Raw genomic sequence first — 72,089 nt, forward strand, 5'->3', positions numbered from 1 at the left:
GGACTAAGTGAAATTGCTCAGGAAGTTTCAACTTGGGATGGGTAATTTTACTGCTCTCTGAACCCTCCGCAAGTGTCCCCGAATCTAAGTTAGAGTCGGAGACTTTCGGTCGTTCTGCTGAACTTAATTGGATAGTTACCCAGGAAATGTTGGACAGATTAAAACTTAGTCTAGAATCTGGATGACTACACAACTGACTCTTCCAATCACCCCCCTGACCACTTCTGACCCAACCAGACTAACCCCACTGACTACCGCTCCTATCTACCCTCCCAACCCACCAGACAGTCCTTCCCAACCTGGCCCAGCCATCCTCCTTACCATCAGGTTTAACACCCCGACCCAGCGACCCCCTGGCACGATCGATACCCACTCACTCACCTAAAGGGATTCATTTTGTGCTGTACACCAATTTTCTTAGGAGTTTTGTTTGACTTACTTGAGGTTCTTGGAAATAATTTGTGTCGTGACATTTGAATTAAAGAATTTCAGTGGTAAATTTCAAATATGTAGTTTGATTATATGGCTGTCAGGGTGAGATAATTATCCTTCAAAATGTGTGAAGTTGTGCAGTTTAAGTACACACAACCCATGGGACTTGGCATTCTGATCTGGTGAGTCAGTTGTGACTTCAAAGTGTCTTTCTGCCACTGTTGCTGGATTTTATTGTGTTTCTATCGGCAGTTTTGCCATTTTGTTTATTATTTTACTTGTGCGCTTGCGCTATGGTTCTATTTAATCTTTTCCACAAAATTAATTCTGAACTTTTTAAGAAAAAGTGTCAAAATAAACAAAGAACAATACGGCACAGGAGCAGGCCCTTCGGCCCTCCAACTCTGTACTGGTCATGATATTAACCTTGGCCAAAACCCTCAGCACTTCTTTGTGCCATATTTCTCTATATCCATCCTATCCATGCATTTGTCAAGATGCCTTTTGAATACCATTAATGTATCTGTTTCCACAACCTCCCCTGGCAACGTGTTCCACCCTCTGTGTAAAAAACCTGCCTCGCACATCTCCTCTAAACTTTGCCCCACGGACCTTAAACCTATACCCCGGTGACTGACCCCTCTACCTGGGAAAGAGTGCCTGCCCATCCACTCTATCCATGCCCCTCATAACATGTAATAATAATCCAGGACACTGATGTGCAGCAGCCATTAAAAGATGGTATCGTCATTGCATTGAACATGAAGATACCACTCAGACTCCCAATCAAGGAATATAATAGACGCACTACTTCATTTCTTCAATCACAGTAAGCTAGTGACCCAGACAGAATATTTTAATTATATGGGGTAAAACAGTTTATTTTCTGTCACACTGAGTAATGTCATGGGAGGTCTTCTAATATTAATGATAATTAGTCTACACTGCTGACCATCCTATTTACCCATGTGAAGCAGCACATTGACATGCAGCTTAAGCTTATATAATTTCGTAATTGCTGGTCTCATAAATTGAATGTGTTTGAGTGCGGCTTGAAACACTTCATTCAGCAATGCTTTCGCAATCCATGTTTGATGCCATGGAAGCCAGGTCTTGTTCAGGGACACAGAGGATGTAGAAGTGTATCTAATGCAGCCTGCAAAATAAAAAGGCAGAGTATTATGCGGCATGGTGTCAGAGTTGTTAGCACTGCTGCCTCACAGCGCCAGGGGCCCAGGTTCAATTCCGGTCTTGGGTGACGCTCTGTGGAGTTTGCACATTTTCCCTGTGTTTGCATGGGTTTCCTCTGGGTGTTCCGGTTTCCTCCCACAGTCCAAAGACGTACAGGCTAGGCAGATTAGCCATGATAACATTTCCCCGTTAGCATCTAAAGATAAAGATGTGCAGGTTAGGTGGGGATAGGGCCTAGGTAGGGTGCTCTTTTGGGGGATCGGTGCAGACTCAATGGGCTGAAGGGACACCTTCTGCACTATAGGGTTTCTATGATTATTGCCATTCTTGGGCCCCTTTCTCAGCGTTCCTCAAGAATAGCACTAATTCTATAGCCCTAGAGTTGGTTTAACCAACAATTCTTGTATCATAACAATATTAGTCTCACATGATAGCCGGTTGCGTAGCATCTTGGTCAGGGATGGGCCGGACTCGCAGTATTCAGCCAGCTTCCTTAATCTAGCCAGGAATTCTGTCACAGGTTCCCCAGGGGTCCTCCCATCCATATTGAATCGACAATGCAAGAGGATTACAGATGGCTTTGGTTCTTTAGTTCATAATGGTTCTTTACTAGATCCAAAAGTTCGTTGAACGTTTTAGTGTCAAGGGCTGCCGGATAAATTAAACTCTTAATATTGCCAAACATAAGGGCACACTATCAAAAGCATTACTTTATCTCTGCCTCCTCTTCTATGCCACTAATGCGGAAGAAGTAGTGCAAGTATTCGGCATGCTGGGATCAGTCTTCCATGTCCACATCATAAGGCTCGAGCTTCCTAAACAAGGGCATTTCCAGATTTTTCATTTTGCTTTGTTTCTTACTTGAGTTGTCATTGGGAGTATCAATAAGGCTGCTCAGAATATTGTGCTTTATCCTCATCGCCAGTGTAATAATTCCAGGAGGTGCGGAGTGAACGTTCAAACTGGTTTATTTTAAACTGAAAATAAAGCCGCTGCCGCGGCCACAAAATAATTGTTCTAGCCTAGGACTATCCGGAACTCAAGGCCCAGATCTGGGAGCTATATTTAAAGGTCCCACTAATGAATCCCAGCTGGGCGGGTCTCCATCCCACGTACCACGGAAACTCATATTCTGCGAAGCCCACGGGAGATCAATCATCCGTGGTCCTCATGAAGGTTATCACAGGGAGAAAGCATGTTTTGTGCAGAGCAAAATGTTCATGAGTGTAATGCCCCTCTGTGCTTTGCTTAACATTGCTTAGTACTGGCACTGATGGAAAAGTTTAGAAAAATAATTCCACTCCCACTAACTGATGCTCTTCACCTTGATGAGGACAAAATGCGGAGTTATGTTGAGGTAGCAATCACTGACAATCACTATTTCAAATCAAATGAAAGGTCTCATTTACCAATCATGTCTAATAACGGTCACCCACCATTGTCTGTTTATGATCCAGCAACCAGAATCCTTTAATTAAGACAACTCAGCACAAGTGACAGAGTAAACGCAGAGATACACACATTTAATTATTCCCTCGACAATCGGGGGTGGCATAGTGGTTAGCAGTGCTGCCTCACAGCGCCAGGGACCCGGCTTCAATTCCAGCCTCGGGTGACTGTGTAGAGTTTGCACATTCACCCCGTGTCTGCGTGGGTTTCCTCTGGGTGCTCTGGCTTCCTCCTGCAGTCCAAAGGTGTGCAGGTTAGGTGGATTGGCTGTGCTAAAGAAATTGCCCCTCAGTGTCCAGGGATGTGCAGGTTTGTGGGGTTATGGGGATGGGCCTAGGTTGGGTGCTCATTCAGAGGGTCAGTGCAGTCTCGAGAGGCTGAATGGCTGCCTTCTGTACTGTATTGCACTGTAGGGATTCTATGATTCTATGAATCAGATAGGTTTTCACATTAGCTCAGAAGATAAACCGACCGACGTTTTCACCATGATGGAGAGTCTCTCTGCTATGAGGGTGGTTGGAGGGGCATAGATTGACATGGAGAGTGTAGTGATCTCTGTATACTGATATACATGATCAATGTATGTAAACGTAGTACAGTGAATTCAACACTAGATGTCTCGCTATCAGATGGTCTAAGAAAGATTTTCCCGCACTTTCTGAGAGAGTGTGCTTCAGGAGAGTGAACCTAGACAAGACACAGAATAGCTGAAAAGAGAGAAGTGATAAGTTATTTCATTATTACATTGTATAGTTAGTTGGTTATCTTTGCTGTATTTTATTTCTTTTAGTGGTTGAGTATTAAGTACAAAAGACTCACAAAATATTATTTATATTACTCATTAAATTTGTTCATCTTTAAAAGATTATTGTTTATTTCATCAACTCGGCTGGTTCAAAGAGTAATATATATATTATGTAAGGTAATATAACAGCGAGTATGAGGTGTAAAGGGGATCTGCATGAGGGGCATGTGGTCACATTGTTGTGTATGCAGGGTGAGGGGGTGAGCGGTGAGGGCTGAAAATATATTTCATGTTTTAATCTTTATTTGGAAACAGGCACTCCCGAGGCAGGCCTCCCGCCTGGCCTACCTTCATACCCGGTAACCTCCTCAGATCTTCCCGTGTCGCCCGGACTTCTAACCCAGCCCAGCTCCCCGGACAGGAAAACCTCACGCCCAGGCAGGAAGCCACTTACAAAGGTCAGGTTCACGGAGTCGAGAACTCTTCCACCTCCTGCACACCCAATCCAAGGGTGAAAATCTGGGCAATGGTGCGACAAGCTACCCATCGCCATATAGAAAAGAAGATTCCAAAAGGCTTAACCATTTTCTGCCAAAGAAGGAGCCAGACCAATATTCGCATGAAGGGTCTGGATCAGAAATGTTAACTTATTTTTCTCTTTATGGATTCTGATAGAACTGCAGTGAAGTCCAACATTTTTATTTTTCATTTCCAAAATTTGCAATTTTTTTCCACCGTAATTGGTCTTGGAGGCATAGGGGGGAAATATTCTTGCTCCTGATCACAATGAGCTTCGTGTTGAAAAAGCACGTGGGTAAATACAATCTAAAGAGAGGATCAGATCCTTTGTGACAGCCCCAGACTTATAAACATGAGGTTGTTGCTTGGGATAGGCATCAAATAACTGTATGTCTGTGTCACTGCTTTCAGGGGAGGAGGGATAACAGATGAAACTTAGTCAGCACAAAAACACATCTGTACATATTAAAGAAATATTTTTCGTACTTAATGTATTTTGACCTTCATTAATATTTTTTTCTCCTCTCTTTTTATATGATGCGATCCATGCACTCTTTCCAGTCAACATAGCTGTCAGATGTTGCTGTTGATCTGATGATCCATCAGCACATTGCTGATGTACTGCATCACCAGGTCAGACTGTCTCTGCAACAATATCCTACCAGCATATTATCAAAGTACTGTGTCAGCAGGCGTTTCAGACCCGAGTTGTACAATATATAATTCACCAATATACTGCCTACAAACAGCCCATTTGACCCTCATCCAACTCCATATTACAACACTGCACAGAGTTGCACCTTCCAGAATTCTTAATCAAATGCAGTCCAGAGTTCAGGTTAAAGGACACAGGGCAATCAATCATATGATCTTCATCCAGAGTCATTAAATAGCATTGTAAAAGTACCTAGAAAGTAATAATATAAATCTTCACAGAATATCATTCTACGTAATGCCCTAGTATTTCTAGTTAACTTTGCCTCCCATTTTTTCCCAGCCATTGTATTCTTTGTCAATAGCAAGAAACTTGACAGGAATACGATCAAATCCAGTTCTGGTGCAGTAAGAAGACTTGGCTGAACATTGATCATCTGACATGTTGGACAAATGAGTCAGCCCTTGATAAAGTGTTCTCTGCTCAAAGAAAAATTGCTACTTTTAATTGTTGCATTGCATTGGTGGTGGCTCTTTCTAAAAATAAGTTACTTTTTAACATTTTGATTCTTTTTAAGGCCTCTGCTATTGCTTTTGAATTTTATTTCAAATTAGGGGGCAAATGAGCTCAGCCAATCCACCTGCCCTTCACATTTTTTGGGTTGTGGGAGTGAGACCCACGCAGACACGGGGAGAATGTGCAAGCTCCACATGGACAGTGACCCAGGGTCGGTATTCAATCTTAGTCCTCGGTGCTGTGAGGCAGCAGTGCTAACTACTGCGCCACTGTACTGCGCCGGCCTTTGCTACTGCTGCCGCCTAATGCACATCTGCCTTTAGTTTGGAAAATGGAAGAGCTGGATGGTTATTGAAAAAGTTTAAGCTTTGAACGTTTGCAAGGGTGATATTTAGAATCAGCGACGGGGGGGGGGGGGGGGGGGGGGCATTACCATATGCAAATGTTGGTTTATCTGGGGAGTGGGTAACCCCATGTATTACCATGAGGCCTATCCCACAGGGAATTTTTATCTCGCAATGAACTACCATTCCATCTATCATTAACTCAGTGTTGTTCCACTTAATGCTGAAAGTAAAGTTGAAGAATAACTCGTTAAATAGGATTTTTTTAATAATGCAAATTTAAAAAACTATAAATAGGCATTGTAAATGAAGCCAATAGTTTATTGCAGCAGGCCATTTGTACCTGTTAAAAGTCCAGTTCATATAATGTTTAAACAATCAACTAGATTGATAATTGCATCTCTTTATAGGGATTGTGGTGGAATAGTGCACCAGACCAGATTATTTGCTCTAATTATAAAGAAAAAGTCCATTTTTCACAAGTGTTAACACAGAAGCTTACCCTAACCCAGTGTTCTTCAAATTTTTTTTCCGGGGACCCATTTTTACCAACCGGCCGACCTTTGGGACCCAACCCGGCCGACCTTCGCGACCCACGCCGGCCGATCTTTGCGACCAACGCCGGCCGACATGCGCGACCCACCATTTTCTCTTACCTTGTTTGCTGCTGCCAAAAATGGAGGAAATGGTTTTGGGTCCCTTTGGCCCTCGTACACGCTCCTCCAATGGAACCTGGTGGATGAAGGTGAAGCCTTCCGGTGTCGGAAAGTATGGAGTCTCCATCTATCCAAAGTTCTGAAGTTCTTTCCTGTAAAATTTTATCAAATAAACCCCCCCCCCCGAACTTGTAAAAACAAAATGAATAAAATAAATGAAAAAAAAGAATAAAACCCCCCCAAACTTGTAAAAAAAAATAAAATGAATAAAATAAATGAAAAATATAAAAATTAAATTAATAAAATAAATGAATAAAAACCACTACAGAACATGTATAACAAAAAGCTGCAACCTAATCCTAATGGCTGGGGACAATTGGCTACCTTATCCCCATATTTCTCAAGGAACATGGGGCTGGATTCTCCATCGGCGGGATGCTCCATTTTGCCGGCAGCCCAGGGGTTTCCCGATGGCGTGGGGCCGCCCCACAATGGGAAACCCCATTGACCAGCCGGCGTAATTTAGAATCCCGCCGGCGTGGTGAAACAGAAATGTAGCCCGACGGGGCAGAGAATCCAGCCCATGAGCACCCCCAATGAGGAGGGGGTGGGGCGGGGTAGGGGGACAATCATTAGCAATGCAGCTGTTTAAATAAAGCTGGCCAGGAAAGGACCAGCTAGAGAAGGAACCAGCAGTAAACTGCTGGTACTGTGTACATATCGTAAATCAACTTACTTTCTGTTTGACTATACAAACTCGTGCTGGATTCTTCATGGCACTCAAAATTTCCTTTTTAACAAATTCCACATAACCCAGTTAAAATATTCATGTTGCAAAAAAAGATAGTAATTGTGTCCTTCTTTGAAAATGATTATTTTTTGAATATATCAAACAATATTGCAACCTTAGCTTTCTGGGAGAAGTCTGACAGGAGCACCATTTACTACTTAAGCAAATCCAATGTGCTGCCTAACACTTTTATATTCATCTTCTAAGTGTAATCCTCCTGAAAAAGAGAAAATGTTCCTAGTTTTACATGTGTCAAAGGTGCAGCCATATTTCTGATATCTATATTGATTTTACTGAATTTACAGTTCGTAAAATGTTTAATGATTTGTCATCTGCTTGGATAATCTCTTGGGGTTTATAAGACCATAAGACATAGGAGCAGAAATAGGCCATTCGGCCCATCTAGTTGCTCCGTCATTCAATGAGATCATGACTGATCTGATATGAAATCTTCAACTCTACTTTCTCGCCTTATCCCTTGATACTCTTACTGATTATAAATCTGTCTATGTCAATCTTGAATATACGTAATGACCCTGCCTCTACAGGTCTCTGAAATAAAGAATTGCATCGATTCACTACCTTCTTACACGAGGAATTCCTCCTCACCTGTCTTAAATGGGCTGCCCCTTACCCTGAGATTATACCCTCTGGTCCTAGACTATCCCACAAGGGGAACCAACCTCTCAGCATCTACCCTGTCAAGCCCCCTGAGAATCCTATCTGTCTCAATAAGGTCGTATAACATTCTTATAAATTCCAATGATTACGGACCCAACCTACTCAATCTCTCCTCAAAAGAAAATCCCTCCATACCGGGGTGAATCTCTCTGGGTGATTCCAATGTCAGTATATCTTTCCTTAGATAAGGGGACCAAAACTGTTCATAGACTTCTAGATGTGGTCTAACTAGTGTCTTGTATAGTTTTAGCAAGACTTCTCTATATTTATATTCCATTCCCTTTGAAATAAAAGCCAGCATTCCATTTGCCTTTCCTATTACTGCTGAAATTGCATGCTTGCCTTTTGTGATTTACAGATGAGGATCCCCAAATCCCTCTGTGCTGCAGCTTCCTGCAGTCTTTCTCCATTTAAATATTATTCAGCTCCTTTATTCTTCCTGCCAAACTGCATAACTTCACATTTTCCAAAGTTATAATCCATCTGCCAAGATTTTGCCCCTGCCTTTCTCCCTCAGTAGATTCTTGGAGCTGGATTCTCCGCTGTCGGGATTCTCCATTTTGCCGGCAGCGCACCCACACCCGGGGAGTTCCCAACGGCATGGTTCTGCCCACAATGGGAAACCCATTGGCCAGCTGGTGGGACGGAGAATCCCGCCCTTGGTATATTCCTCACCACCTATCTTCCCATCTAGTTTTATGTCATCCACACACTTAGTAATAGTACATTCACTTCTCTCATCAAGACATTAATATATATTGTAAATAATCATGGCCCCAGCACTGATTCCTCTAGCATTCCACTAGTTACAGATTGCCATCCTGCAAAGGACACTCTTATCCCCACTCTCTGTCTTCTACTAGTTAGCCAATCTTCTATCTATGCTAATATAGTACCTTCAACACCATGGGCTGTTATCTTATGAAGTAATGTTTTGTATAGTACCTTATCAAATGCATTTTGGAAAACTAAACCCATTACATCTATCGGATCACCTTTATCTATCTTGCTCATTACCACCTGAAAGAATTCTGATACATTTTTAAGGCATGATTTCCCCTTCATGAAGGCATGCCGACTCTGGTTGATTATATTATGTAATTTAAAATCCTCTGTTATTACATCATTTATAATGGACTCTAACACTTTCCCAATGACAGATGTTAAGATAAATAGTCTATAGCGACCTGTTTTTTGTCTTATTTTTTAAATAAGGGTGTTACTTTGATAGTTTTCTAATCCTCTGGGACTTTTCCAGAATTTAAAGATTCTTGGAAGATTACTACCAGTGCATCCACTATGTATCTATTTTCTTTAACATCATGGAATGTAAATCATCAGGTCCAGCGGACCTGTCGGCCTTTAGCTCAATTAGTTTCCCTAATACCTTTCCTCTGGTGATAAGTTTTGTATTTAATTCCTCCCACTTTCGCCCCTTGATGTGTTAGTATTTTTGGAATGTTAACAGTCTCCTCCACCATGAAGACTGATGCAAAGTATTTATTTAACTCCTCTGCCATTTCCTGGTTCCCCATCATTATTTCTCCAGCCTCATTCTCTAAGGGTCCTATGTTGACTTTGGCCTCTCTCTTACTTTTTAGATATGTAAAGAAGCTCTTACCATCTGTTTTTATACGACTTGCTGATTTACTCTCATAATTTATCTTCTCCCACTTTATTTATTTTTTGGTAATATTTGCTGGTTTTAAAAGTTTCCAGATCCTTTGGTTTGCCACTAATCTTTGCCACATTGTATGTTTTTTCTTTCAGGTTAATACTACCCTTAACTTCCTTGGTGAACCACGATTAGTTTATCCCCTTCTTGAATCCTTCTTGCTCACTGGGATATACCTTTGTAATAGTTCTGAACTATTTTCATTGCTGATCAACCATCTTTTCTGCTAAACCCCTTTCCCAGTCCCCTCCAGCCAACTCTGCCTGTATTTCTTTGTAATTATCCTTATTCAAGTTCAATACAGCTGTTTCTGACCCAAGACATGGACGCGATTCTCCCAATGGGAGACTAAGGGCACGATTCTCCGCTGCCCACGACGGGTCGGAGAATAGCGGGAGGGCGTCCCCAACATTTTTCACGACCTCCCGCTATTCTCCCCCCCCCCCCCCCCCCCCACGGCCGCCCCACGACACGAATCGCTGTTCGCCGTTTTTTACGGCGAACAGCGATTCTCCCCAGGCCGATGGGCCGAGTTCCCAGGCCTTTACGGCCGTTTTTACAGCAGCAAACACACCTGCTTGCTGCCGTCGTAAAAACGGCCGCAACATGCCCGTTCTGGGCATCCAGGGGTCCGATTGGCATGGCCATACCACGGCCGTGCCAAGGGGGGCATGGGCCCGCGATCGGTGGGCACTGATCGCGGGCAGTGCGTCCGTTACGGACGCACTCTTTCTCCCTCCGCCGCCCCGCAGGATCAGTCCGCGGGGCGGCCGAGGGAGATGACGACCCCGCGTATGCGCGGGTTGGAGCCGTCCAACCCGTGCATGCGTGGCTGACGTCATTGTGCGCGTCAGCCGGCGTGACGCTTGGCGTGCGGACTTAGCGACGGTCGCTAAGGCCGCGATGCCATGCTTCACGGGGCCCCGCTGCTAGCCCCGCCCGGGGGGGAGAATCGGGTCCTGGGAGGGGGCGCGGAGGCTGCCGTGAAACACGGCCAGTTTCACGGCAGCCTTTACGATTCGTCGCATTTGCAGAGAATTGCGCCCTAAGTGCCGACACCGGAGTGATTCTCCCGGCCTTCCCGTAATTCTCCCACCCGGCATGGGGTGCAGAGAATCCCGCCCACAGACCCTTGTTGGTTGTAGCAAGGCTTAAACAATATAATTGGCTACAAAGCAAAGCCGAGTAGAATCTCCGACAAGCAGCAGCGCACCCGTCCCTGATGAGCTCAATGCATGTTAAGCTCGCTTCGAGCAGGAAACCATCAAACCGTTGTCAACTGCCCCAGCAGTGTCGAACACATGCATACCCACCATCACAGCTTCAGAAGTCAGATCGCCCTTCTTGAAAGTGAACCCTCAGAAAGCAACAGGTCCTGATGGAGTCCCTGGTGGTGCACACAGGTCCTACATGGACGAACTTGTGGGTGTGTTCGCGGACATCTTCAACCTCTCCCTACTCCGTTCCGAGGTTCCCACCTGCTTCAAGAAGACCACCATCATACTGGTGCCAAAGAAGAACCAGGCAATGTGCCTCAACAACTACCATCCGGTGGCCTTGACATCTATCATTATGAAGTGCTTCGAGAGGCTGGTCACGAGACACATCATACTGCATACTCCCAGAATGTCTTAATCCAGTGCAATTCGCATACTGCCACAACCAGTCCACAGTAGATGCCATCTCCCTGGCCCTACGCTTATCCCTGGAGCACCTCGACAAAAAGGACTCCTACATCAGACTCCTATTTATTGACTACAGCTCCATCTTCAACACCATAATCTCAGCCAAGTTCATATCAACACTCCAAAACCTAGGACTTGGCTCCTCCCTCTGCAACTGGATCCTCGACTTCTGACCCATAGACCACAATCAGTAAGGATAAACAACAACACCTTCTCCATGATAGTCCTCAATACCAGGGCCTTGCAAGGTTGTACTTAACCCCTTACTATATTCCCTATACACACACGCGGCTGCCAAAATTTGGCTCCAAATTTTTCACGATCAAACTGAATGCTGAATTCTACCATCTTCTGGTCACTGTTTATTTTATTCTGAGATTGTTTATTGAACCTGCCTCATTCCACATTGTCAGATCCAAAATAGCCTGATCTCTGCTTGAATCCACAACATATTGTTCTAACAGACTGCCCCAAGTACACTGGGTGAACTCATCCCCATGGCTACCTCTGCCAATTTGAGTTTCTCAATCCACAGTCGGCCATGAAATATGTGCTATCTTTTTTAAATGCCCTAATGATCTCCTGAGTTATTCTCTGTCCGACAGTATAGTTGCTGTTACAGGGACTACGCACTACTCCCACCAGTGCATTCTTCCCCATGTTATTTCTTACCTCCACCCACATGGATCCTACTTCTGAACGAAGATAATTTCTTCCTGGCGTACTTATTCCATCTCATATTAACAAAGCTACCCACCGCCCTTTCCTCCCTGCTTGTCCTTACAAAATGTCACATACCCCTGAATATTTAGTTCCCAGCTCTGATCTCCTTGTAACCACATCTCTGTAATAGCTATAAAGCCATACCCATTGACCTCATTGTGTCATTAATTTATTTATTTTGTCCTGAATACTATGTGCATTTAATAGACATTAAGTTAAGTTTGGTTTTTACCATTATTTCCCCCTTTGACCCTATTTGCTGCTGTTGTGTTAAGTTTGTATGGGGAATCCATATATCTAAGTTGGAGCAGGAGGTTGGGGAAATCCTTCAGAAATTCCAGGTTAAATACAAAACCTGGCAGCATTTTACAGGCCCCCACTCAGCATGTTTTGGATGTGGGTGGGAGGGGCACTGAAAACAGGTGGGCGCCGACTCCACCGCCTTCCAGCATGTCCCTGACCTTACCCCATAATACAGGGGTGGGCAGATGCAGAAATCATATTTGAGCAGAAAATCAACAATGTCACCAAGCCAATTGGCCCTGATAATATGCCACCTATGCTACAAAACATTTGGCATTGGAATTCAGGTGAGAGTGAGCAGTCCGATTTGTAAAGGGCGGGTAGCGAAGGGGCATCTTGCGCATGGGGGGATGTCTTTTGCCAATTAGGGGCAGCCCCCCCCCCAAGATAGAACCTCCACCCTTTGACAAAGGGTCATCTGGATTTGAAACGTTACCTCTTTTCTCTCCCTACAGATGCTGCCAGACCTGCTGAGATTTTCCAGCATTTTCTCTTTTGGTTTTCGCACCTCCCCCCATATTTCTTCTTACCTGCCCACATTCTTAAAGCAATCCCCCCAACCCCCATCCCTTTCCTTGATCTGCCCAAACCCTCTCTGCCCAAAATCTCAGACGTACCTGTTTCCAAGGTCCATGGGCCTACATCCTCGTCCTCTTGCAATCCCATCAGCGCCCACGAATGCACCCTTGGCGCTACCTGGACTAGTGCAGCTGCCGTTTCCCCCCATAATATTCAGCCCCATCTCTCCATTGTTGGAAGGGAGGGATACAATCTTGAGTGAAAGATTTTCAGATACTTTCTTTTTTGTGGGGAGGGGGCAATTTTTAGCCTGGCCAATACACCTGGCCTACACATCTTTAGACTGTGGGAGGACATCGGAACACCCCAGCATGCAGACACTGGGAGAATGTGAAAACTCCACACAGACAGTCACCCAAGGTCGGAATCAAAACAGGGTCTCTGGCACTGTTAAACAGCAGTGCTAATCACCTGCCACCCTGCCGATATTTCAGGTACTTTAGAACATAGAACAGTACAGAACAGAACAGGCCCTTCGGCCCTCGATGTTGTGCCGAGCAATGATCACCCTACTCAACCCTACATATCCACCCTATACCCATAACCCAACACCCCCCCCCCCACTTAACCTTACTTTTAAGGACACTACGGGCAATTTAGCATGGCCAATCCAGCTAACCCACACATCTTTAGACTGTGGGAGGAAACCGGAGCACCCGGAGGAAACCCACGCACACACGGGGAGGACGTGCAGACTCCGCACAGACAGTGACCCAGCCGGGAACCGAACCTGGGACCCTGGAGCTGTGAAGCATTTATGCTAACCACCATGCTACCGTGCTGCCCAAATTTCTTATTGTTTAAATCTTCAACACGATTTGACACTGTTTTTGCTTTTTCATATTTTATTTTATATTTGCACTTAATTCTCCTTTCCATACCATAAACAATCCTTAGCTAAAAGGCTGCCCTGCTGTTATTCCTGCTGGCCACTATTGTCGGATACGTTGACTTAAGAGTGGCTTTGCCTCTATCCATCGCTTCCTTTCCTGGGTGATGGCATTTGGCTTCATATTTGCATCTTATAAGGCTTTGGCTTGAACGCAGGAGCTCATTGTGCAAAGAATTGTGCATTTATATCTGTTGGATACTTTTGCCTCAATGGTAGCACTCTTACTTCCTAATCAGAAGGTTGTGGGTTCAAATCCCGATCCAGGACTGAAGCATGTAATATAAGCTGACACACAGCTTATGGCACCTTTTTAAATCTTTTCCATCAAATGTTTCATTGATTGTGAATTACCAAAGGAGTTGCATTTAAAGAGAGCTTGGATTGGGAGTCAGCATTCTCCTGGAATCTATGTGGTTTAGCACAGGGATAAATCGCTGGCTTTGAAAGCAGACCAAGGCAGGCCACGCAGCACGGTTCAATTCCCGTACCAGCCTCCCCGAACAGGCGGCAGAATGTGGCAACTAGGGGCTTTTCACAGTAACTTCATTTGAAGCCTACTTGTGACAATAAACGATTTTCATTTGATTTCATTCATTATTCACTACACTGCACATTCACGCACATAGCGTGAAGTGTTTCTGAATGAAAAAACTCTATATAATTGCAAGTTTCTTCTTGTTTCCTATAGCGTACCATCCTGGATTCATACTTTATAAATGCTGTGAAGGTTTGCATTCCTTGTTTCAAAGGCAAAGAATATGAGATGTAAAATTCATGGTTAATAATATGAAATTCTGAATCAAATTAGCATCCTTTGAGCATTTTTGCTTCTTACATAACCATGAAACATATGAATTAAACTGGATATGTTACCTTGATGTCAGCAGTGGAAGATTAACAATGAAAGACACAATAATTCATCTGCTGTTGGTAAGTGATATTCTTAATGGTAAAACTATCAGGTTAAAGTTCATAGTACAACGAAGATCTATGGAGAACTGCCAAATATTATTCATCCATGTGCGTGGTAAAGTATTTCACTCCAGTGCAAGGGATGTGATATGAAATTTAAACGGCATTAATTGTCCTATAAATCTTCACAGACTAACATGCTAACATTCCCACACTCTACAGGGAGTTGTATTTTTCAGGTACATCAGGTTCCATGTTTCAATCATGCTTCACCTGGCTCTATTTTGAGATGGATTGGATGTTTTAAAATGGTTATGACCGCAGCAACCTTTCTCCGTAATCTCTGCTGTTTAACCACATATTGAAAGGCATGTTGATGTAAAAATATCCAGGAGTCTGTGCAGCAACTACAACCTGAGAAGTGCATGGAAGAAATATGCGATGATTTATTCCATCCTCATGTGACAGGTCAATCACATCAACTTGTACAAATGTATTCCAATAAGTCTCTTCTAACCATCCTTATTTCTTGCTGGGCATCAAACCCGTCATGGGTCTCACAGCCCGTTCCCCCGGCGGAAAAAGGTTCTCGCCTCGGAGCGGGGAAAACCTGATCAGAATTCATTAGCATCCATTTCCATCTCACTCGCAAGGTTGAAGTGGAATGATGCAGGCTCCCAGGATGTTCCCACACCGCTTCACCAGCTGGACGTCCCACAGGCGTCAATCATTACGGGTCCCCAAAAGCGGAACAAGGCACCATGGAAACTGAGGGGGAGCAAGGGGGTAAGTACCCTCTCTACATTTACATGGTGCTGAGAGGGGTCCTTCAGAGGTGGTGGGGTATGGGGGGGGGGGGGGGGGGGGGGGGAGGACTTTGGCTGGGTTGGAGGGGCTCAAGTTGGGGGGTCTTTCCTGGGATGGGGATTGTGTGGCACATCTTCCCTCTGTAGCCTTGAAGACTTCAACTGGAATACCATCAAGGCTGCAGGCTTTGTTGCTTTTCATCCATATTATTGTTCGTTGCAGCACTCCCATTTATGAAATCTACCAGAGGGAACTAGGGGGTAGTCTGGAGAGGATCAGCTGTAATGTGAGGTCATGATTGAGGGAAACATTTACAGTGCTGTTGGATGGCATTATCATCATTAAGAAGAGTGTCACCATCCTGTGAGCAAAGGGAAATTTTTCCATTTGACGTTGATCAATAGATGGCCCTGTCGGCTTCAAAAAAGCTTTGCATGTTGTGATGGTCAGTATATTGTTGGATCTCTCAAGCTTTCTCTTCCCACCATTACTCTTTTATCTTTCAGATTTGTCTTTGGGTGTCAGCCTCGAGCAGTTGGAATGCTGCCTTCTTGCGACCTTGGGTTATTATGCCAGGCAATGAAAGCTGCTCATTTTTGTTCCAGGTGGTCACATATTTCAGGATCATGTTGATTAAACCAGTTGTGGTGACGACAATGTTCAAACCCAATAATCTGGGTTCAGGAGTCTAGTAGAGCTGATTTTATTTGATTGCATCGTTCTGGAACTGAGTTGGATGTGTGATGATTCTCCAGATTGATAGTGAGCTGCACTTGGAATCTCTCTCTTTTGTCAGGCTGTTTTGGGGCTGAGACATTGATCTCCTTGCTCTTGGACATTTTGACTTTGTGATGACTTAGTGCTGGGTGACTGTTCACCTTTGGTCAAACAAGTCGATGATCTGTCCAGTCAGCATCAGTCATCTGCATGGATCGAGTGATACAGACATCACTTAGATCTTTGATCCAAACAACGACATGATCCAGGAGGTTCCAATGTTTTCATTTCGGGTGCCTCCGTGTGGTTTTGTCCTGTCCTTCTGGCAGAAGGGGGTGTTTGTTCTAATGAGACGATGCTGAGTACATTTTGTCGGCAGGAGGACACTGTTTACACTTTCTTTTTCCATCCATCAGAGTCACAGCCAACACTGGCATTAAAATCCTCCAGAAGGATAATATTTTTTTCTTTTGGGATGACAATGAGGACATCATCAAGATCTTAATAGAACTAGTCACTGCTATGCCTGTAATAAGCTTTTCCTGCTCAGACTAATCGCCCATAAAACTTATTGGACCCATCTGATAAAAATCACGTGTTGACTTCAAGAGGTACCTATGTGAAACACTTTCATCATAAAAGGTTGTGCACGGTACCGTGACCCCGTGCACAGGGGTGCGAGCGAACAAAGTTCAAAATTACTGCACAATGTGCCATTAGTGGCAATGACACAGTTAAAATCTGTTATGAGGCAGAGGTAGAATATACTTAATTAGAGACCAAATGAAATATGGAATAAAATGTCATAACTAAGAAACATAAATCACACTAGAGATATATAGTTAAAAACATAAAACTGGAACTGTGTTTTTTTTTTCCCTAATGAAGCTGAGTTAGGAACAGCACCTTTTTACACAGTTAATTTTCCTACTCCAAAAATATGTCCTTGTTTGTACCAGCAATGCCATTTCTCTAAGAGAAATAATCAAGATGCACTATTTCTCGCTATGTTGGTTAAATGATTAAATGAGCCAGATTTTGTAGTAGAAATAATTGTAAGACTATGAACCCTGAGAATTATTAAAGAGTTAATCAGACAGTAAACTCCAACAGTCTCACATACACAATTAAATGCAGAAATCAGGACGTGCCTGTTCGGGTTGACTCGCTCTTCCAGAAGCTTCGCCAAGAGACCCGCCATTCAAATATATACAATGGTGCAATTCGTTCAAGGGATGTGTGCTTCAATGGCCAGACCAGCGCTCATTTCCCATCCCTAATTTCCCTTGTTAAGGTGGTGGTGAGCTGCTTTCTTGAACTGCTGCAATACATGTGATCTGGGTGACCCATGGTGCTGTAGTGGAGGAAGTTCCAGGATTTTGATCCAGTGACAGTGAAGGAACAGTGATATATTTCTAAATCAGGATATTTTGTGGCATGGAGGGGAACTTCCAGGTGTTGGTGTTCCTGTGTATGCTGCCTTTGTTATCCTGGATGATATTGTTCCTGGTTTTGGAAGCTGCCTGAGAAGGCATGATGAGTTCCTGCAGTGCATCTTGCTGCTACTGTGCCTAGTGGAGAAAGTGAATGTTTGTGGATGGAATGCCAAGTTGCTGTACTTATGCGATAGATATCCACTCACAAGTCAGAACAAAGGGCGCGATTCTCCGCTGCCCATGACGGGTCGGAGAATAGCGGGAGGGCCTTCCCGACATTTTTCCCGACCTCCCGCTATTCTCCCCCCCCCCCCCCACGGCCACCCCACGACACGAATCGCTGCTCGCCATTTTTTACGGCGAACAGCGATTCTCCCCTGGCCGATGGGCCGAGTTCCCAGGCCTTTACGGCCGTTTTCACGAACGCAAACACACCTGCTCTCACCGCTCGTGAAAACGGCCGCAAAGTGCCGTTACGGACAACCATGGCACCGAGCGGCTGTGCCAAGGGTGGCATGGGCCCGCGATCGGTGCCCACCGATCGCGGGCAGCGGGTCCGGTACCCGCGCACTCTTTGTTCCTCCGCCGCCCCGCTGGATCAGTCCGCGGGGCGACTGAGGAGCATGACGGCCCACGTATGCGCGGGTTTGATGCATATGCGTGATGATGTCATCGTGCGCGTCAGCCGCCGTGACGCTTGGCGTGCGGGCTTAGCGACGGTCGCTAAGCCTGCGATGCCGTGCTTCGCGGGGCTGCGCTGCTAGCCCCGCCCGGGGGGGGGAGAATCGGGTCCCGGGAGGGGGCGTGGAGGCTGCCGTGAAACACGGCCAGTTTCACGGCAGACTTTACGACTCTCCGCATTTGCGGAGAAAAAAACAGCGAGCAGTGATTCGTGTCGTGGTGCGGCAGTGGGGGGGGGGGGGGGGGGCGGGGGGAGAATAGCGGGAGGTCAGGAAAAATGTCGGGAAGGCCCTCCCGCTATTCGCCGACCCATCATGGGGGGGCGGAGAATCGCGCCCCATGTCTTTCGGGACTTGTGGGAGGAAACCGGAGCACCCAGAGAAAACCCAAGCAGACACGAGAGAACGTGCAGTCGCCACACAGACAGTGACCCAAGGAAGGAATCAGTGACAGGAATCAAACCTGGAACCCTGGCACCGTGAAGCAACATTGCTAACCACTGTGCTACCGTGCTGCCCAGAAAAACTCCATGTGCCTGACGTGATTTGAACACGCAATCTTCTGATCTGGAGTCAGACACGCTATCATTGCACCAGAAGCCGAAGTCAACAGTTCTTCAATCTGATTGGTTAAGGAGATACATGGGTGCTTGTTCACACAAGTCCCATATTTCCTGCAAGGAGCACTGTGCTGAAATGATTTCCTAGTTACAGTAAGTTGCAGTGCAAAATCCCACCGCAAGGCGAGAGGAAAGGGCAAGTGTAATGAATAGTTGGTACCATTTGTTTGCCACTGAGAGCCGCATCAGGCCTGACAGCATTCCATCAGAGCGAAACAATTGTTCTCTGTCTTCAACTAACAGTTAAGTTTTTTGCAGGCACTAGTTGCGGTTCTGAAATCAGGGGGAGGGGGGTTGTGCAAGTGTGTACTGGTCAGAATGATCATAGTACAAATGGCCTGATTTCTGAGACAATGGACATTTTAATTGACATCACCGACACTGAAACTTGAATGGATTGATTAAAGAGTGTCTTGAAACCTGGAAGAATAGACCTCGAGTAGAATGACTCTTTCAGAATTCCATTACAGATGTGATGGATGAAGAAACTCATCTACCTGAAAGAGGGATAGATTTATTAGCCGGAATCTGCAGGAGTGACGACGATCATATACAATGCTCGGTCTACCAATTGGATTCCATTTAGATGTGATCAATGCCACAAAAACTACAGTTACCTTAAGCTAAATTTAAAATATAACAAAACGACCTTTGCACTCTGATCAGAGTCCTTACTGTGGAAATTACCTCATTGTTGCGTCCGGGGAAAGCATTGTATCGTATTCCATTGTCAAATGGAATCATAACATCTTTAAAGGATGGAGACATAAAAGCCAAGGGATGTTCATTAGTGATATATAGCCAGACAGAAGCACTTAAGGATATAGTGAAGACATCATTGTTCAATGCACAAATGTCTAGAGAAGAATCATATATGGTACGCTGGATGATATTTTCTCAACATAAAGTGCTGGGCTTAACATCTGTTATTTCAAAGAAACTCACTAGGCCAATAAAATAGCCCATTCCTAGCATAGAACTAGCCAGTGAATGATGAGGCTGTACTGAATGGTCTGTCTTGTCCTTTGTCCAGGGAAAGCTTTTACGAATAATAACATCAAATATGTTCACATCATCCGTCTTGTACTTCCCAAAGCACATAATCCAAACGCCAAAATACGGGCAGTCTTTCAACTCATCATTTGATCTACAAGATATAAATAAAGTGACTTACCCAAACTGGATATAGCAATGCTCCTATTTTATAACCATATTACCTCATAATTTTGTCAAGCATTTAATATTATGCTCCTCTGCCACCGTGTTCAGTCAAAATAAATTTTAAATGATTCTCAATTTATTGTTATTCCTTTTTAAATATGGAAGGCCATGCGCAATGCTGGTAGATAGCTTATGTTTTAAACAAAAGTAAAATAACCAGAATATACATTGCTCCGAAGAAACATTGAGCTCAAATTTGTAATATTTGTATACGAATCACTTATGTGGAATCCTTAATCTGTGCATAAAACATATCCCTAATGATTTATGTTTTCAGTGTTCAGCAATGCTGAGTATTGTCAGTCCAGCGCATGTCAGACAGCTTTGGGTCATTAACAACATCTTGCAAAAGATTATAATTTGCATTAATTATTTTATGTTTGATACATTTACAGCAGGAGCAAGTAAATGGTCTGAGATTAGCATCCTGTAAAATGTCGCAGGTTTTCCTAAGTACCCTGCGAAATCCCTAATCTAAGCAGAAACTGTTTAGCATGTTAGTTATGTATTCATCAAAGTTGAGTTATACACATAAGCAGGATATCAAAGGTGGGAATGTCATTCTAGGGGTGTGACACAGATTTAATTTGATTTTCCAATGGTAGACAGCACTGCCTAGCAATCTCCATTGTGGCCTGCCCCCAAGGGATTGAGGTAAATCTGCATAGTGGCAGATGAAGCGACACCACAGAAATTAATTTCTCCCCTCACTTTACCCTCTCCATTACGCGCCAAAGTGTGGCGACTAGGGGATTTTCACAGTAACTTAATTGCAGTATTAATGTAAACCTACATGTGATACTAATAATGATTATTATTATTAACATTTCACATGGAATATAGAATTTACCTTTGTGAACTAGGTCTGCCTTCTAACTACCATTGATCAATGCCAAACAAGACCTGATAGACAACGGACTTCACATCTTTAGCATCCCAGCTAAATCCAGCCAGGCTATTGAGGGGTGGGCATCTGGCTAAAGTGAAAGAAAAACAAACAGGTTGTCACAGATACTTTTTCAGTTTTGCAGTAGACACCCAAATACCTGGCCACTCGCCACCCTATTAACGATGGCGATTCAGGAGCTACCATTTGGAACAGGATCTTGGGTTGAGCAGCTGGATTGTTCGGCAATTTCAGGAGGAAGGGGGCCACTTATAATAATGTAAGTTTCAGTCCTATTTCATATATAAGGTCCGAATTGCAATTTTGAGGTACAAATGGATGAAACTGTTTTCCACACATGCGCCACACTGACCGACCCTTTAAAGGGGCCACTGAAGATCACTCAGAAAATGGCCAACATTTATTTCAACTTGAATTCTTGTGTGGCCAGGATGTACATGCAGGATCTACGCTCCTGAATCCACAGAAATACTCCAGCCATCTGCCTGCCCATGCAACCCCCATCTTGGCGATCACTTCCCTCTTCCTGCACAGGTCCTGACTGTAGACTGGATCATAAGCACAGTAGCTGGATGATTTCCCACTTTCCCCCAACCACTGAACTGCTTTATTAATGAATAGTTAGCTGGAAGCATGCACCTCAAAATGGCTCAGGCCTCACGGCGCAACAATGGATGGTTAGTGGACGTGCCCCACTTAGTGTGTTTTGTGGCCAGTATCCTTTTAAAAAATTATTTTAACTTATTCTATTTAATGAGTAGTAGTTTACTATGTTTCCACATCACACAGTGGAATGGCTTCTTACCTTGAGGGCTTTCTATAAACTGGCAGTTGAAGAGGCAACAGCTGACAGACCTAAGGTTAGGTACAGATCCATGGCAAATCGCACTGTGTCACATACATAGCAACGTCAAAGATCCTGGATCCAGAAAAGATTGTTCGTGCAAAGAGCACCTGATCTGAAATTAAATGCATGTATCTTTTAACTGATGTTTTATAGAGATGGTAAGAACTGCCACCATAGGGCAGCACGGTAGCATGGTGGTTAGCATAAATGCTTCACAGCTCCAGGGTCCCAGGTTCGATTCCCGGCTGGGTCACTGTCTGTGCGGAGTCTGCACGTCCTCCCCGTGTGTGCGTGGGTTTCCTCCGGGTGCTCCGGTTTCCTCCCACAGTCCAAAGATGTGCGGGTTAGGTGGATTGGCCATGATAAATTGCCCGTAGTGTCCTAAAAAAAAAAGTAAGGTTAAGGGGGGGGGGGGTTGTTGGGTTACGGGTAGAGGGTGGATACGTGGGTTTAAGTAGGGTGATCATTGCTCGGCACAACATCGAGGGCCGAAGGGCCTGTTCTGTGCTGTACTGTTCTATATTCTATATTCTATGATGTTGCAAATATTGTGGATATTGCTTTTGAGATTTTTAAAGTCACATAACTGAAGCAGTCTTTGACATGCATTAAATTTTGCCATTAAACAATTTTGCTGAGGTAGTGGGGCAACCCACTTACACATAATTTCCATTGTCTTCCCCCAGTTTATTTAGGATGAGGAAAAATTTCTTAAAGAGGAGATGCATCCACCATTGGTGTTTTTATTAAATAGCACTGGACATCTAGCTGGCTCCAGAAATGAGTCGAGAGGCTGCACCCATACTTTCCGGATGGAAGTAGGGCCAGACACTCAACGCATGCAGGACCATTCCCAAGGTGTTTGTCAAGCAGGCCTGGACAAAGGTGGCCGAGAGGGTCAGTGCCAATCTGCTCGAAGAGACATCAATGCTGCTGGATTTCATCCCCTCCCAAATGATAAGCTACCAACAAGCAGTTACAACAATGGACTTGCAACTCATTTGTCAACTTTCAACAAGATGTGATTACAATGAGAAATGCATGGGGGGACCTCCACAGTGGCCAGGATCTCAATTGAGGGCAACCGATCGGCGGGTGGGCTCATTCCGGGGGGGGAGGGCTTATGTTCCTCCGTGCCGGGCCCCTGTAGGGCTCCGCCATATTGCTTAGGGGCCGTGGCGCACATGCATGACCTGCGCCAGGTCATGGTGCGTGCATGTGCTGGCCGTGGCGGGCCGGCTTTCGGTGCCGGAGCAGGGGACAGCACTCCGGCACCATACTAGCCCCCTAGTAAGGGGTGAATGCCTGGGCCTGGAGGCCCCTTGACGCTGGCGTCGCTTGCACCTGTTTTGACGCTGGCACCAACACTTGGTTGTGATTTTGGAGAATCCCAGCCATGATCACTGAAACCCCTGAATGAATCGTGATATCACTGTTGATATAATTCACATAGTTGGCCTCAGGTATTCATGAAAGCTGCTTGTCCAATGATATCAACAACACTTAAATCAGCAAGTTCCTAAAATCATGATAGAATCTCTGTAGTGCTGAAGGAGGCCATTCGGCCAAACGAATCTGCACCATCCCTTGGAAACAAAGCCCTCCTTAGGCCCAAGCCCCGATCCTACTCCAGTAATCTAATAACTCCAGTTAACCTTTTGAACACTAAAGGGCAATTTTATCATGGCCAATCCACCTAACTCGCACATCTTTGAACTGTGGGAGGAAACCGGAGCACCTGGAGGAAACCCACGCAGCCATGAGCAGAACGTGGCGACTCCACATAGACAGTCACATGAGGCCGGAATTAAACCCACGTCCCTGGCGCTAGGAGGCAGCAGTGCTAACTACTGTGCTGCAATCAGAAATGGATATAAGATGATGTTACAATTCCTTATCATCAGTAACTAATTAAAAAAACATGATAGCAATTAAAGATACATTGACAAATGTGTAGGAGTTTTAAATGATTGACAGCAAAGCAGTTCATCGAGGTTGTGATGCTGATCTCGGTAGAATTATCTAAGTGCTTGGAAAGGGCAGTATTGGAGATATATACGGGTTGCTTGGGGAGCAAGTGATGAAGATTAAATGTAAGTGGGAGGAGGAGCTGTTGGTGCGAGGCTATGTGTAGGGTGAATGCTGCTACGTCTTGTGTGTGGATGAACCTGATCCAGTTTATAACTGTGCACGAGTGCACATGACTCCAGCATGAATGAGCGGGTTCTTTCGTGGGGTGGCTGACATGTGTGAAAAGTGTGGGCGAGAGCCGGCGAACCACGTACACATGTTCTGGGGGTGTGAGAAGCTGGTGAAGTACTGGGAAGCGGTGTTTGGGACATTATCCAAAATTATCGGGGTAGAGGTCAGGCCCGACCAAATGGTGGTCACCTTTGGGGTCTCAGAGGCGCGGGAGCTGGTGGAGGGAAAAAAGGCCAATATTGTAGCTTTCACTTCCCTATTGCCGAGCGGAGGATTTTGTTAAATTGGGAGGCAGATAAGCTGTGGTAGTCACCACTAGTGGTACATTATATGTATTACGGCACTGGCCGTATATTAGAGGTACGTTGGTAAATCCCTGCCTGCTGGCTCCGCCCAGCAGGCAGCGTATAAATGTGTGTGCTCACCACAAGCCACCAGGAGTGGCAGCCTGGCTGGGGAACTTTTATGATTTTCTACATTTGGAAACGATCAAATTTGAGTTGAGGGGATCAGAGGAGGGATTCGACACATGGTAGGGATTGTTCATGACAATGGTTGAAGAAATGTTCGACCCGGGGGAGGGGGGAGGATAAGGGCAAAACAAGGCAAACTGTCCAAACTGTAGGTTGCTGATTGTGGTGCTGTATTTGTTACTATTCTTCTTAATTCATATTTGGAATAAAATACATTTTAGAAAAAAAGAATTATCGAAATGCAGTTGGAGGTGCATCTACTCAGTCTGAGCGATAGGACAAAATCAATTCTGGCCCAAACAGAGGGACTGGAGGCCAGAGAGAGTCAGTTGGGACACCTCCTAGTGTCCAAGAATAGAACACTCGAGAAGCCGAGGCGAAAGTTGGCCAAGTGGCAGTAGTTAGAGGATGGGAATTCAATGCATAAAAGAATACAGTCAGTTCCATTTCAGGCATAACTTCTGGTTGCAAAGCAATATATGAAGAGTGACAAAGGAATTATAGATAAATACATTTTATGGATATTCTTTGGCGCATCCACCAGCTTTAGGACCTCTCTTCATTTTGTTCCGACATGATTTTTGTGGGTAAGTAGAAAGATACTGTATAACTGCACAAAAATTATGTACATAATGGAACGCATTAAGGGAACTTCAAAAATTTAAATGCTATTTATTACAGCTCCATCAAACGCATAACTTACAAGCAATTTCATCCATTTATCAAGCAAAGTACCTAAAATGCAATTGATTAAATGAGAATGTTCCTAATCCATTAAGAAACAGGAAGCACCGTTGGATTCAGAATTACAGCAGACAATATTATGCAGATTAGAAATCATCAGCTTTCCTGGTGCTTTTTTTTTAACAGAAATAATGGTTACATCCAGCAGAATAATGAAGGACTATTAAAGCTTCATCGAAAAGACAGGTAATAAAGCAAAAAAAAAATCCGCGTGACTGCAATTATTTAAAGAACATCACAAAAATATTCCACGAGTGAGCACTTATTTATTAAAACCTGTTTTTCAGACAAGGCCTCCCATGATAATTAGGGGAACAAGATACCTAAAGGCAATGTGTCATTGGTTAATGGCAAGAGAGCTGGAGCTACTTTAGCTTCATAATAAATGGTTGTTCATATTTTTACAGGAGAGCTTTTTGTGACTTACTTGGTGCATAACATCAGAGTAACTAGCTGCTGAAAATCAAAGTGGAGGAGATTGAGCTGAATAGGTGCTCCTCCACTGCAAGAATAAAAACAAAAAGTTAGATACTTCATATGAAACGTAAGCTGCATTAAAAATGAAAATGGTGAGCTGTCAATTTTGTTTTACAGGAGGTATATTTCAACTTGGTTTTATTTTTAGACACACAGGAAATAATTAGCAGCTAATATTTTTCCTCTTCGATCCAAAGCTTTGACTTACTTATGAGAAGCAGATTTCGTTATGTTTTCTTTCATAAATTGCCAAATACACTCACAGCTCAACATAGAATCCCTACAGTGCAGAAGGAGGCAATTTGGTCCATTGAGTCTGCACCAACCCACTCCCCCCTATACCCATAATCCTGTAACTTAACCTGTACAGCCCTGGGCACTAAGCGGAAATGTAGCATGACCAATCCGCCCTAACCTGCACATCTTTGGACTGTGGGAAGAAACCGGAGCACCCGGAGGAAACCCACGCAGATATGGGGAGAACATGCAAACTCCACACAGACAGTCACCCAAGGACGGAATTGAACCCGGGTCCCTGGCACTTTGAGACAGCAGTGCTGATCACTGTGCAAATATTTGCAACTTGCGACTCAAAAGGGGCCGGTTTAACTCAGTTGGCTGGTCAGCTGGTTCGTGATGCAGGGCAACACCCTCAGCATGGGTTCAATTCCCATACTGGCTGATGTTATTCATGAAGGCCCTCCCTTCTCAATCTTGCTCTCTCCTGAGGTGTGGTGACTCTCAGGTTAAATCCCCAACACTCAGCTCTCCCCCTCAAAGGTGCAATGCAGCCTATGGTCATCATGGACTATGGCGACTATATTTACTGGTAAGGAGAAAACATGGATCAAATACAAAGTCAAGCATTTAAAAAAGGGAAAAGGCTTTCGAACAACCAACGTAAATATTTTTAAAAATTGCTTAAATTCTGATATGAATTCCAATTTCTTTAGTATTAACCTTTTGATATCCTAAAGCATGCAAAGGTTGAAGAACCCTATCACTATATTGCAACCTTAGGATCTTCCTTCCAGTGCTCTTTTAACAAAGGTCTTAGCATTATGTGGCAGGCACATTCATTGCAATAAAAGTAAACCCAAGAGAAAGGGTAAGAGATTAATTGCGATAGAGTGCCTGAAGAGACCTTGTGATGGATCTTGGGGTAGATTTGAGCACCCAGCACAAATCAGGTGTGTTGTTCCCTTCACCCATCTGACGTGGCTGGAAAACCTAATGCATGTCACAGTTAGGCTTCATTTAAATGTGCGATACCATACCCCTTCTAGGTAGCCTTTAGTTGGGTGGGCAAGCATGTTGACACAGTGATAGCACTGCTACCTCACAGCGCCAGGGACCCAGGTTCAATTCGGCCTTGGGTGACTGTGTAGAGTTTGCAAGTTCTCCCCGTGTCTGCGTGGGTTTCCTCCGGGTGCTCTGGTTTCCTCCCACAGTCCAAAGATGTGAAGGTTCGGTGGGGTGATGGGAATGGACTGGGGGAGTAGGCTTCGATGGGGTGCTCTTTCAGAGGGTCAGTACAGACCCGATGGGCCAAGTGGCCTCCTTCTGCACTGTAGGGATTCTGTGAAATCCATTGAGGCTGCCACTATTTAAGGGCAACCTGCTTCTCTTGAAGTAGAATCGCACTTAAGAGTGGTTACTTTCAGAATCTGCTGACTAATTGACTTGAGTCTTAGGGCACCCAGATGTTCTGATGGTGCCATGAAGGGATTCACTGAGCATGTGAGCAACAAGTAGGAGCTCTTTGCGCTCCTTGATGGCTGCCAGCTGCCGATACAAACTTGACAACAGCGATGGATAGAGTCAGAGAGAGCACGTGAATGGCACAAGCATCGCACACAAGACATATGGCAGCAATACAGGAAAATCTTCACAGCCTCCATGGGGCTGCCAAGGTTTGGATCCCCTTTACACTCTCACCTAATCAACTAACCCACCTAGCCACAGCACCAGCAATGTTTCTTTCCCTCCTTCCCATTGCGTCTTCTCTCATCATGATAGGACGCTTCACTGCACCAGCTTGCGCTTGAACATTCCTGGTTTAGGGTTCCCTGCCCTCTTAAACGGGGAAGCTCGTATTTGGCGAGGCACACAGGAAGTTTAATCATTGCCACCTCATAGGTCCCGTGCGGGTTAGGACACCACTCTCCCCCAAAGTCCGAAGAAACCTCCGTGATTGCGGAGATGGAGGTCGCTGGACTCGTTTTGTATCTGGCTGTGTGAAATGAAATGAAATGAAATGAAAATCGCTTATTGTCACGAGTAGGCTTCAATGAAGTTACTGTGAAAAGCCCCTAGTCGCCACATTCCGGCGCCTGTCCGGGGAGGCTGGTACGGGAATCGAACCGTGCTGCTGGCCTGCTTGGTCTGCTTTAAAAGCCAGCGATTTAGCTGAGTGAGCTAAACCAGCTATGTACCCAGCGTAGGATTGTGCAGCGTGTACCGGGAAGGCGAACGTTGCTTTCGACTGGAACGCTGAGGCAAATTCTCTGCCGGAGGCTGCTGTACTGTGGGCTCCCCACCGGAGGCTGCTGTACTGTGGGCTCCCCACCGGAGGCTGCTGTACTGTGGGCTCCCCACCGGAGGCTGCTGTACTGTGGGCTCCCCACCGGAGGCTGCTGTACTGTGGGCTCCCCACCGAAGGCTGCTGTACTGTGGGCTCCCCACCGGAGGCTGCTTTACCGTGGGCTCCCCACCGGAGGCTGCTGTACTGTGGGCTCCCCACCGGAGGCTGCTGTACTGTGGGCTCCCCACCGGAGGCTGCTGTACTGTGGGCTCCCCACCGGAGGCTGCTGTACTGTGGGCTCCCCACCGGAGGCTGCTGTACTGTGGGCTCCCCACCAGAGGCCACCAATGGTTTGGTCTCGCTATCCGAATCTGTACCGATGACCTCTCTCATGCCGGCACCTTGACCCTCTTGGGGTTCTACTCTGGCACGCTCAGGCATCAGATTCGGCTGGACAAGAACTGTTAGTTCACGAGGAATTTTACGAAGAATTGGTCACCTGGACCTAATGTGACCTAAGTGCTTTCTCATTTCTCGACCCTGGACTTACACTTGATAGGAAACTGCCCCTGTCTGGATGATGGCCCCGGAGATCCACTCATATGGGCGCCATATGCAACGTTTTGGACATACGCCGCGTCACCTGGTGCAAAATGCCTGGGCGGTCAATGCCAACCGGCGCAACACTTTTGCAGATCCTGGTTGTGGCGGACCTTCCCACCAATATCAGGGAAGACCATGCTAAAGCAGGTCCAAGGCCTCTGTCCAATCAGAACCCAACTGGAGCCACTCCAGTCACGGCGTGTGGGGGTGGTCCGGTAGCAAAAAAGTTTCCATCGCTCCCAAGACGGTTACCGCAACCCGCGTTTGAAAGTCGGAACCGCCTTTTCTGTCAGCTTATTTGAAGCCGGGTGGAATTGGGCAGTTCGATTGTGTCGCCCCTCCCGTTAGCCTTTAGAAACCCAGCGAACTCTTTGCTCATAAACAATGTGCCATTTTCCATGACTAACACCTCGGGTATGCTATGGGTAGAAAAATACAAACACAGCTTCTCAATCATTGCCCTGAAGCTGGTTGCTCCCATCTTGCCTACCTCCAGCAATTTGGAATTGACGTCAATCAGGAGGAGGAACATCAAATGCTGAAACGGGCTCCCAAAATTGGCATGCAACCATGCCCAGGGCTGCCCAGGCTATTCCCAAGGGTGGAGAGGCGCAGCCGGCGGGGCCTGCTGGTGCTCCTGACAGGTGGTACGTTGTTGGACCAATCTTTCAATGTCAGCATTCGGGCCTGGCCATCAAACATAGCTGCACGCTAACATCTTCATTTTTGACACACCCGGGTGCCCCTCATGGATGTCTTGCAAGATCAGACCCTGGCCCTTTTCCACAAGTGTACCCCAAAGCAGGACACCATCCCCACACTAAATTCAATCATTTTAGATGAGAAAGCCCTCAATTCACCTGGAAGCTGTTGATGCCGGCCACCATACAACACGAGATGTCGAACTTTGGAAAGAACCAGGTCCCTTTGAGTTCACTCACAGATCACATTCTGTGCACTCACAGAATGCATTGACCAATAACAAGTACATAAAGTTAAGGGTGGTGACAACTTCATCTACCCTGGGAGGAGATGGAGGGCTATCAGCAAGGGTAGTCGGCTCAACGCATCGGCGTGCACAATCGGAGTGCCCGACCTATGTTCAAACGAACACTCGTAGGTGGCCAACAAAAGAGCTCACCGCTGGGTCTTTGAGGAAAAGATAGGGGGAATGGTCCTGACCTCCTTCAACAGACCGAAAAAGGGTTTGTGGGCTGCACATGTATTAGGGAAAACCACCGGCAGGGTCTCCTTTTCTATACGTGGGTACTTGCGTTCGGCCACAGCCAGTGTCAAGGAGGAGAAAGCGATCGGTCGATCCCTACTATCTGACATCCTGTGATAGAGAAGGGCTGCAATGCCGTATGGCGACGCATTGCATGTGACGATGAGAGGGTTGGCGGGATCATAGTGAGTCAACAACCCGGAAGAGAAAGACTTTTTCTTCATTTGTCTGAAAGCCATTTCCTGCAGCCTGTTTCATGCCCACTCTCGGCTTTTATTCAAAAGTGGATGTAGGGGGGCCAACATCGTCGCGAGATTCGGGATGAATTTTCTGTAATAGTTCGCTAACCCTAGAAATGATCAAAGTTCCATGGCGCTCGTAGGGGCAGTGGCTTGCTGAATGGCGTGCACCTTCTCCACGACCAGGTGTAAGCCTTTGCGGTCTAGCCGATAGCCGAAGTACGTCACCTCTTTGTCTGAGAAACAGACTTAGCTCGCCGCAGGCGAATGCCAGACTCCAAAAAACGCCAAAGAACCTGCGCCAGGTTGTCCAAATGCTCCTGCTCAGTCGCTCCGGCATGTCATCTAAACATACCGCTACATGCGTTAACCCACACAGAATGTTCTCCATCATCAGCTCGAATATGGCATAGACCAATGACAGGCCGAAGGACAACTGGGTGTACTCATACAGGCCGCGGTTTGTGTTAATCGTGATGTAACGGCAGGAGCTCGAGTCTAATTCAAGTTGCAAACATGCATGACTCGTATCAAGTTTAGTAAACGAGAACCCACCTGCGGAGCATCGGTTAGCTGTCCAAATGCAAGGCCGTATTCACCGTCAGTTTATGGTCCCCTCGTAACTAGACCATCTTATCCGGCCTCAAAACCAGAAACACCGTCGGCACCCTATCTATACTGTGCACGTACCGGATGATCCCCAATCCATCAAACAGTCTGATCTCGGTCTCCAGTTTTGCCAGCCATGCATAAGGGCTGTGAAATATCGCGGCTGCACACCTGAGTCGACATGGAGATTGGGGGAAGGGATCCCTCTGTGAGCCACAGGGTGCCAAATCGGCTTGGACACCCCCTGCTTCACTAAGCCTGCAGGGTGTCTGCCTGGCTTTAATGGGCACCTCCCTATATGTTGCCAGATAAATGCCAGAAGCAGTGGGAAAAGAGCTTTAAGTGGTCAACTATTGGCCAGTTAAGGCCATCAATGGGCCACCCACCACCCATTTTGCTGCTGGTAACATACCAGCTGAGGTGGAAATGCAACAGGGATTGGAGCTCCCACCAACCAATCTGAAGCAACTGGAGAGCCTCAGCAAAATTACCAAGTTAGATATGAGCAATGCTTATTTGCAGCTTAAATTGCACAAGGCCTCGAGAAAATATGTTACTATCAATACTCATAATGGATTGTACGAGTACACGCAACTTCCATTTGGCGTGTCCTTAGCATGCGTTGTGTTTCACCATGTCATGGATGGGAAATTAAGAGTCTCCCCCTCGTTGCCGTGTATCCTGATGTGTTAATCGGAGGGCCACGGAGGCCGAGGACCTGCGAAACTTTGAAGCGGTGGTATTACAGAGATTTTCGGAATATGGCCTGTGTAAGGTGAAGTGTGTTTTCGATGCTAAGGAGGTGGCGCATCTGTGCTACCAGGTCGACCGCGATGGCCTGCCCCAGTCACTGACAAAATACAGGTGATCAAGAATATGATATATATGATATATTAGATATATGAACGGGTGGGGAACAGAGAGAAGTAGACCTTGGAAAATAGGCAACAGGTTTAGATAAAGGATCTGGATCGGCGCAGGCTGGGAGGGCCGAAGGGCCTGTTCCTGTGCTGTAATTTTCTTTGTTTGTTGTAAGAAGGCCCCTCCCCCACATGTTGTAAGAGAGCTTTGTTCCTTCTTCGGGCTGATCAATTATTACAGCCATTTTATTCAGAATTTAGCGGCAATCCTGGCCCCCTGTCATTTTCTTCTACAGAAACGTCGGCCCTGGGTTTCGGACGTTGAACAAGAGGCTGCTTTCCAGTTGGTGAAGTGGAAGTTGGTTTTGTTGACAGTACTGTTTTTGACGCAACTAGGCCCTTGTATCTGACATGTAACGCATTGCCATACAGCTTCGCGCTGTTCTCTCCCATCGGATGGGTGTCGGCCACGACCCTTCGATAGCTGTTGCCTCCAGGAAGGTGACAGCCGTAGAGCATAACTATGCACACATAGAAAATGAGAGTCTGGCGGTCGTGTTCGGAGTCGAACATTTTCATCAAAACCTTTACGGCTGTCATTTTTTCAGAATTATTGACAGCTCGGCCTGTTTTGCGAAGATAAAGCAGTGCCGCCGATTGCATCAGCCCGGATCCAGAGGTGGGCTCTGCTTTTAGCTGCGTACCAGCATTCCTTTGAGCGGGAATACCGATAGTGAATGCGGATGTGTTGAGTCGTCTTCCCCTGCCCGTGGGATCTGCCCATTGGCTGCCGAATTACTGCAGTCCTAAATTTCATGATGTGGAGATGCCGGCGTTGGACTGGGGTGAGCACAGTAAGAAGTCTTACAACACCAGGTTAAAGTCCAACAGGTTTGTTTCAAACACGAGCTTTCGGAGCACGGCTCCTTCTTCACCTGAAGAAGGAGCCGTGCTCCGAAAGCTCGTGTTTGAAACAAACCTGTTGGACTTTAACCTGGTGTTGTAAGACTTCTTACTAAATTTCATGGACACTCTGCCCGTGCGGTCTGCCAGCATCCGTGAGTGGACGCAGACCGACCCGCCGCTGGCTAAGGTGCCACATTTGGTTTTGTACAGTAGACCATGCCGACACTTTCCAGTGGAGTTAAAGGCCTCTTTTACCAAGATATTGGCGCTGACCATCGAGGATGGTATCCTCCAGTGGGGCACAAGGATCGTATTCCTGCAAAAGAGCAAGCTTTGGTTCTGAAAGGCCTTCACTTGGCACATCCAGGTGCCTCCAAGATGCAGATTCTGGCCAGTAGTTACGTCTGGTGGCCTGGGAGTTGAGGCGGACCTTGATCTGGTAGCCCAGTGCTGCCCTCTTTGTCAAGAACATGAAAAGCTTCTGGCAGTGGTGCCCTTGCACCTGTGAGAGTGGCCTTGACGTCACGGGGCTTGCGTTCAGGCGGACTCCGCTGGCCCGTTTCTCGGATCCGTGTTTCTTGTCTTGGTGAATGCACACTCAAAATGGCTAGAGGTCCACAAAATGGCGTCCTTGACCTCCGGCACAACCATCAAATGGCTACACACCTCTTTTACAGCCCTCGGCACACCAGAGGTGCTCATTACTGACAACGCGGCCTCGTTTACCAGTGAGGATTTTGCTTCATTTGCAAAAGCTAATGACATTCGCCATGTTCGCACTGCTCCTCATCTCCCGGCATTGAATGGACTGGTGGAACACACCATACAGAAGGTGAAGCGGGGCCCGAAAAAGCAAACTGCAGGTTCGATGGCTACCAGGCTGGCACGTTTTCTGTTCTCATATAGAACTACATCTCATGCTGTGACAAGGATGGCCACAGCCGAAATGCTGATGGGTCGCCGACTCCAAATTCAGTTGGGCTTGTTGCTCCCTGACATTGGCGCAAAAGTGTGCCATACACAAGGTTTACAAGGGCGGGTGGGGGGGGGGGGGGGGAGGGGGGGGGGGGGTCTGAGATGAGACCCCTTAAAACTAGATAGCTAGGATAACACTAGATAGCTCTACATTAGTTAGTTTATTGAGGACTGAAGCTAACCATAGAAAACATATCCAGTAATCATTAACTATTGAATATGTATTCTTGGAACATAGCAGGAACAGGCATTTAAACTCTTGCTAATAGTAGTAGCCGCAATGTATGATGGGATTTAAACTAGCCAACTTTTCCACATTCCTAAGAAAGACAGAATCACATCACTTCATTTGGTCCACAAATAATGTGGTCAGCAGAAACACATCCAGAGGGTTTACTCCAGGTGCTCCAGATTCCTCCTAGAAGTCCCGAAAGACGTGCTGTTAGGTGAATTGGACATTCTGAATTCTCCCCCAGTGTACCCAAACAGGCGCCGGAATATGGCGACTAGGGGCTTTTCACAGCAACTTAATTGCTGTGTTAATGTAAGCCTATTGTGACAATAAAGATTATTATTATTAGAGGAAGCAGCTCTTATCGGCAACCCTAGACATCCCATACTCAGGCAGGCAATGGTACAGCTAGGAACCACACTATGATAGGAAGAAATGAGAGTGAGGGAGAGAAAAGAACAACGGATGGCCAGTGGTCAGGACATGACTACATCATGAGCTGATCACGCAGTTACCATGCTGCCTAAAATAAAGTTCTTTGGTCAAGGTATAATCTATAGCTATAGGATTGGACTGATTCCAGCTGAAGCAGGGGTATTGATTTTTGGATATTGTATAACTGTTAACTGTGAAGCAGAGTGGTTTTGGCACTTATCCTCTTCACTCTCCCTCATGTGTTGACCCAGCTTGGAAAATAAAGCCGTCTTAACCAGAGTTGCTGTCTCTGTGGGTATTTGTGTTAACTGAACCACAATTGGGTGGGGAGATTCCCCATATAAAAGACAGTTCAATACTCAATCTCTGAAAATGATCCTACACTGCCGAAGTGGTCTAGACCCATAACTTTAGTGAAGGTCCTCGCTGGCTCCTGGGGTCGTCGTTCGTCAATCCAGTCCCATATCATACCAGATCCCTGATCAAGGTCAGCTCATGAAGCGTCATCCAAATCATCTCTGTGCCCAGAGGTTCACCAATCGGGAGGCTCCTCGGGGCAACTCCACCACAGTCCTGCCTGTGCATCCGGTTACCTCGTCTTCTTTTTCACGTGATACCGCGATGCCTGATGCCTGGTCATCTGATTCTGAGATGGAGACACAGACCTCTGGGGTTTCTAACTCAGATGCCACCATCCGGCCGCTTTCAGAGGGTTCTCCGCCCAGACGTTCCAGCGCAAGCGTCGTACTCTGGCTAAGTATGCACCGGCTGATCCGTTCCCGCCATTTGGCTATGATGTGACAAAGCCAAAGCGTCATCCACCGCCCCCCAGGACTGCGCCAATTTCTTCTGCTCCTTCCTCATCATAGTTGTTTTTGACTTCATCTCCTTCTTCTACTCCTCGCCTTCATCGTCCTCATCATTCCCCTTTGAAGGGGAGGATTATAATAACCTGCATGGAAGACACGGGGCAGGATCAATTGTTTTCTCCGTGTGGCTCGAACAGTAATAGCTCCCCGGTAACTATGAGGCTGATAACCATGTTGTATAAAAAGGCCGCCAGACAGGAACCGACTGACACAGAGTGAGGACCCAGTGAGGAATAACCAGGCCCCTTGTAAATCTATTAATAAACATCCTTTTTTACTCGTCTGACACCCCACGCCTCCATTAAAATAAGTACATTAGATTGTAGGAAATCAGCCCGAGAACAGGCCTGACTTTAATTAATCTGGTTACAGTCTGGAATCTCAATTCTACTGATGTAAATGAAGTTTTCAGGGGATTCATTCAGAACGCATTAGATTCCAGAATTTTATCGAACTTGATCAGATTTCATTAAGGGATAAGCATAACATATTCATGACAGCAAATATATTTGAAAATGTTGACATTATTGTGCTCACTTCTGTTCATAGAAGGGATAAATTGCCTATGAGAAAAAGAATCAATCTGGGGCTGCTCTGTGGGGGCAGATGGAGCAAACCTTACCAATGAATGTCTCTGTGTTTGAGCTCCACCTACAGTCTGGTAGCCAATGCTTCCCGAAAGTGATAGGGCTGGATTTGGTGGTGCCAAGCAGCACTGATATAATCACCATTCACCACGTCTGGATGGAACCTGGCTCAAAGATTGCTGTGGGAGAAATGGCTTTTGATTCATGGGCCACTGGAGTCAGTGCTGGCAAAAGGAAGAGCTGTACCATTGCGACAGCTTTCATTTAAACCCTACTGGAAGCAGTACCCTGGCAAAATGTATAACTAGGGCATGTAGTGAGGCCTTACACTAAACAGTGGGGGAGAGGGTATACGTGAGGGGGGATTTAGAAAGTTAATGAGAAAGGGCAAGGCGATAATGCAGGGCAGCAACAATGGGACATGATAACCAGAGAAGGGAACAAATTCTAAAGAGAGAAGATTACAGGCTCTTTTATGGGAAAATATGCAGCATTTGGAACAAGATAAAACATAGAAGTTACAGTGCAGAATGAGGCCATTTGGCCCATCGAGTCTGCACCGACCCTTGGAAAGAGAACCCGACTTAAGCCCATGCCTCCACCCTATCCCTGTGCCGCAGTAACCGTTTGGACACTCAGGGGCAATTTAGCATGGTCAATCCACCTAACCTGAGCATCTTTGGACAGTGGGAAGAAACCGGAGGAAACCCACGCAGACACGGGGAGAAAGTGCAAACTCTACACAGTCACCAGAGGCCGGAATTGAACCAGGGACTCTGGAGCTGTGAAGCAGCAGTGCTAACCACTGTGCCGCGTTCCATCCGGGTAATAATAAAGGTAACAATAATAATCTTTATTAGTGTCACAAGTAAGGTTGCTTTAACACTGCAATGAAGTTACTGCGAAAATCCCCTAGTCGCCATTCTATAGCGCATGTTTGGATACAGAGGGATAATTCAGAATGTTCAATTCACCTAATTAGCACGTCTTTCTGGACTTGTGGGAGGAAACTGGAGCACCTGGCGGAAACCCACACAGACACAGGGAGAACATGCAGACTCCGCACAGATGAATGCATAGTATAAATCAAATTAAATGGGTCTTTATTTTAGCTGGGTAGGTGGTCGAGAGATCGGGGCTGCATTTAAAACTAGCGCTCTGATCTCTTCCTGTATTGACAATCCCAGCGCAGGCAAGATTCAGTTCGCAACGCCCCGCGAGGTTTGGTTGAATTGGGTTTCCCATTTTATCCGCACCACACCCCCCCCCCCCCCCCCCCCCCCCTCCTCACGGGCCGGGAAACCCACAGCAGGGGTTCACCATTGGCAAGATTGGAAGATCCAGTCAGTGGGAAAAGCTGGAATTTTCTGGCCAATGGGTCAACTGGCCTAATTATGCTCCTATTTCCTAAATTTTTATGTTCTTATGTTTGTATATCCTGAGAACGGTTACATTGAAGAGGCTTTTTCTGTTTTGCCTCGTCAGTGGTGTTCCTTTTTCAAAATAATTTTAAGAATTCCTAAATAGGCATCAAGCTTCTCATATACATAACTGTATTTAGCATTTTGACACCTGATTTGGCACAGCGCTTTGTTAGAACTTTGGTTACCTGCTGGTTGTTTTTCAGTCCTGCAGAATGATTTTTCCTACAAAGCCAAGTCAACCAACATAATATGCCCGTGATCTGTCCCGAGTGCTACTACACCAGTGAAACATTGCAAGGTTCTATGAAGGCACTTTGCCCTTTCTGATTGATGCACTGGCCAAATCATTTACCACTGCCAAACCTGTTTTCTGGAATAAAATAAGAAATGAAGTGAAACTTTCTCATGGATATCTCAGTACATATTGTCAGATAATGGATTCACCCATATATTTATTATATGGCAGAATTACTATGGCTGTAGCTAAATCAGATTAAATATTGTTCTATTAGATAGGAATGTTGAAATGTAAGAACATCTATTGTCCATCCATAAGGGCCCTTGAGAAGGTGATGTTGAGCTGCCTTCTTGAACCGCTGCAGTCCCTGTGGTGTAGGTACAACCACAGTGCTGCTAAAAGGGGAGGGGTTCCAGGATTTTGACTCAGTGACAGTGAGGGAATAATGATATATTTCCAAGTCAGGATGCTGAGTGGTTTGATGGGGAACTTGCAGGTGGTGATATTCCCATGTGTCTGCTGCCTTTCTCCTTCTAGATGTTAGAAGACATGTGTTTGGAAGGTGCTGTCTATGCTGCAATATACAACACTAGCAAGGTGAAGGTGGAGGTGAATCTGTGTCTCTTTACAGTCAAAATGTACAATGTGGCGAAGATCTCCACCTCTCACCGTCGGTAGCGGAGTTCCTGGTGAGGTGGAGAATCCAGTGGTAGTGAAGCAAACGGGATCTCGATCCGTTTCCGAGGCTCCGGCCCCGGCTGGCGTCGGGATTGAGATTTACGCCCCATGCCAGTGGGTGGGTGCAAATGGGTCATTATGTATATAAACATCAAGCTTTGATTGACAGCTCCTGGACTACTTCAAGCCGAGTTTTTTTTTTAATTAAGGGGCAATTTAGCACAGCCAATCCACCTACCTTGCACATCTTTGGGTTGTGGGGGTGAAACCCACACAAACACGGGAGAATGTGCAAACTGCACACGGACAGTGACCCAGAGCCGGAATTGAACCTGGGACCTCAGCGCCATGAGGCAGCAATGCTAACGACTGTGCCACCGTGCTGCCCTACTTGAAGCAGAGTTAAGCACTGTCAATTTCCAAATGACCACTTAAAAATCACTCAAGTGTGAAGGGAGGTGATTAGAAAGGCACTGCCAGGGTGCCTGGGTGGCACTGCCAGGCTGGGAGGGGCCCTGCCAGGGTGCCAGGCTGGCAGTATCAAAATGCTGAGGTGGGAGGTTGCCGGTGCCAGAGATCAGTTCTGGGGGTGCCCTGTCCTTACAAAGTGGGGTGGCAAGGCCTCAAGAACCCCCTTACAAGTAAGCTGGGGCGGTTGGGGGTGTCCAGAAGCCGTGGTGAGGGGTCGAGAGATCAGGGCGGCATTTAAAAATGGTGCCCCAATCTCTTTCGAGGCTAAGTGCGGCCTCGGTGGGGATTCCTTGCCGAGGCCAGAAAAAAAACCCAGAGTCCCCTTTGATAGCGCCTAAAACGCGACTCTGTTTTTTCCCCTACATAAATTAGCTTGTATTTGTGCGTGTGTTCTCCCAATCTCCTGCTGCAATCTCCCACTAAAGTCATGGAAAGAGATTTGAACATGTCCCCAGCTTCTCTAGAAACTCATGGCTGCTGCGTTTTTATGTCAACTGAGTTATTTTCAATTGTGGGACTTGACGCATTCCCAAAAACTGCTACACATTCTTTCTATTTGTTTTCCATTTGAGACTGAAATGATCAGCTGCTGAGAGTGTGATGTATCAGGGAATCAGAGAGGGAAGAAGGAGAGAAACTAATTAACGCATCAGAAAGATTCCTGATTAATTGAATTTTGAAGAACCATAATATAAACTCAGTTACAAAACTTTAATTAGACTTAATTTACTTTTACTTTGACAATCAACTGAAGTGTACATTTCAAATACTGAAGGGTTGTTGGAATGATCGTGTTGCAGAATACACATCAAACGTACAACAAATACACCTTCCAACTAACAGCTTTCAAAATGAATCTCTCTAATCTTCTCAGATCTTGAAAAGCTTAACTTGTTGAGTGAGGTATAATTAAATTAATGTTAACCATATAATTGCAGCTTATCCTTCGCCCCGGAAGAGAAAGATACATTTATTCTTGTCAATGATGCAGGAAATAATCAGTAGCACCGAGCATTTTACCTTTAAGATGGAATTTTGTACGAAAGCATGAAAGGGTTGGTGGTACCAGGGAAAAAGAAGTGTCTATGAATGTATTAAGTGAAAGAGGAGGCCCATAAAATCTGATGTAGGTGAGGCAGTAATGGATAATTAGTACTTGTTAAATAAATACTATTTTTGTATTTATTTAACACTTAAGTACTCACCTACTTATATGAATACCTGTAGGCATTTCATTGTGTGGGAAGTGGATAAAATACTAGCGGTAAAAGAGAATCTAGAAGTAAGTTTAGGGGGGCGGTGTTTAGTGGATTTAATAGAGGAGAAAATAAAAGTAGTAGAGTTGAATTTAATGTCCTCCCCACCCTGGGAGAGGGCTGATAAGCCTCATCCCACCACCAGTGACATTCTGCCAGTGGCAAAAGGAGGGCCTGGCCACCTGAGCAGGCTGTCAGATATATACCCCGGAGGCCTCCATACAAGGTCATTGGGGGGCTCCTGACTGGCACACTGTGCTCCACATGGGACCCTCAGTGTAGTTACTGTGAAAATCCCCGAGTCACTACACTGCAGTGCGACATAGGTTGCCCCCATTGGAAAAGCCCCACACCTTCACCTCCACAATGATCCCCCACCCTTCCTCGCCTGCCTGGCCCTGGTGCGCCGACTCCACCTATTTTCTTCTAGCACCGCGATTGCCGCTGCTTCTCCAGGCCTCGAGCAGTGCCAGCGATGGCCAACCTTCCTGGTGGAGCTGCAGCGAATGAAGAGCAGCTGTCCCTCGATTTGGCAAGCAGCTCACTGAGGAGGGCCCTTTGCTTTAAAAGACATGGGAACCCTGACAGTAGACAGCAATTTTTTTAAAAAATTGTTCAGGGGATGCAAGCGTCGCTGGCTGGACCAGCATTTATTGCCTTTCGCTAATCGCATTTGAACTGAAGGGCTTGCTAGACTATTTCAGCGGACATTTACGGGTCAACCACATCACTGTGGGTCTGGAGTGACATGTAGGTCAGACCAGGTAAGGGCGGCAGATTCCCTTCCCTAAAGGACATTGGTGAACAAGATAGATTTTTAAGACAATGGTGTCGTGGCCATAATTAGACTTTAAACTGCCTGATCGGCATTTAACTTGCGAGTCCTGGAAATGGCAGCAGCAGAGCTGCCATCTGCATTCCGGCCGATCAATGGGGCCACCGGTGGAGTCATTGGGCGGGATTCTCCCTTCTGGGGACTAAGTCCCCACGCTCTCCGGAAAACGGGCGGGAATCAATCTGGACTTTTTCCTAGAAAGACCGGGGTGATTCTGAGTTTTCAAGGGGGCTAACAGAGCCCTGGCGTGCATCCCGCAGTTCCAGCTGCCGGCGGGGCTCTGCAGTTGCTGCTGCCTTCGCGCCGGCCCCCACACAACAAGGCAGAGCCCTACAGGGGCCCGGCGCAGAGGAACATAGGCCTCCCCCGGAATGAGCACGCCTGCCGATTGGTAGCCACCGATCATGGGCCTGGCCACTGTGGAGGCCACCCCCTGAGTCGGATCCCCCGTCCCCCCACCAGGACAGCCCCCGCAGCCAGAACACCGAGGTTCCACCGGGTGGGACCACATGTGAACCACGCCGGCGGGACTCGGCGGAACCCGGCGTGCACTCGCCCCGTCGAACGTGGAGAATCATCGCGGGGGGGGGGTGCTTTCAACGGTCCCTGACTGGCGCCGCGTCAAACGCGCTTGCACACGACTGCCAGCGATTCTCCAGGTCGGCGGAGAATCACGTGCCGGCGTGGGAGCCTATTTTGGGTAATTTTCCACCCCCGTGGTGAACACGATTTCGGCGCGGAGGGTCGGAGAATCCCGGCCGTTATATTTCAGGTGTATCATGCCTTTCATAACAGTTGCATGTACAAAGTTGCTTTATAGCCAATTAAGTACCATTGAAGTGCTGTTATTGCTTCAACGTCGGAAACTCAGCAGCTAATTTTCAAATAGCCAAACTCTTACAAACAAAAATGTGAAAATGACCAGATAATTTCTTTTGCATGATGTTAATTGAGGAATAATTGACTAGGATGCTGGGAATAATTCCCCTGCTCTTCTTCAAAGTAGTGGGCAGGATTTACTAGCTGTTCATGCTGGTGAGAGTACAGCCTCTTAAGGATCTACAAGGTTTGTTTAAGAAGGGCGGCGGGTTTGTAGGAAGTTTTCTGAGCTGGTGGGCCCGGTCTTGGCGAGGGTTTTCAATGAGGCAAGGGACAGAGGGACCCTGCCGCCGACAATGTCACAAGCCACTACATCACTGATATTGAAGCGGGGTAAAGACCCGGAGGCGTGCGGGTCCTACAGGCCAATTTCTCTGATTAATGTTGACGCCAAGCTCCTGGCAAAGGTACATAGAACATAGAACATAGAACATAGAACGATACAGCGCAGTACAGGCCCTTCGGCCCACGATGTTGCACCGACATGGGAAGTCAAAAACTAAAGGCCATCTAACCTACACTATGCCATTATCATCCATATGCTTATCCAATAAACTTTTAAATGCCCTCAATGTTGGCGAGTTCACTACTGTTGCAGGTCGGGCATTCCACGGCCTCACCACTCTTTGCGTAAAAAACCTACCTCTGACGTCTGTCCTATATCTATTACCCCTCAATTTAAGGCTATGTCCCCTCGTGCTAGCCACCTCCATCCGCGGGAGAAGGCTCTCACTGTCCACCCTATCTAACCCTCTGATCATTTTGTATGCCTCTATTAAGTCACCTCTTAACCTTCTTCTCTCTAACGAAAACAACCTCAAGTCCATCAGCCTTTCCTCATAAGATTTTCCCTCCATACCAGGCAACATCCTGGTAAATCTCCTCTGCACCCGTTCCAAAGCTTCCACGTCCTTCCTATAATGAGGCGACCAGAACTGTATGCAATACTCCAAATGCGGCCGTACCAGAGTTTTGTACAGCTGCAACATGACCTCATGGCTCCGGAACTCAATCCCTCTACCAATAAAGGCCAACACACCATAGGCCTTCTTCACAACCCTATCAACCTGGGTGGCAACTTTCAGGGATCTATGTACATGGACACCGAGATCCCTCTGCTCATCCACACTGCCAAGAATTTTACCATTAGCCAAATATTCCGCATTCCTGTTTTTCTTTCTAAAGTACTGGCGGTTAGAATGGAGGACTGCATACCGGAGGTGATTGGGGAGGACCAAACTGTGTTCGTGAAAGGTAGGCAGCTGGCGGAGTAGAACATAGGGTCTCTCTTTACACAGACGACCTGCTCCTGTACGTGTCGGACCCAGTGGCTGGGATGGGAAGTATACTGGGAATGTTGAGGAATTTTGGCCAGATTTCAGGATACAAATTAAATATGGCCAAGAGTGAAATGTTTGTGGTACAGGCAAGGGGCCAGGAGAACAGATTGAGAGGGCTACCGTTTAGGCTGGTTGAGGAAAATTTCCGGTATTTGGGAATCCAGGTGGCACGAGACTGGGGCAGGCTGCACAAGTTAAATTTGGCCAGGGTGGTGGAGCAAATGAAGGGAGAGTTTCGGAGATGGGATGCACTCCCGCTGTCGCTGGCAGGGAGGGTGCAGACTGTTAAGATGACAATCTTCCCTAGATTTCTGTTTGTTTTTCAGTGCTTCCCGATCTTTGTCCCACAGTCCTTCTTCAAAAGAGTTAACAAGATGATCATGAGCTTTGTCTGGGTGGGAAAATCCCCGCGGGTGAAGGCGGCGATGTTGGAGAGGAACCGTAGCGAGGGAGGGCTGGCTTTGCCGAGTCTGATTAATTATTACTGGGCGGCCAACATTGCTATGATAAGGAAGTGGATGGTGGGTACGGGGTCTATCTGGGAGTGGGTGGAGGCGGCTTCGTGCAGGGGCTCCAGCTTGGCAGCCCTGGTCACGGCTCCTCTACCGCTGCCGCCGGCCAGGTACTCCACCAGCCCGGTAGTGGTGGTGACCCTGTGGATATGGGGCCAGTGGAGGAGGCATGTAGGGGATACGGGGGCGTCGGTTTGGGCGCCAATCTGCGACAACCATCGGATTGCCCCCGGGAGTATGGGTGGGGGGTTTCGAGTATGGCGGCGGGCGGGGGTGGGAAGGGTGGGCGATATGTTCCTGGAAGGGAGCTTTGCGAGTTTGAGGAGCTTGGAGGAGAAATGTGGGCTGGTAAGGGGAAATTATTTTAGGTACCCACAGTTGCGGGACTTTGTTCGTAGACAGGTCCCATCTTTCCCACGCCTCCCGCCAATGGGGATCCAAGACAGAATAGTCTCTACGGGGGAAGAAGGGGAGAGTAGAGTCGCTGATATTTATAAGGTGCTCATGAGGGAGGAGGGTTCCCAGACGGAGGAACTGAAACTTAAATGGGAGGAGGAGCTAGGCAGGGAAATGGAGGACGGGCTGTGGGCAGATAGGGTAAATTCGACCGCGACATGTGCCAGGCTCGGGCTGATCCAATTTAAGGTCGTTCACCGGGCCCACATGATGGTGGCTCGGATGAGCAAATTCTTTGGGATAGAGGACAAATGCGCTAGGTGCGCAGGAGGACCAGCGAACCACGTTCACATGTTTTGGGCATGCCCTAAGCTTAGGGGGTACTGGGAGGGATTTGCGGGCGTCATGTCCCGGGTGCTGAAAACAAGGGTGGCGATGGGTCCAGGGGTGGCAATTTTTGGGGTTTCGGAAGACCCGGGAGTCCAGGGGGAGAAAGAGGCCGATGTTTTGGCCTTTGCTTCCCTGATAGCCCGGCGACGAATACTATTGGCGTGGAGGGACTCAAAGCCCCCGAAGACTGAGTTGTGGCTTGCGGACATGTCGAGTTTCCTGGGTATGGAAAAAATTAAGTTCGCCTTGAGGGGATCTGTACAGGGGTTCGCCCAGAGGTGGCAACCATTTATTGACTTCTTTGCGAGAGAGTGAGCGTCAGCCGGGGGTGGGGGAGGGTAGAGTAGAGTAGAGTGGGAGGGATAAAACCGGTGGGAGAGGAGCGGGCTTGTGCAGTATGTTACGATTGAAGTATTGAATGTACGTGGATGTTTGCACATTTTTTGCCTTTTTTGCTTTCTTTCTGTTGATGTCTGTAACTGTTTATAATGCCGAAAAACTACCTCAATAAAATTGTTTATTAAAAAAAAAAGAAGGGCGGCGGGGAAAAGCCTGGGAACTACACATCGGTGAGCCTAACATCTGTGGTGGGTAATGTGGTAAACACCACTGGTAACACACTACGTGTATTACGGTACTGCCACAGTACTTCAGTTAATACAGAACATCCCAGTCTGCTGGCTCCTCCCAGCAGGCACAGTATAAAAGTGTATGCTCTCCTGCACTGCTTTCATTCTGGTTCCAGCTGAAGGAGGCTTTACATCTTGTGCAATAAAGCCTCAATAGTTTCACCATTTCGTCACGTGGTCATTGATGGTACATCAATTTATAGCACTAGAATTTTAGAGATGAACGTCTTAATCAAGCCTGATTGCCTGGAATGAACCCTCATGCAGCCAATGCCACAGCCACCTCCGAGCACTGGCTAGCCTGCTTTGAAGGATATCTCGGAGCATCCACAGAAGCCCTCTCAGACCAGCAGAAGCTCCAGATCCTCTACTCACGCGTGAGGCCACAAGATTTCCCCCTCGTACGGGGCGCGCCCACCTACACGGAAGTGATGGCATCACTAAAAGGACAGTACATCAAGACTGTGAAACAGGTGTTCGCCAGGCACTCCTGGCCACGAGACGGCAACTCCCGGAGGAGTCTCAGGATGATTTCTTGCGTGCTGTGCGGCTACTTGGCAGGAACTGTAATTGCCAGGCGGTGTCGGCAGTCCAACACACAGAACGGCTGATCAGAGACGCCTATGTCACGGGCATTAAGTCCAATTATGTTCACCAGCGATTATTGGAATGGGGTACACTCGACCTTACAAAGACTGTACAGCTCGCTAATTCCCTAGAAGTGGCCTTCAACAATCTAGAGTCCTACACCTCCGACCGTACGGCACCCTTGAGGGTGTCATGGGCACCACCATCTTCCGACTCGAGTACGTCGAACGCCTGCGCCGCGTGGCAGCCAGCTAACTCGGGGGCCCCAAATGCTATTTTTGTGGCCAGTACAAGCACCCCAGACAACGCTGCCCAGCGCGGAACGTGACCTGCAATGGGTGTGGCAAGAAGGGCCACGTCGTCTCCATTTGCCAGGCCTGTTCTGTCGCTGCCGTTTCTGGTCTCAACATCGCTGCACTACCCCACGTGCGATCCAGGGGCACCGCCATCTTTGCCTCCGCCGCCCATGGCCGCTGCCATCTTGGATGTCGTCCACCATGTGCGCCCCATGGGCGCCGCCATCTTCGGCATCATCTTGGACCGCACCTCAGGACCCCTGCTCGCCTGGCCGTTCGCGGCCCGCCAATACCTCTGCCACCACCGACCAGCCCAACAACTCTCACCATCTTCCGCAGCTCGCCTCCATCACCCCCACCACCTCGCGACCGCTACGACGACTGTAAAGATCAACGGGCACGAGATGACCTGCCTCTTCGACTCCGGGAGCACAGAAAGTTTCATCCACTCTGCTACGGTGAGCCGCTGCTCCCTCCCGGTCCTCCCCGTCACCCAGAAAATCTCTCTGGTCTCCGGATCTCATTCTGTACAGATCCGTGGGTACTGCATCGCCACCCTCTCCGTACAGAGCGTAGAGTACAGTAACTTCAGACTCTAAGTCCTCCCCCATCTCTGCGCTGTCCTGTTACTAGGTCTCGATTTTCAGTGCCATCTGCAGAGCCTTACCCTGAAGTTCGACAGACCCCTGCCCCATCTCACCGCCTGTGGCCTCACGACCCTTAAGGTCGATCTGCCCTCACTTTTCGCAAACCTCACCCCGGACTGTAAGCCCATTGCCATGAGGAGCAGATGGTACAGTGCACAGGACAGGACCTTTATCAGGTCGGAAGTCCAGCTGCATCTGCGGGAGGAAGTCATTGAGGCCAGTAACAGCCCCTGGAGAGCTCAAGTGGTAGTTAAGACTGGGAAGAAACACCGGATGGTCATCGACTACAGTCAGACCATCAACCGGTACACGCAGCTCGATGCGTACCCCCTCCCACGCATCTCTGACATGGTCAATCAGATTGCGCAGTATCGAGTCTTCCCCACAGTTGACTTGAAGTCCGCCTATCACTAGCTCCCCATCCGCCCGGAGGACCGCCAATACACTGCATTCGAAGCAGATGGCCGCCTCTATCACTCCCTTAGAGTTCCATTCGGTGTCACCGATGGGGTCTCGGTCTTCCAGCGAGAGATGGAGCGAATGGTTGACCAGTACGGGCTGCGGGCCACGTTCCCGTACCTAGATAATGTCACCACAGGAACCACTGTGGGCATCGGAATGTTTACACAACAAAGAAAAATAAGAAAAATGATATTACATCATGCAGAAGTGCAATTGCAGCCATTCAACCTTGCTACCTTTAGAGAATTTGCCTTTTCATGAGGCATGGCATTTGTCTTCTGGGACATGGCAAAATATCCTGTGTGAAAATGGCTGCAGTGTACTGCATTTGGAGGTGGGCAGCATCTTCTGAGTGGGCATGAAAAAAACAGAAAAGTATAATTATGATTTCATTACTCCAAAAAAAGAAATCTCTGCTTGTCACCTGAAAGAACTGCAGCTGGAGCACAGGGTCTCATCCAAGTGGCTAATGTGTCAGGCGATGGTGAGTGTCAGCAAGCTATTTAATCATGGTCAGTGAATTAAGATCAGGGCTGGGACACTGGCTGAGTTTTCCTTCTTTGTATTGTTGCGGCATGGTAGCGGCACGGTAGCACAATGGTTAACACTGTTGCTTCACAGTGCCAGGGAACCGGGTTCGATTCCTAGCTTGGGTCACTGCCTACAACAGTAGGGGGTGGCACGGTGGCACAGTGATTAGCACTGCTGCCTCATAGCTCCAGGGTCCCGGGTTCAATTCCAGCCTCGGGTGGCTGTCAGTGTAGAATTTGCACTTTCTCCCCATGTCTGCGTGGGTGCTCCGGTTTCCTCCCATAGTCACAAAGATGTGCGGGTCAGGTGGATTGGCCGTGCTAAATTCTCCCTTAGTGTCCAAAAAGATAGGGTGGAGGCGTGGGCTTAAGTAGGGTGCTCTTTCCAAGGGCCGATGCAGACTTGATGGGCCGAATGGCCTCCTTCTGCACTGTTAATTCTCTGATTCTAATTGGATTTACTTCAGCACTAAAATATTGGAAAAGTTTCAATTAACAACTACGGCCTTTAGCTGCATGGAGTTTTAAAAATATTGTTCTCAATAGAGTTGCACCTTTACAATGCCAGTAAATATTGAACAGAAAGCATTCCTGAGGTAAAATGGAGCAGTTCCAGAAGATTCTTCACTCCGATGCCAAGGTTAATGTTATTCCGGGAAGAAAACCGATTCACCATATTGCCAAATTAATTTTGTACAAAGAGGTTAGACATCAAGGGCTACTAAACCACTGAACAGCAATTGCCTGAAAAGCCTGAGTCTCTCAATCTTGATACTTGCCGTTAATGCATTAGGTAGAATGCGATTTATCTACAACATTTTACACTTCGGTTTTATTTCAGGGTATTACTGTGAATGATGTTATTTTCACAGCGCAATGCATTTGTCTAAAATTTCTCTCCCCTATTCGAAGGGCCTGAGAATCAGGCGGGGTGTAAAAGAAGCTGCTGATTTGCTATGGCCCGCTGTGCGCCACTGCCAAAGAATCATTAACCATTTACAATGAACCGATTGATGCCTCCATTAAAACAACAGAGAAGCTGACATTTGTCACAGTGACTTATGGGCTCTGCTTTCCTTTCATCTCATACGGGATTTTTTTTTTTGCTGATGTCAGCAAACACAGCGGTTTTCACACAATAAAAGTCGCAAGTTCACAACCGTTTGGAAAAAGGCCCCTGCAGCGTCTGAGGAAAACTCACCTCTGAAACCTCGCCAACATTTTGCACCTTTTCATCGCATTTCAATCGTTCCAGTCATTCACATGCGGAATACTGCCTGTGATCCATTACAAGGTTTATTTCTTTCATAAGAGAGAATTCAGAATTCACTACAGCCTTCATCAATCATGAACTTTACACAGTTCTGAATTTAATATGCCAGTGCTTGGTTTATGACATCCTGCATCACATCCTCCTTTACATATTGGTAATGCAAGAAGCAAAATTTATTGGAGTCATGAATCGTAAGATCATCCTCATGGAATACATTTTGCATCCCTTTACTCGCATAGAAGAAGGGAGAAAGAAATAAGGGGAGTGAATCGCCTACGTGCTTCCCCTTATAACTTGGATGCAGTGCAATGGATATCCCCTTTATGCAGTACTTATGCAGTATTTATGCTGGAGTTGTAGTAGTGCAATAGGGGCAGTGACAAGGAAATATATTCCGGGGGATTTAGAACTGTATTGCACCTCTCAAATCCTGAGAACTTTACAACGCACTGGATAGCCAGCAAATGCTGTGCAGTCATGTTGGTTTTGTAGGGAACATGGCAAGGCTCCACATAGCAATGAAATAAATGACTAACTAATCCACGTTGCTGGTATTGATTGAGGGATATGGGCTATGGTGCGGGAGCAGGGCAATGGGTTACACTTTGGAAATTTTCTAGCCAACTTTCCTGGGTAGACACAAGTTGCCTCTCTCCACCAGCGGTGATCTGACAAAATCCACGTCCATTGTGAACACACACTTGATGAATAAAATGGGCTTAAAAATGTCGGCAGCTTTTTAATCTGTGAAAGGTGTTTTTAAAAACGAGGACAAGTACAACATATTGCATAACACTGCATTTGTGTGCCAGTTAATAAATATACACTGGCATATTCAAATTAGGCTAGTCCGAGTTTCAAAGTGTTGCAATAAATGTTATGGAAAAATATGGTTATGATAATAAAATAACATATTTGTCCTTTGTAATTGAAAACAACCTTAAAAGTGACACCAATTTCCATTTATTAGGATCTAATTCAAGAAACAGCTTATCGCTCTCTACTAATTTATTTCTATTCACCAGTGAGGTTCTGGACCTAAATTAAATCATGTGGACTTTGGTCAGCAGAAGACTTCACTTGATGGTAATGAGTAAATATCACTAACAAAATTATGTCAGCGGATGTTCTGCCCTTTCTCCATAATTAAATGTTATTCTGTTTCAATTCGGAACTAATATGACAGACAATGTTCTGGTAATGTAATTTTCCAAAAGTAGAGTTAATCTTTCATTTTGATGTTCTTTGGAGATAGATTGATGTTTATTATATTGTTATATATGTTAATTAAAACGTTGGCGGCATTGACAGTAGGCTTACTTCGAAGTAGAGCAGGGAACACACTATATCATAAAGCAATCAACATTCTCACAAAAGATTAGTTCTCATCAGTTGGAGGCAACTGATGTATAATTGCTGTTTTCCTCTTTATTGCGACGATATTTTTTCAAGCTTATAATTTTAAAGATCTACTTGGCATGCTCATGAGGTGATTACACGATGGTACGTGTATTATTTTAAAACGAGGAGTGGCGTTACCTCACAAGACTTTGTCGCACAAAATGGCTCGATGTAATGGCCTTTATTCATCACATCAAAAGATGTCACTCACATAAGAGTGTCACTTAACTGACTTGTAAAAGGTCACAAGGAGACAATCTTCTGAAGAAGTGTTTCAGCAAACCTTGCTTATCCTGTATGATACATGACTGCCCTCAAGTGGCCACATATTAGTGCAAAGTCAGTAAGTGGCAAATGCTGTCTGAAGGATGACAATAAGAAGGAGGAACTCACTGCAATATAATTAAAGAAAGGAATACAGATAAAATAGAGAAACAAAACAATGAAATCACACCAATGGTGGTCAACCCCAGACAAAGATTTCTCAATGCAGACGGAATCGCAGGAAAAATTATTGTTTCCAGACAATTAGTCGATAGCAGCTTTGAGGCAGTGGGAAGCCCAATTGAAAGGCACTAAAGACCTATCTTAAGCAGAGCTTTGCTGAGCTGATGTGCTATGAAGGGCACAACAATAATGGCTATGGAGGTTTAGCTGCTCACTTCCTACTTTCAGATATTTTTAAATTCCATGCAACAACAAGTATCCTATAAAGTCGCTGCTGTTTTCACAAAGATTTCATTATCGCAGAAACTTCATTTCCTGGCAAAGGGAGCAATATACTCCACCAACCATTTCACAATACCCACTATAGATTGGGAGATGTACAGTCCCATATTTAGACTGTCAGACATAAAGACAATTATGCAGTTACCAAGACACAAATAGGAAGATTCAGGGATAGAAATGTTAGCGAGGGTTCTCCTGATCTATTCATAGACCCTTGGCCTGGGTTCGGCAGACATTCAGGAGAGACGGTGTAACCAGTCTTTTCCACCATTTCTCTCAGGTTTCCACTAAAGTTGGAGGTGAGGATCAGTGAGTGGTTCCTCTGCAGAAAATCGGACCATCTGTTCCCTTGACTATTAACTTCCCATTATAAATTAAACCAATCAATAGGTAATTACTTCAATTTTATCTCCCTAATCAGCTGAATTTATTATAGATTAAATTTTAATTTAATTTTTAATTTAGAAGAATGAGAGGTGATCTTATTGAAACATATGAGATCATGAAAATAATCAAAAAGGTTATTGGAATGCTAGCATTTAGAGCAAGAAGATTAGAATACAAAGAGAGACAGAAGTTATGCTGCAGCTTTACAAAACCCTGGTTAGACCCAACTTGAAGTACTGTGAGCAGTTATTGGTACCACACCTTAAGAAGGGTATAGGCCTTGGAGGGAGTGCAATGTAGGTTTACAAAAATATACCTGGACTACAGGTGTTAAATTACGAGGACAGATTACACAATTAGTTTTTGTTATTTGCAGCACAGGAGGCCATTCGGCCCATCGTGTCTGCATTGGCTCCCAAAAGAGCAACCTAGCTCGTCCCATTCCCCAGACCTATCCCCATAGCTCTCCAAATTAATCACTTTCAAATATATATGCAGCCCTCTTTTGAAACCGCCTGTGTAATCCACCTCCACTACTCTGCCAGGCAGTACATTCCAAACCCCAACAACTGTGACTAAAGACGTTTCTCCTCATCTCACCCCTATCTCTCTTGCTGACCATCTTGAAATTGTGACTCCTAGTCACTGACATAGCAACGAGTGGAAACAGACTGCTCAATTCAACTAAATGGGAACGAAGTCCCATAGCGAGCGCATTTAGTTGTGTGTTTCCTGGTGCTCGCAGCACCGAGAAACACAAGGCTATTCAACGTGACTCGCATTGTATGAGGGGCTTCAGTGGGGAACATGCGGACAAGGCCGCACATAGCCCCGTTTTGTACATGGAGAAGCTCCATTCGCTGGAACTCCCCAAAGTAGCGAGAGAACAGTGTGTTATTTTTAAATAGCGTCCCAATCTACGAGGCGCCCAAAGCAACCCCCGACCTCCTTCACAGCCCGAACGCACTACGGAAGGGTCCCCGTACCCCCTAATACCCACGCAGGGCACCCCCAGCCCGATCACGCAAGGATCCTATAAACCTTCTCAACAACTGTTTCAACCTGCCTGGCCACCTTCAGAGGATTATGTCCCTCTGCTCCTGTCACACCTTTTGTTCTCTCTGGGGTCTGCCATTAGCACTCTTTCCCCTTGGTTTCTCTGGCTATTAGCACCTGGTTTCCCTGAGTTTCTGTGGCTATGACTCATCTTTCATTCTCACTCCACAGTATGAATATTTCCCACTTTCTCTGTCTGTTAGCTTTGACAAAGAAAAATGAAAATCGCTTACTGTCACGAGTAGGCTTCAAAAAATGAAGTTACTGTAAAAAGCCCCTAGTCGCCACATTCTGGCGCCTGTTCGGGGAGGCTGTTACGGGAATCGAACCATGCTGCTGGCCTGCTTGGTCTGCTTTCAAAGCCAGCGAATTAGCCCTGTGCTAAACAGCCCCTGTCATTGGACTCGAAACATTAGCTCTTTTCACTCCCTACAGATGCTGCCAGACCTGCTGAGATTTTCCAGCATTTTCTCTTTGCCCTCTGCCCCTGTACTCCCCTCAAAGTTGTACCATTGAGTCTCCCCATTTTTCTCCTTCCAAAATGCACTACTTCACATTGTAATGCATTGAAGTTCATCTGCCTTTTGGCTAACTTGTCAATGTCCCTCTGAAGTCGCTCAGCGTTATCCTCATAATTAACTATGCTCCCTTGCTTAGTATCATCTGCACATTTAGAGGTATTTGTCAACACCCACTTCTAAATCATGAAAAATGAAATGAAATTAAATGAAAATGAAAATAGCTTATTGTCACGAGTAGGCTTCAATGAAGTTACTGTGAAAAGCCCCTAGTCGCCACATTCCGGCACCTGTCCGGGGAGGCTGGTATGGGAATCGAGCCATGCAGCTGGCCTGCTTGGTCTGCTTTAAAAGCCAGCGATTGAGCTGAGTGAGCTAAACCAGCCCCTCTCTCGCCATTTCTCTACTGATATTGATTACTCATATAAATCAGAAAAAGGAGGGGTGGAATTGTCTGACAATGGGGTGAGAAAATGGGCACGAATAACTCTGGACTTTTTTCTCGAAAGTCCAGAGTGATTCTCCATTTTGAAGGGGGCTAGCAGGGCCCCGGAGTCGTCTACGCAGCTCTGGTTGCCGATACGGGGTCCTGCACTTCCGGCCGCGGGTCCGTGCCTGTGGCGGCGGCCCCGGGCAACATGGCGGGCCCACACAGCGGGCCGGCCCAGACAACATAGGCCTCACCCCTCCAGATCGCTCGTGCCGGCTGATCGGTGGCCCCCGATCGTGAGCCTGGCCGTCCTGGAGGCCCCCCGGGGGTTGTTCCAAAGTATATAGAACCTGGAAGATGACCATCAATGTATCCACTATTCCTAGAGCCACCTCCTTCAGTACCCTGGGATGTAGATTATCAGGTCCTGGGGATTCAATTCCATCAATTTCCCCAACACCATTTCTCTACTGATATTGATCACCTTCAATTCCTCCCTCTCACTAAACCCTGCATTCTCCAATATTTCTGGTATCCTATTTCTGTCCTCGTTTGTGAAGACAGAACAAATAGAACAGTACAGCACAGAACAGGCCCTTCGGCCCTCGATGTTGTGCCGAGCAATGATCACCCTACTTAAACCCACTTAACCCGTAACCCAACAATCCCCCCCATTAACCTTACACTACGGGCAATTTAGCATGGCCAATCCACCTAACCCGCACATCTTTGGACTATGGGAGGAAACCGGAGCACCCGGAGGAAACCCACGCACACACGGAGAGGACGTGCAGACTCCACACAGACAGTGACCCAGCCGGGAATCGAACCTGGGACCCTGGAGCTGTGAAGCATTGATGCTAACCACCATGCTACCGTGAGGCCCTAATGTGTTTATGTGCTTAGTTGCTCAGCCATTTCTTTGTCCTGTATAATACATTCTCCTGTTTCTGACTGTAATTGTCTTCACCAATCTTTTTCTCTTCGCATATCTATAGTTTTTATGTTCCCTGCAAGCTTAGCTTTGCACTCCATTTTCCCCTTCTTAATCAATCCCTCGGTCCTTCTTTGCTGAATTCTAAACAGCTCCCAATCCTTAGAGCTGTTGTTTTTCTTGGCCAATTTGTATGCTACTTCCTTGTATCAAATGCTATCCCTACTTTCCCTTGTAAGCCATGGATTGGCCACCTTTCCCATTTTACTTTTATGCCAGACAGGAATATACAATTGTTGCAGTTCCTCCATGCACTCTTTGAATGTTTGCCATTGCCTATCCACTGTCATCCCTTGATGTAACATTCCCCAATCAATCATAGCCAACTCATGCTTCATTTTATCATAGTTTCCTTTGTTAAGATTCAAGACCCTAGTCTCAGAATCAATTACTTCACTCTCCATCTTGATGAAAATTTCTATCATATTATGGTCGCTCATCCCCAAAGGGTCTCGTACAATTTGATTGTCAATGATTCCGTTCCCATTACACAGTTTCCAGTCTAGGATGGCCTGTTCTCTAGTTGACTCCTCAACGTATTGATCATGAAACCATCCCACATACACTCCAGGAATTCCTCTCTGGTATTGCGGCTAATTTGATTTTACCAATCTATATGCAGATTAAAATCACCCATAATTACAATTGTTCCTTTATCAAATGCATCTCTCATTTCCTGTTTAATGGCATTACCAACAATGTAGCTGCAGCTTGGGGGTCTATATATGATGCCCACTAACGTTTTTTGCCCCTTGCTGTTTCTACCCATACAGATTCCGCATTGTCGGAGCTAACATCCTTCCTCACTATTGTGTTAATTTCCTCCTTGACCAGCAATGCAACCCCACCGCCTTTTCCTTTTTGTCTGTCTTGCCTAAATACTAAATGCCCTGGACATTCAGTTTCCATCCCTGGTCACCCTGCAGCCATGCCTCCGCCATCCCAACTATATCATACCCGTTCACGTCTATTTGTGCGATTAGTTCATCCACTTTGTTACGAATGCGCCACGCGTTAAGACACAGATCCTATAAGCTTGTCTTTTTAACATTACTAGTCCCGCTTTCAACATTTTTCACTGTAGCCCTGTTTGAATCTGGCTCTTGGCTTATTCCCCCTTCTGTCTTTTGTTTTTATTCTTATTTCCTCCTCCTGTGAATCCTTGCAATCCTGGAAATTTCCCAGCCTCCCACATGAAGCAAACCAAGACTTTAAGATCTTATTGAATGGCTGAACAGGCTCAAAGGGTTGAATGGCCTACTTCTATGTTCCTCTATTAGAGTAGTACAAGGGACACAAATTCAGACCAGTAGAAAGGTATATTTAAAATCAATGTCAGGAAATTCTTCAGGAAAAATGATGATCCATATATGAAATGGATTCCTGGGGAGATATTTGGAGGCAAAGTGCTGAAATAATTTTAAACAAATCGAATGTTGAAATGTTGGTGAACTTTCAGAGTGTTTCTGCGTGAATGGGATAAGATCGGTTGAAATGCCTTCCTCATCATAATTATTTTGTAATGTGATTCATGTAAATAAGTCTGGCTTTTGACATTCTTCCAATTAAAGTAAGAGTCTGATGAGAAAAAGAAAGTCCTCAAAGGAAATCACACAGGCAATTTCCATGGGCAGAAGTTTATGGTCCTCTGCATGCAGTCGTGCAGATACATGGGTCTGTAAAATTCCCTGGATAGCCTTCCCAACCTGTCCACAATTTTGCTGTACAACGTGAGAAGCCTTAGCCCTCCACTTGTTCCAATCGAAGCCCTTAAATTGGTAATTAATGACCACTTGGGTATTGTTTCCTTCCCGGCCTCAATTCTGAGGCTGCATTATATCCCCCATAAGACCCAAGGAGTTGACCCAATTAATCTCCCAGAGAGCCTTGTGGAGTACAATGTCCCCCACTGAGGGGTGAAGGCCCTTCAGTGGGATAGTTAACTCAGGACTTTAAATGCCAGCCCAGGTAAGGTGCCGAGCTGCAGTGTAGTCCTGACTGGGACTAAAACTAAGTCCTGAAGGATGGGCTTATTAAGTGAATTGGACATTCTGAATTCTCTCTCTGTGTACCCGAACAGGCGCCAGAATGTGGCGACTAGGGGCTTTTCACAGTAACTTCATTTCACTGTTAATGTAAGCCTACTTGTGACAATAAAGAATATTATTATTATAAATACTTCACTTTGGGCAGCAGGGTGGCGCAGTGGGTTAGTCCTGCAGCCTCACGGCGCAGAGGTTCCAGGTTCGATCCTGTCTCTGGGTCACTGTCCGTGTGGAGTTTTCACATTCTCCCAGTGTTTGCATGGGTTTCACCTCCACAACCCAAAGATGTGCAGAGTAGGTGGATTGGCCACGCTAAATTGCCCCTTAATTGGAAAAAATGAATTGGGTTCTCTAAATTTAAAAGAAATACTGCACTTTTGATAATAAATGATGGGCGGGATTCTCTGATCCTGAGGCTAAGTGTTGACGCCGTCATAAACACTGTCGCGTTTTCCGACGCCGTCAACAGGCGCTTAGCTCCAGCTGCCGATACTGGCGTCAGGACGGGCACTGCAAGACTGCGCATGGGCGCTACGGCTGGCGTGAATACGCGCATGCGCAGTACGGCCAGCGCGAATCCGCGCATGCGCATGGGTAGCCTTCTCCACACCGGCCCCGACGCAACATGACAGAGAGCTACAGGGGCCCGGCGGGAGGAACATCGGCCCCCACCAAGACAAGCCGGCTCGCCAATTGGTAGGCCCCTATTGCGGGCCAGGCCATCGTGGAGCCCCCCCTCCGGTGTTGGATTCCCCTCCCCCCCCACCAGGCTGCCCACCGCAGGATGAACGCCGAGCTCCCGCCGGGTAGGACGACATGTGAAAGGCGCCAGTGGGACTCAGCCTATCTCAGCAACTACTTGGCCCATTGTGCATGGAAAATCGCTGGGGGGGCCGTGAGAGCGCCTCCTGACCGGCGCCGCGCCGGCGTTATTACCGCCGATTTTCCAGAAACCGGAGAATCGACGGTCCGGCGTCGAAGCACCGCCACGTGAATCGCACAGATGCCCCCCCGGGGATTCTCCGATCCGGCCCCGGGGTCAGAGAATCCCGCCCCGTTGTTTGACTCTCCTTTCTGGACTCGTCTGTAACTATTAAATTGGCGACGGGGATAAAACGGAATTACAGTTGGTGCTGCTAACTATTGGAGCACAATCACCTCCCTTCACGAAGGAATAAGGGGTGGGATTCTCCCATCGGGCGGCTAGGTACTGAAGCCAGCATAAAATCGGGAGTGTTTTACTCCGGCGTCGGCGCCCGTTCCGGGACCCCATTCTGTGGCCCACAGTGGGGTAGCGTGGCGTTGGAGTGGCCCACGCTGCTCCAGCTACCGTTCTTGGCCTGAACCCGGCATGCGCAATGGCCTTCTTTCTCGTGTCGGCCCCGACGTCAAATGGCGCAGGGCTACAGGAGCCGGCGCGGAGGAAAGGAGGCCAGGTGGCAGAGAGGCCGACCCACCAATCAATGGGCCCCAATCGCGGGCCAGGCCACTACTGAGGCCCCCCCTGGGGTCAGACCCCCCTCCCCCCACAGGCTGCCCCCGGGGCCCTTCAACGCTGAGGTCCTGCCGGCTCAGAGGATGTTAGAACGGCGCCGGCGGGACTCGGCTTTTTGATGATGGCTGCTCAGCCCATCAGGGCCGGAGAGTCGGCGCATACTCCGACCAGCGTCGCACTGACCACGCCGGCCCCAATGGTGCCGATTCTCCGCTGTGCAGAGAATCGCGTCCTGGCATCGGGGTGGCGTGGCGCGATCTGCGTGGCCCGCTGGCGATTTTCCGACCCGGCGGGGGGAGCTGGAAAATTTTGCCCAAGGTTTGCACCATTTTGAAAATGCTGCACTTTGGCAAACTCGATGCATTCGATGTGTAGTGGACTGGATTCAGTAGGCAAAGCGTATATGCTTTTTCTTAAGGTAAACACTCTCGTTGGGGATGATCACCAGGTGGTATATCTTCTGACCACCTGTGGGGCCCCCACTTTCAGCGTCATATAAATTCTGATGTACCCTGGGCCTCAGACTCCAAAATGTTTGAAGAGCTAGCGGCGCTCATGGCAAACCACTTCAACCTGAAGTTGTCAGTTATCATACAGACCAACAGATTTAATACAGCTGAGAGGACCCCAGAGGAGCCCATTACTGAGTTTTGGCATGATCACGCAAATTGGCAGAGTTTTGCGACAATGGGCTATTCCTACCTGAGATGCTATGGGACCGCCTTGTATGCGGAGTAAATAATATGGCGGCCCAGCAGAAATTTCTGGCTGAGCCATTGCCAGACCTAACAGAAGAACATCGAGATCTCCCTCCAATTGGAGAAGGGAGGCCAGGGACTCCAGGGGATATCAGGGGTGGAGGTGAACAGCGTGTATACCCCCCATTCTGGTGCATGGTGCCCCCTAGGACTGGGGCCCACAGAACCTCACCCTGGACTGAATACAGCCAGGACCATGCCCGCTGGTCAAGGGCCACTACAGCCAGGCAGGACACTTCCCCGGAGTTAATCGAGGATGATCCAAGGCTTGTGTCACTTGTGGCCGGTGAAACCGCAGGGATAGGAAACCGCAGGTCAGTCAGCAAACCCGCTGCCCTACCTGAGGGAGACACCAGCCCAGTGCCCTGACCCTCCATTTAGAAAAGCCTGACGACGAGGAATGTATGCAGTTAAATTACATTGCCGTGCCACGAGTTACCCCATAAGGATTACTGTCCAGGTGAACGGTCACCCGTTAGAAATGGAGTTGGACACGGCAGCCGCAGTTTCAGTAATTGGGAGGCAGACTTTAGAGAGTATCAGGTCTGAAGTTCAACAGTTGAGTTTGTGGGACACCATGGCAAGGCTAGCGAGCTACATGGGGAACCCCTAGGCATAGCAGGCATGACGATGACGGCGTTAACTTATGGGCAGCAGTCCATTAGGCTACTGTTAACGGCAGTGAAGGGCCCTGGACCAAATCTGCTAGGCCATGACTGACTACAATCCCTCTGGTTTCACTGGCAACAGATCTTCCAGATGTGTTGAACATGCTCCCACAGTCAATGCCCCTGTCTCCACCGAGAGCCGACAAAGTCATTTTGACACTTAACTTTATGGACACCTTGCTGGTCACTGCAGATACATGACTGGGCGCAAAAAGACTCTGTATCGGCAAAAGTATGCCACATCGTCTTACATGGCGGTCAGCAAGGGAAGCTGTCCGGCAATCCTTTGTAACCAAAATGTAGAAGTTCAGTGTGGAAGACGGCATCTTTCTGTGGGGGCTCACATCATGGCCCCACGCCATGGCAGAGACACCATCCTTCAGAGTTTGCACAATGGGCACCCAGGGGTGTCAAAAATGAAGATGCTAGCCTACAGCTATGTGTGATGGCTAAGCCTGGATGGCGCTTTCGAGGGATTGGCCCAACAATGCCTGCTACATCCATGGAAATCCAAAGCCAGCCTTGGATTTTGCCAGGACTTTCCAAGGGATAATGTTTCTACTCATGGTTGACACCTATTCCAAGTAGTCGGAAGCTCATCAGATGTCATCCACCATGATGAAGGCTACGGTTGAGAAGCTATGGCTCTCCTTTAGCATCTATCGTATTCTGGAAGTGTTGGTCACTGACAATGGCACCCCCTTCACCAGCAACGGATTGGAGGGGACGCGGTACCTCGCGCGGCCCCGTATCACCCATCCTCAAACGGGCTGGCTGAGTGAACGGGGCAGACCTTCAAGAGGGGAATGAAAAAAACACGATAGGGTCTGTGGAGAGGTGACTGGCAATAAATTTGGTCAGCGATCGGACCACACCAAATGCCGCAATAGGCATAGGACCAGAAGAACTGTTGACGGGACAGAGGCTCAGACTCACGTACCTCGATATTGGTGGGAAAGTACAGGACCTCCAGAGGTGAAGCCAAGGCAGGCGGATGCAGACTAGGAGTTTAAAGCCAGAGGACTCAGGATACATCCGAAATTCCGGGGATGATGCTGGTGGATCCAGGGGCAGTGGGACAGCAATCAAGTTCATACCAGGCAAAGACGTGGCACGGAAGCAGCTTGGCCAACTCAGCAGCAGGGGACCATCATTAGGCCTCGCCCCAACAGAGGAACTGCCTTCCAGCCGTGTCGCCCGAAACATGGAGACCTGGGGGTGCCACACCCTGGGGCCCCGACACCAAGATGTGAGAAGTGGTAGACTCCGACTGGGAAATGGAGACCTGGGCATCTAAGGCTTCTGACGGCGACCTAGATCAGTCGGCGGTAGTGGTACTCCCAATTGGTCTTCGAGGAAACAACATTCCCCGACATGCTATACGCCATTGGAAGTATAGCTGCGGGCGAAGAGGAGCAGATTTCCTCCAGTTCTACCTTTTTTGGAGGAATGTACAGACTTCGGGGGGGTGGGAATTAATAACCCCCATGGGACAACCCAATTAATTTCCCCATGAGCCTTGTGGAGTACAAGCTTCCCCACTGAGGAACGGAGGTAGCCTCAATGGCCTCCTTTGCACAATGAACACTAACCCCCACCCCAACCTGCACAGGTGCTCCATCCCTTCCTAACCTCTCCACTAGGACCCCCATCCTTCTCTCCTCATCTCCTTGGGCCTCACCACACCACCCCTCTCTGTGAGACAACACATCCTGGACTCAGGGACTTAGGCCTGGGAACTGCTTGTAATCCCAGCCCTGGCCACTGCTCACACTGGCGCTACTGGAACTATAGAGCTGTCAGCCAACCAGATTGGAATGTCACTTTCTGATGTGGGACTTTGCTCGTGCATTAGGGAGAGAAGTCCCATCTCCAACCAATTAGCACGCATTGGAGCATTAAATGTATCATCAGTATTACAATCACAGGAGCCCAGATCGGAGGGGGGTATGCCAGAACGCAGAACACTGCGCCCTTTGAGGAGCAGTGCTGGCTGGCAAGGATAGAAACCATGGGCAGTATTCTCCGCTAAGGCCAAAAATCGCGGAGGCCGTCGTGAACTCGGCCGTGGTTCACGACGGCCTCGAGGTTCGCTCCCCGCACCTAATTCACCCCCACCCGGGGGGCTAGGAGTGGGCCCCCATCGTTCCCGGCCGCAACCTCGGCCGCCAGAAATTACGCGCGAACGGCGCTTTTCATGACGTCACCCGCGCATGCGCGGGTTGCCGGTTCCAACCCTCGCATGCGCGGATGACATCACCGCACAGACGGCACGAACCCGCGCATGCGCGGTGCCGTTTTTCTTCACCGCCGTCCGGCAAGACGTGGCGGCTTGATCTTGCCGGGCGGCAGAGGGGAAAGAGTGCGTCCGTTTTGGACGCAGGCCCGACGATCGGTGATCACCGATCGCGGGCCTGTCCCCTCCGGAGCACAGTCGCGGTGCTCCCATCCAAATCGGGCCCCTAGATGCCCCAAACGGGCATCTGGTGCCCGTTTCACGAATGCAGCGACCAGGTGTGGTTGCTGCCGTGGTGAAACGGGCGTGAAGGGCCGGCCGCTCGGCCCATCGGGCTCGGAGAATCGCCGTTCGCCGTGAAAAACGGCGAGGTGCGATATTTCCGAAAGGGGGGGGGAGAATCGCGGGGGCGCCAGGGGGGACGTAAAAAATGTCGGGAGGCCCTCCCAGGATTCTCCCATGCCGCGTGGGGAGCGGAGAATTCTGCCCCAAAGCTTTGCCAAAGGCGAGATTGGCATCTCCTAATGTGCTACTTAAAACAGGCTGAGAAGTTACACATAGGCCAGGAACAGAAGCTGTCTCATGAGGCCCTGGGTGGAATTGATACTGGCCATTTCACGTCAATGCATAAACCTATGATCACTATACAGACTTTGTGTTTACCCACTCCAAAAGAACAAGACCATGCTATGAATATGTAACAGACACAGGTGATCAACTTTGCAGCAGGACGAAGAAGCCATCAGACTCCATACTACTACTAATAATAATAATAATGACAATAATAATAATCACTTATTGTCACAAGTAGGCTTCAGTGAAGTTACTGTGAAAAGCCCCTAGTCGCCACATTCCGGCGCCGGTACGGGAATTGAACCCATGCCGCTGGCATTGTTCTGCATTGCAAGCCAGCTATTTAGCCCACTGTGCTAAACCAGCCCCTAGTGAGCTGATGGTTGGTCAGACAAAGGTGTTTCCGATGACAATGGGTCTTGATTGAATCACCCTGGATAAACAGGAGTATCCTGTCTTTCCCATTAACAAGTTGGGATCTGGGTGGGACAATGGTCAGTGTGGGCGTACACCTATGACTTAATCCCAGCATACCAGTGTAAAGAAAGGAACTTTGAACAGATCTTCAGCGCTAACCTGGGAGTCAGGCACAAGCATTGCAAGAAGAAAGGACCCTGGGTTTCGAAACCTGAAAAGACATCCACATTGAGTGATCGTAACCGGCCAGCCTCCTTTACTAAGTGTGGGTAAAACCTCAGCTGTGAGTAAGAGAATTGTAAATAAAATTGATTAAACCGTGAACCTGTTTTGTCCTTTGTTCATCTTGTAAATAAGGGCATCTGGGTAAAACGTCTGAGTAAGTAAACTGGTCGAAACTATCTGCGGATTTACAGGTACCGCACCAACAAACCAGCAAAGGATCCATCGGTAATTTTCGCCCATCCTCCGGACCTGTGAGTGCTATTTAATACAGGTGACTCTGAAGCCAATCACTATTATCACTTTTCTCTACTGCAGCCAAAGCAAGAAAAGACCATGGGAAACCGCCAGCCACCCGATCAGTCCCATCCCCCCAATAAACTTGGATGAGGATGCTGAGGAAGCATCTGATGACGACCCATTACTACAGTCACCCATAATCTCCACCCGCGCAGAGACACACATCTGGGAGGGGCCTACTTTTAGAGCAGGTTTGGGGTCATTATCTAGTGAGTACAGCACAGCAACGGGTCCACAGCAGGTGGAAGCAGTGACAACCAATGTCACCGCCACTTGGGAGGACTGCTGGAGACCAGAGCCCTGCTGATCTGAATCCAATGCCAAACCTCTAGAATCGCTCCTCAGAGAGACGTTGGAGACAGACAAGGATACAGCAGGCAGGATTGTCGGAGCCCATCAGCAGATTAGAACGGCAGATAGCACAAATTTACAAGCGCACCATTGGAAGGGTGCTAGCCGCCATGGAGACCTTGGTCCAGAACCTTGTGTCTGATCTTCGCTAGGACCTGTGCACTATTGCTATAGCCATGATTAGGGTCCATCAGTGACTATGCGGGCGATGGGGGGGGGGGGGGGGGGGGGGGCATGGGTTCTTGATCCAGGAGCTCCTTCTCCTCAAGGAGTGATGGAAGGATTCTCAAGCACCCACAGGGAGGGGAAGCAATTGCCAGACAGCCCGGACCAAACCATCGAGAACTCTCCAGGGCTGTGCAGCCACTCTAAGTCCCCTCCGCCTGTGGCCCCAGCATCTCCAGCTGCTCAGGCCAAGGAGGGTGCACCTGCCACACAGCAGGAGACCCAAAGCACGTCCCCAGTGAAGCCCTGGAACAAGCCACTCACAAAGAAGTTGAGTGTGGCAGTCGCTTTTAGAGCCATTGGCAATGGATGGCGTCTCAGTCTGTGCACTGCCAGATCCTCCCAAAGAATGTAGCAGATGTGAGGCCCCACATCCCTTGACTAGCAAAGGCATTTTCAGCACCGTCTCTCGAACATCTGCAAGTATGAGATATCTTTGGTACACCGTGAGTCATGCTAAATGCCTCCGTGAAATTGGTGTCTCCTCCAGTGTAATTATCTGCCAGTGTGGCAAATTGACTGGGAGAGCGATTTTGGTGATTAAATGAGCATTCAAGAGTTGCTGAGGCAGCAAATGTAGTTCCCAACATGGTGCGGTGGGCAACCCAATCTGCCATGAAAGTCAGGCAAGGAAAGTTGCAATCTGTTTTCCCACTGACAGAAAACTGACTTTTGGCTGGACTCTGTATTTTCTAGTCCTGCTCACCAGAGGGGCCGCCAGAATGCCCATAACGCCCACCAAAATTCCCACCATAATGTCCACCACAATACCTGCCTCAATGTCCACCAAAGAATCATAGAATCATAGAATTTACAAGGCAGAAGGAGGCCATTCAGCCCGCTGAGTCCGCACCGGACCCCGGAAAGAGCACCCTACCCAAGCCCACACCTCCACCTTACCCCCGCAACCCAACCTAAACTTTTTGGACACTCAGGGCAATTTAGCACGGCCAGTCCACCTATCCTGCATACGTTTGGACTGTTGGTGGAAACCGGAGCACCTGGAGAAAAGCCATGAAAACACAGGGGGAACGAGCAGACTCCGTGATGCGCTAACAATTGCACAAAAAGACACGAATCGATACAAGAGAGGCTATATTACCGTGAGATGTTATTCCCTCGACTGCAGCTGTAGAATGGCAGCTCAGGAGAGCTCATGAATATTTATCCTGCTCCCTGTGGGCGTGTCGTATTCAATATTTTCCCCGCTTCTTGACTGTGATAGAGAAATTCAAACAGCATTCATTAGGTAAGCAAAACTGAACTTTATTTACGAATTAGAACTGACTGCTAGCAGTAATGGCTGAGAATTGAAGTCGGAAAGCAGTCAAATACAAACTGCTGAGTCCGTCCCAAGTCTGCGATATTACAGAAGAATAAGGCGATTTTTATACATTATAGGATCAAGATAACATGAATACAACTTGGTCAGGAATTTAATCGAAAGTAAAACATAAGTAATAATCGTTCCAATGGCGTCACCTTGCTGACCTTTAGGGGAATGGAGTTTCATATAATTATCTTGTTTTTGTTTTAAGAACGGGACAAGTTTGTTTACGAACAGGAAGAGACAGCTTTTCAGCTTGGTATTTATTGTGACTGCTTCTAGGTTCATGACGAACAAGCCTTATCTTAGAATTTCAGAGTCACCCAGTTCTCAGGTCATGTTGACCTTGGCTGTATCTGTGTATTTTGTATCTGTGTCTTAGGTTAAATTCAATTGTACCAAGAAGACTTGACTAGTTTTCCCATCATGCCATTATTTGCTTCACACAATACCGCAGGCGGAGCTAGCCGGCAGGGGCTTACCGGCAAACCTGTAATAGCAGGTACTGTTCTACATCCCCTAATACAGACACACACATATATATACAGTGGTGGATCACCACATTCACCCCCTGTTAAGAATGAGTCCGGCGGGGGTGAAGTGAAACTATTATACACAAGCAGTGATATATTTACAGAGGGGGGGGGGAAATAAAGTGTCCATCTTGCAACCCGGTGCCCGTCATAGGTTGAGTCATGCCCGGCGGTCTGACGGTTCGTTGAGAGTGACGCCGCAGTGGTGGCGACGTCTGCACAGGCGGTGTCGGCGTCGACGGCATCAGTGCTGGCGGTGTTGGTGCTGGCGGTGTTGGTGCTGGCCAGTGGCTGGATGACTCCGGGAGTGTGCCGAAATCTTCCATGTCCTCTAGTGTGGGCAGGGGAACGAGGGATGGGCCTGGTGGGGCTGATGTTGGGGGCACCGGGGAAAAGGATGGTGGCGCGTGGGTGGGGAGGTGTGTGGGAGTGGGATCGGCACCCGAAGAAGCCAGCTCCCTGAGCGAGACTGTATCCTGGCGGCCGTCAGGGAACTCCACGTAGGCATACTGGGGGTTCGCGTGGAGCAGGCGTACCCTATCCACTAGAGGGTCTGCCTTGAAGAGTCTGACATGCCTATGAAGTAGGACCGGCCCTGGAGCCGCGAGCCGCGTCGGGAGCAACACCCCGGATGTAGACTTTCTAGGGAAGGTAAAAATACGTTCATGGGGCGTGTTGTTAATCGCGGTGCACAGCAGTGACCGAATGGAGCGCGTCAGGGAGGACCTGCTGCCAGCGAGCGGCTGGGAGGTTCCTGGACCGTAGGGCCAGCTGGACGGCCCTCCATACCGTCCCGTTCTCCCTCTCTACCTGCCCGTTTCCCCGGGGGTTGTAGCTGGTCGTCCTGCTGGAGGCGATACCCCTGCTGAGCAGGAACTGACGCAGCTCATCGCTCATGAATGAGGATCCCCTCTCACTGTGGATATAGTCAGGGAAACCGAACAGAGCGAATATGGAATCGAGGGCCTTGATGACGGTGGCAGACGTCATATCCGGGCATGGGATGGCGAAGGGGAACCTAGAGAATTCATCGACCACACTAAGGATGTAGGTGTTGCGGTCGGTGGAGGGAACGGGCCCTTTGAAATCCCCGCGTTCAAAGGGGCGGGACGCTTTCACCAGGCGCGCGGTCTGGCCGGTAGAAGTGCGGCTTGCACTTAGCACAGACCTGGCAGACTCTGGTGACTGTCTGTACTTCTTCGACGGAGTAGGGCAGATTGCGGGCTTTGATTAGGTGGTACAACCGAGTGACCCCCGGCTGGCAAAGGCTCTCATGCAAGGCACGGAGCTGGTTCACTTGTGCGCTGGCACATGTACCTCGGGAGAGGGCGTCTGGGGGCTCGTTCAGCTTGCCGGAGCGATACAAGATCTCGTAATTATAGGTGGAGAGCTCGATTCTCCACCGCAAGGTTTTGTAGTTTTTGATCTTGCCCCGCTGCCTGTTGTTATACATGAAGGCTACTGACCGTTGGTCAGTGAGGAGGGTGAACCTCCTGCCGGCCAGGTAATGCCTCCAGTGCCGCACAGCTTCAACGATAGCCTGGGCCTCCTTTTCAGCAGAGGAATGTCGAATTTCGGAGGCATGGAGGGTGCGGAAAAGAATGCCACGGGTCTGCCTGCCTGGTTTAGAGTGGCGGCAAGGGCGACATCTGAAGCATCGCTCTCTACTTGGAAAGGCAGTGTCTCATCTACTGCGTGCATCTCGGCCTTGGCTATGTCTGAGCGAATACAGGCGAAGGCCTGTTGTGCCTCGGCCATGAGGGGAAATTGCGTGGACTGGATCAGTGGGCGGGCCTTGTCCGCGTATTGTGGGACCCACTGGGCGTAGTAAGAAAAGAACCCCAAGCATCATATGAGAGCCTTGGGGCAGTGGGGGAGGGGAAGCTCCATGAGGGGGCGCATGCGGTCAGGATTGGGCCCCAGTAGTCCATTTTGGACTACATAGCCAAGGATGGCTAAGCGGTCTGTGCTGAATACGCACTTCTCCTTGTTATAAGTGAGGTTGAGGAGAGATGTGGTGTGGAGAAATTTGGCAAGGTTGGCATTATGGTCCTGCTGGTCGTGGCCGCAGATGGTGACATTGTCTAAGTATGGAAACGTGGCCCACAGTCCATACCGGTCAACCATTCGGTCCATTTCTCGTTGAAACACCAAGACCCCGTTAGTGACGCCGAAGGGAACCCTGAGAAATTGATAGAGTCGACCGTCCGTCTCGAAGGCAGTGTAGGGACGGTCCGATTTACGGATGTGGAGCTGGTGGCAGGCGCATTTCAGGTCAATTGTTGAGAAGATCTAGTACTGTGCAATCTGATTGACCATATCAGATATACGAGGGAGGGGGTACGCGTCGAGCTGCGTGTACCGATTGATGGTCTGGCTGTAGTCCACGACCATCATGTGTTTCTCCGCCATTTTAACCACCAGCACTTGGGCTCTCCAGGGACTGTTGCTGGCCTCGATAATACCCTCCTCGATAATACCCTCCCGAAGCAGCCGCTGGACTTCGGACCTGAGGAAGGTCTTGTCCTGGGTGCTGTACCGTCTGCTCTTGGTGGCGACGGGCTTGCAATCTGCAGTCAGATTAGCAAAAAGGGAGGGAGGGTCAACCTTGAGGGTCATGAGGCCGCAAACGGTGAGTGGGGGTAGCGGTCCGCCGAATTTGAGGGTGAGGCTCTGGAGGTTACATTGGAAGTCCAGGCCCAGTAAACGTGTCGCACAGAGGGTGGGGAGAACGTACAGGCGGAAACGGCTGAATTCAACGCCCTGTACGGTGAGTTTGACCAGACAGAAACCCCGGATCGGGACAGAGTGGGATCCGGAGGCCAGGGAGATCCACTGGTTGGCGGGATGGACCGTGAGGGAGCAGCGCCTTACCGTGTCCGGATAGATGAAGCTATCGGTGCTCCCGGAGTCAAGTAGGCAGAAGGTCGCGTGGCCGTTGACGAGCACTGTCGTTGAAGCGGTAGCCAGGTTGCGAGGACGGGATTGGTCGAGCGTCATGGAGGCGAGTAGCGAGCAAAGAGTCGGATGAGTAGCGGCAGCGACCTGGGTCCCGTGGTCCAGTCCCGAGGGTAGGACAAAATGGCGGCATCCAAAGTACCTGCAGGGAAAGAAGATGGCGGCGCCCATGCAGCGCACGTTGTGGGAGTGGGGTAAGATGGCGGCGACCATGGAACGCACGTTGCGGGGGCGGGGCAAGATGGCGGCGCCCACTGATTGCACGTGGAGTCGGGGAAGGAAGATGGCGGCGCCCATGGTGCTCACAATGCGGGGGCGGCGAAAGATGGTGGCGGCCACTGGTCGCACGTGGCCCCAGGAGCACCGGACGGTGGAGCCCATTGCGCGATCGGCTGGGGAGAGGGGGAGAGGTCGGGCACGATAGCGGCAACTGTGCGGGCCTGACACACGGCTGCAAAGTGGCCTTTCTTGCCACAAGATTTGCATGTCAAGGCGCGGGCTGGGCAGCGCTGGTGGGAGTGCTTCTGCTGGCCGCAGAAGTAGCAGCGGGGACCCCCCGGGTGCGTGGTGTGGCGAGCAGCGCAGGCATACTGCGCGGGGACGGCCCCAGTCGGGGGAGGGTCGGTTGCGGGGTCCACGAGGGGTAGGAAGGGTGGGCCACGCTGCGGGCGAGGTAGGATTGCACATTAAGGGAAGCGACCGTCATAGAGAACGCTAAAATCTTTGTTGCCGCTAGATCGAGCGCAGCCCCTTCCAGCAGTCATTGCCGGATGGGGTCCGATGCAATACCCGTCACAAAGGCATCTCGCATGAGGAGATTCGAATGTTCCATGGCCGTGACGGCCTGGCACTCGCAGTCCCATACTAGAGGGATAAGGGCCCGCCAGAAGTCCTCAATCGACTCACCCGGTTGCTGGACGCGAGTGGAGAGTACATGCCTCGCAAACAGAGTGTTTGTCAACCACACTCCGCACAGACAGTGACCCAAGCCAGGAATTGAACCTGGGACCCTGGGGCTGTGAAAGAACAGAGATAACCACTGTGCTACCATATTGCCCATCTCAATGTCCGTCACTGGTGGGACTAGGAAATCCCACCCATGACTTTGTTTCTCTCCAAAGATGCTGCCTGAACTGCTCTGAACTCTGGCATTTCCAGCACGTTTTGTTTCTATTTCAGAGTTCCAGAATCTACACTATTTTGTTGTTCAAAACTGCATTTCTGGGAGTAAAGGAAGCTAAACGGTTAAAGGAGAGTCTTCCCATTCTGATACATGTTGTTGTTTATTGCATGCTTTCCATATTTTCTTGGAACTATTACAGCACAGAAATAAGCCTTCAGGGCTGTCGCTGTTCAAGCTCTTGCCTGTAATGTCTTGTCTTCATACCTCCCTGTATCTGCCTCTGATTCAAATACCTACCCAATTTCCATTTTAAAGTCGTCATGTTCTCTGCCTGTGGCAAAGCAGTCCCTGCTGTAACAACACGCAGTGTGTAAAAACCTGACAGTTTAAAAAAGAAAATCGTGCAACATTAGAAATCTTCTAAAATCAGTCTACCAGTTTGTTCCGCAAATCCTAAAGGCTAATGTTATACGCCGGTTATCTCTGACCGTGCTTGAAAAAAAATGTAATTAATGATTCATTCCCTCTCTTTTGAAACTGTTTAAATGTAAAATCTTACAGTTAATGAATAGCCCAAAGTCAATTCAATTAAATGTCTTTCAAGCATACACATCAGTCTAATCCTACAATTTGTGATTGACTTTCAATGTCATCTTAAGTGGCCTCGCCATCTACTCCATTTTAAAATAGTTACAGTAAGACAGAAACATAAGAGAAATATAAAACAGCAACACAAATATCAGATCAGGACGAGGCAAAATAATCTCTGCCCAGTTGATCCTGCAAAATCCTTGGTGCAAATTGGAGAAACGTCCCACTGAATAGTCAAGCCTGGGTCTGATTTGGTGAGACCTTAGGGCAGCACGGTAGCATTGTGGATAGCACAATCGCTTCACAGCTCCAGGGTCCCAGGTTCAATTCCGGCTTGGGTCACTGTCTGTGCGGAGTCTGCACATCCTCCCCGTGTGTGCGTGGGTTTCCTCCGGGTGCTCCGGTTTCCTCCCACAGTCCAAAGATGTGCAAGTTAGGTGGATTGGACATGATAAATTGCCCTTAGTGTCCAAAATTGCCCTTAGTGTTGGGTGGGGTTACTGGGTTGTGGGGATAGGGTGGAGGTGTTAACCTTGGGTAGGGTGCTCTTTCCAGGAGCCGGTGCAGACTCGATGGGCTGAATGGCCTCCTTCTGCACTGTAAATTCTATGAATTCTATCATCTTCTCCATTTTGTGATGTGGCACCACTGCCAGGCAAGGTGGAAGAAATCAAAGACCAATCCAGCAACTCAAAACTGGGTATCCATGACATTATGTGGACCAATCGTAGCAGCAAAGTTTATCCGGCCACAGGGGTGAAGTCACCATCCCAGGAAGGCCTGGAGCGCATTACCTGACAGGAATTTAAAAAATCAGGATTGGTGCCGGGCATCGGTGGGCACTGATCCAAACGCGATTCTCCAACTCCCCAGCTAGCGGTGGGGTAGGTTTTCATGCCCACAGACCAGTGGGAGGACGTAAATGAATGCAAATGGGTCTTACTGACCCAGTTCCATCCATTTAGTGGGCTCAGCACCCTAATCTCTGGACCTCCATGATTCCCTAGTCCCCTGGGCCGGGAATCACGTGGGAGGGGATTAATACAGGTCTCACCAAATGTGAACCTGAGGTGGTGTCTCTTATGGTGGGTCAAAGGGGTAACTCCTTCAGTGAGCTGCCCCCAAAGTCCATTGGAGGGCCACCTTCCCCGCCCCCCATCCCGCAATGCACTACCTACCCACCACACCTAAACCAGGCCCCCCCCCCCCCCCCCCGCCCCGAGACCCCCCAAAATGGGAGAATTTCTCATGATACCAGTTTATAGTGAGGCACCTCGGGACCCCCTAAATACAGGGACCCCCATGGAGACGAGACCCCCTAACTAAAGGAAACTCCCACAGAGTCCCCTTAACTAAACTGACCCCCCACAGAGACTCCCTTACTAAAGGGACCCCCCACAGGGACTGCCTGACTAAAGGGACCCCCACCCCCACAGGGACTGCCTGACTAAAGGGACCTCCCACAGGGACTGCCAGACTAAAGGGACTTCCCCACAGATCCGCACCCCCCCCCCCCACCCCCCCCGAAAAGAATCCCCTGTCTTGAAGCTAGAGAGCAGTCCAGGCAGGGGCAGCGACAAAGAATACTGCTGTAACACTTACCTGGAACCTCCATGCATTCATTCCTGGAAGGAGAACAGTGGTGACCTGTGCTTCAGCCCCTCAAATCTATTAGCTGCAAGCCATTCATTCCTTTCTAGAAGTGGGCTGTGATTGACAGCTTCCAAAAAACAGCTTTGGCTTTGATTCATTCATCTCCCTTCATGGATGAGTGACTTTAACTGTCGAAACCCCAATGTTTACAAATATCAATCAGATCAAAGAACACTAAGTACATTACAATCATACGCTTGAGTGCTTGGAATGCACTTCGTGATTAATGACTCAGAAAATATGGGGAGGAGAGCAGCCACGGGACCTAATTAATAGGCCTCCTGCTCAAAATGGCGGCCCAATAGTGGATTCC

At 47.9% G+C, this 72,089-nt stretch overlaps 1 long non-coding RNA gene across 3 annotated transcripts; it reads right to left on the bottom strand.

Moving 5' to 3' along the window:
- Positions 1–18,912: 18,912 nt before the first annotated feature.
- On the bottom strand, positions 18,913–29,057 carry LOC119953612. Of its 3 annotated transcripts, XR_005458062.1 has the most exons (6): positions 28,579–28,727; positions 25,829–25,903; positions 21,941–22,094; positions 21,079–21,205; positions 19,695–20,154; positions 18,913–19,504 (listed from the first exon to the last, which is right to left on the bottom strand). It is a non-coding gene; the product is annotated as an uncharacterized LOC119953612 (long non-coding RNA). The 3 variants fall into 3 exon arrangements; XR_005458061.1 differs by lacking the exons at positions 18,913–19,504; positions 28,579–28,727 and adding an exon at positions 28,953–29,057 and having other exon boundaries at positions 19,515–20,154; XR_005458060.1 differs by lacking the exon at positions 18,913–19,504 and having other exon boundaries at positions 19,515–20,154.
- Positions 29,058–72,089: the final 43,032 nt, after the last annotated feature.

The sequence above is a fragment of the Scyliorhinus canicula genome, chromosome 2 (assembly GCF_902713615.1).
Source record: "Scyliorhinus canicula chromosome 2, sScyCan1.1, whole genome shotgun sequence".
NCBI lineage: Eukaryota > Metazoa > Chordata > Chondrichthyes > Carcharhiniformes > Scyliorhinidae > Scyliorhinus > Scyliorhinus canicula.